This window comes from Ammospiza caudacuta, unplaced genomic scaffold (assembly GCF_027887145.1).
Source record: "Ammospiza caudacuta isolate bAmmCau1 unplaced genomic scaffold, bAmmCau1.pri scaffold_39, whole genome shotgun sequence".
Taxonomy (NCBI): Eukaryota; Metazoa; Chordata; class Aves; order Passeriformes; family Passerellidae; genus Ammospiza; species Ammospiza caudacuta.
The window spans coordinates 1,240,634-1,311,727 of record NW_026683124.1 but is presented as its reverse complement, the minus strand read 5'-3'; the positions used below and the strand labels follow the sequence as shown (position 1 = coordinate 1,311,727).

Genomic DNA, 71,094 nt, shown 5'->3' with positions numbered 1-71,094 from the left:
CGTCTGTGTGATTTCGCTGGTGGCAGAGGAGATGGGAGCTGGCCTGAAACCTCTTCTGATACTCAGGACACTCATAGGGCCTCTCCCCAGTGTGGATGCACTGGTGGCTGATCAGGGTACTGCTCTGCCTGAAGCTCTTCCGACACTCCAAGCACTTGTGGGCCTTCTCCCCATCATGAAGCTGCTCACGGACCACCAGCTTCGAACTCTGGTTGAAGCTCTGTCTACCTTCCTGGCTCAAGGTGGGTCTTTCCTCTTCAGAGCCCCCTGGGCTGGGTTTAGAGCCCCTCCTCCTGTGAGATCTCTGGGGCTTTTCCTCCACACCACATTCCTGGGCTATGGAGCCGCTCAAAACAGCCTCTTTTACGAGGTTCTGCCATGGGGATTTTTCCTCCCTGGTCTCCATGCTCAGCTGCTTTTCTGGAGGAGGAAGGACAAGGAGAGGATGGGATTTGCCTCCGTACCAGAGGGAAGGGGAAGGAGATCCCCCCAGTGCATCCCCGGCTGGATGGCATTGGCAGCAGGGTTGTCCTGCAGCCGGGGGCCATGCTGGTCTGGGGATGGAGCAGGAGAGAGGGGGAAAGGGGCACTGACTTCCTCCTCACCTGCCTGGGTGTCCTGGGGCATCTTCCTCTTCCTTGCAGCTTCCTCTTCCATCAGGTGAAGGTTTGGGAATGGGAAATTTTGTTTTGGGAGGAAAACAAGGGATGAGTACACTAAATTTTGTACTGGTTAGAAGGCAAACCTGGGGAGGGTCTAAACCAGAATTACTGTCTAGTGGGCAAGGTGCTCCTGGTGTTAAAAGCCTCAGAATATATCCAGGTAGAAATGCTTGGATCCTCCCTCTGGGCAGAGCATATCACAATAGGATGATGGAATTTTATCAGTCCTGCAGTGACACTCAATGGCCCATTCACAGAAGATATCTCCCCTGGAGGGCGTTATCAGGGGTGAGTCATGGAAGCAATAAAGAACACTGCCCCACCTGTTTATAGCAGTTGATGAAGATGGGGATTGAAAACATGCATTTGGTTACATCTTACATTGCACCCTGAAACTGTGTGGTAATCCCTGCTTGGGTGGCTGAACACCACCCCCTTTACTCAAACTGGCTCAGGTGTAAAACCCCCACCATGGGAAGGCCACACACACAGGGGAAAATGTCACACTTGTCCCCCTCCAGGTGAGGTCTCTGTCCCAGTCATGCTTTTTCACAGGCTGGGCGACTTTGCCAAATGTTAGAATAATTTTTCTCTTTGTCCCTGTCACCTTTGTGACAGCTACACAGAGCTTCCCCTTCCTTTTCATATGCTGTATTGGGCCTAATTTCCACTTTTCTTTTATCAGAATGTGCCAGCAGCTGAGCTGGAGCTGTGCAGGACCAATGGAATTTGGATTTGCCACAAAATAGCTTCTATTGTCAGTTTATAAAATTTTGGGATTTGTTTGCGTTTTCATCACGTGACTTGTGGGGAAAGCAAATATTCATCGAAGTATTTTATGCAGAGTTAAGTTTGATTTCTGTAAAGTTTATTTTGTCCGGTGCCCAGAGGATGCTCTGTGCCTCTCACCCTGGGGGATGCTTGGGAGGGGCTGGGGAGGGTCCCTTCCCCTGTCACCCCAGGCCATTCCCCAGGGAGTGTCCCTGTCCCTGTCACCCCAGGCCATTCCCCAGGGGGTGTCCCTGTCCCTCTCTCCCCAGGCCATTCCCCTGGGGGTCTCCATCATTCTCACCCCAGGGAATGCCTTGGGGGTCTCCCTCCCTCTCACTCCTGTGCCAGGGGGTGCTCGGGGCAGTCTCTGTCCCTCTCAGCCCAGAGGATGCTCGGGGGTCTCTGTCCCCTCATCCTGAGGGATGCTTGGGGGGTCTCCATCCCTCTGGCCTCAGGCAATGCCTGTGCAGGGCTGGGGACCAGGGGCTCTGTGTCCCTCTCACTGCTGAGGGTGCTCGGGGCTGGGGGGGCTCTCCGACCTTCTCACACCTGGGGAGGCTCGGGGGTCTCTGTCCCTCTCAGCCCTGCTGTGACCCCACCCAAACATCATCGGGGTCAGAGGGACAGAGACACCCCCAAAGCCCCAGAAGGGCTGAACCTGGGATTTGGTTTGGGGCTGAGGATTTAGGAAGGGGCTGCAACTGGGGCTTGGGTTGGAGTTGGAGCTGAGATTTGGATTAGAGCTGGGATTGGGGTTAAGGCTAAAAGTGGGATTGGATTTAAGGCTGGGATTGGGACTGGGTCTGGGGCTAGACAAGTCTGAGACTGGGATGAGATAAAATACAGAACTGTGAGGATGTCTAAATGTGGAATGAGATTGAGACCAGGATCTGGGTCAAGTTTGGGACTGAGCTCACCCAGAGTGAGACAGGGGGGATGTCTCTATGAGATAGTCTTGGGAAAAACCTGGTTTGGGAAAAACAAGGTGTGAATGCCTTCAGTCTGGGATTCCTCTTGCCCAAGTCCATCTCTAGAAGTCACCTGATGTCCCAAAATCAAGAATGAATAAAAAAAGTCTACCAGGAGTGTCCCATGTCCAGTTTCATCCCTCTCAGGTTCTGGTGGTCCCCCATCTCAGGGCTGCTGGGGATCCCCCCTCTCCAGGGTCCTGCTTTTGGATTTTGGGAGTTTTTGGAGTCCCAGGGTCCCCCTCTCCAGCCTCCCCTCAATCCAGCCACTTGGGGTTACCCCTTATTTCCACCACCCTGTCCTGGTTTAGGGCAAATTTGGTTGAAAACCTCCAAAAGGAGTTTCCTCTAGAATGCAGATTCAGCAGCCCAACCCTCGGCCAGTTTGGGAAAATATTTCCTCAGAGACTAGTTAAAAAACCCCTTTATTTAACAGGCAAAGCATTCACCAGCAAAAAAATTGAACAATATTAAGCAATACTACCTCCTGCTACTCCAAAAGAGATGAGAAATTCATAAAGTCTCCTTGGTCTGTAGCTCAGCTCACTCAGCCTCTTATCAGTCTCTTATCAGTCTCTTATCAGTCTGTTATCAGCCCCTTCAGCACTGGAAATGCCACGGCCCAGGCCCGGCCAGGTGGGCCAAAGGTGCATGCTGTTGGTGCTCTCTGGGTGTTCAGTCCAGAGCAGGTTTAAACAGCTCCAAAGAAAAAGAAAACCCACAGTCCAGGGAACTTCTCTGCCTCAGAGACCTAAAAACTAACTAAAAGCAAAGGAGAGCTCTGTCCTGCTGTCTCTCCATCCAGCAGATGGAATGTAGAGGAGTGAGTGCAGTTTCTGAAAACAAACTGCAGCTTCTTCCTCCTCCCGTTCACTCTCAGAACCAGCCTTAAAGGTGCAGAACTCATTTCTGGGCTAAATAGACCGATGGAGTATGAGCATCATGAAGCCACCCCAGGACACGCCCCTGTCAGGGTCAGGGGGTCCTGTCTCCGCCTCATCTCCGGGCTGTCGGGGGTCCCCCAGCTCCAGTATCGCCCTTCTCCCCGCCCCGGGGGTCCCCCGTTCCACAGCCCCGGCTCTCATGGGGATCCCCAGAATCAATGTCCCGCCCCTTCGGTAACGGGCCATCCCTATTTGGAACCCCCAGGACCTTCCCGAGGGGTGATCACAGGTCCTCTGCCCCTGAAAAAGCTCCTCTTAGGGAGCCTGGAGATATCTGGGGCTCAAGAGATCTGCCAGCTCTGAACACTCTCCAAAAAAATCCTCCCAGAGACCCCTGGCCGGAGTTATTTGGAATATTAGCAACTTGGGCTGGGCATCTTATAGGACTTTCAGCAGCCTTGTGTTCCTCACCGCAGTGTGAATGAACCTTGTCAGTCTCTCTGGTAACATTTGCTCCCTTTCCTCCAGTGATTTTAACAAACTGTTCCGGAAGGACAACAAAATATTTACTTTACCCTGGCCACCCACAATGGCCATTTTCCTCATCAGTTCTCCCATGAGTCGCTCAAAGGAAGCTGTGTCCATGTTTCCCAGAGTTCTTTCAGAAAGAACCACAACCTCCTCAGTGGAGGGAACCATGCTGTACTCAAAGGCACTTGGGGTCAAAGAACAGTGCCTGAACTCACTGTGCCAAAATATTGTTGCAATATGGTTAAGAAAACTGGTAGAGAGATGCCTCTGCCCCAATTAAGGTGCTAACGAGACCAAATCCAAAGTAGATTTTATTAAACAGTAAATGTGAGGTAGAGAGAGAGATCGAAAAAAGATAAAAGGGGGGGAGAGAGAGGGAGTGACAGGGACAGAGACCTCCCCTGGAGCAGGGCAAGTGTGACTTTCTCCCCTATGTGTGTGTTGCCATCCCATGGTGGGGGTTTTACACCTGAGCCAGTTTGGGTAAGGGGGGTGGTGTTCACCCCCTGAGCACAGATTACCCCGCTGTTTCAGGGTGCAATGTAAGATGTAACCAAATGCATGTTTTCAATCCCCATCTTCATCAACTGTTATAAAAAGGCAGGGCAGTGTTCTTTATCTCTTCCATGACTCAGCCCTGATAACGCCCTCCAGGGGAGATCTCTTCTGTGAATGGGCCATTGAGTGTCACTGCAGGACTGATAAAATTCCATCATCCCATTGTGGGATGCTCCGCCCAGGGGGAGGAACCAAGCATTCCTACCTGGATATAAGCTGAGGTATGAAAGACCAGGAGCAGCTTGCCTACTGGATTCCCAGAGGACAAGAGCTCCATTACAACCACTGGACCTTCAGAGGAAGACCAGACCCTTCTACAGGATCACTGCTTTGACAGAGCCACGTTCATCACTCCAACAGGATTGCAGCCACCATTTAATGGGACTGCTACCACCACCCTGACCTACAGGGTGTCAGGTTATATCCTGACTCTGTCAGTTTAAGGCAGTGTTTCTGTATCATTGCCTTGGTCCTAATTTTCTCATTAAATTGTAATTCTGACTTAGACTTTCCCTCATGTCTGCTGTCAAACCAGTACAAAACTCAATGTGCTCATCCCTTGTTTTCCTCTCAGAACAAAATTTCCCATTTCCAAACCTTCACCTGATGGAGGAGAAAGCTGCGAGGTAGAGGAAGATGCCCTGGGACACCCAGGCAGGTGAGCAGGAAGACAGTGCCCCTTTCCCCCTCTCTCCTGCTCCAGCTTCCAGCCCAGCACAGCCCCCGGCTGCAGGACAACCCTGGTGCCAATGCCATCCTGCCAGTGATGCACTGGGGGGATCTCCTTCCCCTTCCCTCTGGCACGGAGGCAAATCCCATCCTCTCTTTCTCCTTCCTTCCCCAGATAAGGAGCTGAGGATGGAGACCAGGGAGGAAAAATCTCCACATCAGAACCTTGTGAAAGAGGCCGTTTTGAGCGACTGTAGTGCAGCGGAATCCAACATGGAGGAAATGCCACAGAGATCCCACAGGAGGAGGGGCTCCAAAACCAGCCCAGGATTCTCTGAGGAAGAAAGAACCACCCAGAGCCAGGAAGGTGGACAGAGCTTTAGGCAGAGCTCAGAGATGTTGGTTCATGAGCAGCTTCGTGATGGGGAGAAGCCCCACAACTGCTTGCAGTGTGGGAAGAGCTTCAAACAGAGCAAGCACCTGGTCAGCCACCACATGATCCACACCGGGGAATGGGCCTACGAGTGTGGGGAATGTGGGAAGGGCTTCAGCTACAGATCCACCCTTGTGAACCACCAATGCATCCACACTGGGGAGAGGCCCTATGAGTGTCCCCAGTGTCAGAAGAGGTTTCACACCAGCTCCAGGCTCCTCCAGCACCCACAGATTCACTCGGAGGAAAGGCCCTTCTGCTGTCCTGACTGTGGGAAGGGCTTCAACCACAGCTCCCACCTCATCAGGCACCAGTGCATCCACACAGGGGAGGGGCCCTACCAGTGCGCCACATGTGGGAAGAGGTTTCACATCAGCTCCCATCTCCTCCTGCATGAGCGGATTCACACAGATGAGAGGCCATTTTGCTGTCCCGACTGTGGGAAGGGCTTCAAGCACAACTTCACCCTCATCAGGCAGTGGCACATCCACCATGGGGAGAGGCCCTTCGAGTGTCCCCAGTGTGGGAAGAGCTTCACCCAGAGCTCTCACTTGACAAGACACCAACAGAGCTCCACAGTAAGGGAGGCCCTGCAAATGCCCCAGCTGCAGGAACAGCTTCATGCACTGCTCTATCTTCATTACCCATGGGAGAACCCACATTGACAAGAGCCCTTGTGATCCATTTTCCCTGTGATCCATGCTGGGAAGACACCTGCCCGTCGTCCTGCCCCTGCCCTTGACATGATGTGGGATTGAAGAACATGAGGGTCTGGCCATGGCCCTGTCATTACATTCACTCCAACCTCAGGTTATTGCCAGGGGCAGGAAGGGGACTCTGTATGACTCTTTCCCTGAGGAGAGGAGCGCCCTTTCCAGGCAGGGGGAAATTGTGGCCAGGGAGACCCAGTAAGTTGTGTTTTAGATTTCCCTGTAAACAGTTTTATTTATCCCTTCTCTTATCAATATTGTTTCTGTTCTGTATGTTTCTTATCTCGTTGGTGTTCCCAATAATTTGTTCTTATCCCAGCCCGGGATCGTTGCCTTTAGTGCTTTCCATTGGAGGCAGGAGGGCAGCGCAGTTTTAGCAGGAGCAGGAAATTGGGGAATCCCATTCCTGAACCCCGGCCCGTGGAAACTGAGCATCCCAGCTGGTCCCAGCCCTGGTGGCCATGACAACAGCCTTGGGAGCGGGACCCTGGCTGGGCCTGTGGGAAGCTCTTCCCTCTGGTGCCCAGGGACAGGAGTGGAGGGAACGGCTGCAGCTGAGTCGGGGCAGGCTCAGGTTGGATGTCAGGAAAAGGTTTTTGCCCAGAGGCTGGTGGGGCCCTGCCCAGGCTCCCCAGGGAAGGGTCCCAGCTCCAGGGCTTTCTGAGCTCCAGCAGCGTTTGGACAGCGCTGCCAGGCCCAGGCTGGCATTGTTGGGGTGTCCTGTGCAGGGCCAGCAGTTGGACTGGAGGATCCTGATGGGTCCCTCCCAGCTCAGCCAATTCTGTGGTTCTGGGATCCCATGAGCCTGGGGATGGGGCTGCCAATGGTTGCCATGGCAACGGGCTGTGGCTGCAGGCCTGAGCTGGTGTCCATGGCAACCACCCCTGGCATGGGGTCTCCATGGAGCTGCTGAGGGACTGACTGTAGCAACAGTGGCCTGGTGATAGTTGCCATGGAAACTGACCATAGCAACAGGGGGCCCCTGATGGTTTCCTGCTAAGGATTAGACTTGTCACAGGCTCTCAGAGGGGTTCCATGGGGACTTTCCAAGAGTCTCCAGGCTGTTCCAGAGCTGGAATGTCACAGGCAGAGAGAGGGGCTCCATGGAGACCTCCCAGGGCTTTCTGGGATGGCGAAGAGCCCTGTGGTCAGAGGCAGTCACAGCCATTCCATGGTGACATCCCAGGGGACCTTGGGCTGCAAAGGCACCGATCTGTCACAGGCACTCACAGGGGCTCCACGGTGACATTCCAGGAGTCTCCAGGCTGACAAAGAGCCAGGATGTCCCAGACACTCACAGGGGATCTTGTCATGGGCACAGTGGGGCCTTCAGGCAAAGTTTATTAGAGAAGCTCCTGTTGGGTAACAAGGCACAGAAAGGATCCCCAATAGCCCCCATAGATCCCCAAATGTCACTGTTGAGTCAGAGATGACACAGACTCAGATCTGAAGGCTAAAGGCCAAAAACCACCCGTTTATTCAATCCTCTTATTTTATACCTTGGTTTGCTATAGGTGGACCTCACTGGTCCTTTAATCAACACATTTCACATGATTGGCCAGTTAAGACAACACCCTTCAGTAAACACTTTCATGAAAAGAACCAACTTTTTACAAACATTGTCGGGGCACCAGTTATTGATGTTTATTTTATGTTGAGCCTTTTTGGGGACTCCCTGGATGGGGTAAACCCTCCTGCAGCAATTCTGTGCCAGATAAAAGGAGATGCACAGGACTTTTTTGGTCTTCAGCTTCTTGTTTATTGTCATCTTATCTAAAGTTTTGCATTGTTGTCCACACCAGACTCAGCACACTGGAAAGACACCCCAAAATGGCCCTAAAATGCACGGTTTCAAGGTCTTTTAATGTTGTCTCATTCAATTAACTCTTAAAATGTACATTATTTCTACTTATCTGCCAATAACTCATCCCTTGACTATCCACATAAACTCTGCACTGTGCTTTCCTTGACCAATCACCCTGTGCCACCAACACTGCAGAATATGGAGTAGATGAAAAAGAAGACAGGGACTACACCCCAATTCCTCCATCTTGCTTCCTATCTACAATATACTAAAAATCCCAAAACCTAATTTTCTCACCCAAGTGACATACTACACTACTCTCCATTATCTATTTCACACTTTGGTAAATTCTAATCTATATCAAAGTCTTGGAAGTCCTCTCCATGGAAAAGGTTAAAGACAGTGTTTCTCTGGGGGTCAGGACCCCTCAGAGCAGACAGAGAAATATTCCCTGTGCCCTGAATTGCCACACATTTAACCTAAAATCCTTTAACCCTTAATATGTGAAGTTATCCAAAAATGTTCCAGGTAAGCAGGATTAGAACAGAAGAAATAGAGAACAACTGAAAGACAGCAGATCCATAGAAAGACACACACATAGGCACCAACTGCTGGGATTCCAGGGTTGCTAACAGAGGAACCCCAGGAGAAGGCAGGATCCAGACCATAAGCTGGCCTCGTGCTCTGGCTTTTAACCCCCTGGGCCTTCATGGGTCTGCCCCTGGGGTGGGACTGCCAGTTGTTTGTCCAATCAGAGCCAGGGTAGGCACCAGCTGCTAGTGTGTGATTGATTGACAGATCAGCCAATCAGAGCTCGGTTAACACTGCCCCCTGCCATGTGATTGACAGCTCTGCCAGGCCAGGGCTGGGGGCGGGGCTCTGTTCCCCCACAAACCAAGGCCTGACCCGGCCCTGGCCCCACACGGGCATTCCGAGCATCCCAAGGTGTCTCGGGACATTGATCTCATCCAGCCTCTGACAGTGACCACGGTGACATTACGGAACCTCATGAAACCAAGGGTCCACGGTGATATGGTGGACCTCCATGTACTGAGGAGTCCATTGTGGCTGAGAGGCAAGATGTCTTCACAGACTTTTCAATGGGTGAATGTAGGGAGTTTAGCATCTTTGAAATGGGTCTTAATGTCTCTACTAACTTCAAGAAACATTTTAATTACAGAGGCTGGACAGCTTGGTATAGGAACGTGCTTCTTGTTGACGGAGTGACAAAACTATTCTTTGTTTTCTTAAAAAGGAAAAAAAGCTCAGAAGTTTCTCTCCTCAATTATGTGAAAAGACATTTCATAGGAAGCCTCCTGAAACAGAAAAGGGTCTGCACAAGCCTGAACTTCTGAACTCTGAGTTAAAATCACTGGTTCAAGAGGGGAATATGGGGTAGGGGGTTCAAAAAGTCTGTATCGTCTGAGTACCTCAGCCGATGGGGAAAGGAAGGGGGCAACATGTGGCTAGGAGCTTTGATAAAAGGAGGCTGATCCCTCTTGAAACTTCGAGGAGAAAACTCCATGGGCATGTGCCCTGGTGGATTCTCTCCCTTTATTCTATTAAAGTTGAAGGACTCCTCTGTCTCCTTTATGGACACTGGCTTTTCACAGTGTGATTTTCCATACATGACACCATGGAACATGACAGAACCAGGGAGCCATTGTGACACATCAAGGCCCTGTTGGAACAGAAAAACCATTGCTGACAGTACAGAACTCATGGAACCAAGGGGCCATTGGAACAATGCACATCCAAGGACACCATGGGGACACTATGGAACCTCATGGAATCAGGGAGACCATTGTGACACTCTGGTACCTCACAGAATCAGGGGGACCATTACAAAATTCAGGACCCCTGTGGAACCAAGGGTCAAGGATGAAGCTGTGGGGCCCGTAGAACCAAGGAGTCATTGGGACACAGTGGGGCCGCAGGGAGCCGAGGAGCCATGGTGACATTGCAAGGCCTCAGGGAAGCATGGGGCTATTGTGACACTACAGAAGAAAGGAGAACAATGTGACACTCCAGGGCCTCATGGAACCAAGGAGACCATTGGGACACTGTGGGGCCCTATGCAACCAAGGGCACAGGGAACAGGTGTGTCTGGTTTGGCCTCCCGGGGGCTGCTGGACAGGTCTGGCTGACCTTGGCATGTCAAGGCTGCTTCTCCTCTGCCCCTGAAGCACTGGGACTCTGGGCTTTCCTTCCTATGGGAGAGAATTGTCCTTGCCCTCCAGGAGCTCATGGCCAAAACTGGGATTCCTCTCCCAAATATTCTTATATGCAAAGATTGTTCCCAGATGAAATCTGCCAGGAGAGACAGATCTGGATGCCTTGGCCACCCAGGGGCCACCTCTCATCTGCCTTTGAAACACTGGGATCATGTGCTTTTCTTTCTTATGGGAAAAAAACATCCATCTCGACCAGGTGCCCATGGCCAAAATTGAGAATCTGCCTCCAGAATTCCCAACATCCAAGGATAGCTCCCAGACAAAAGCTGCCAGGACTGATAAGTCTGGCTGGCCTTGGGTTTCTGAGGGCTGGCACTCATCTGCCTCTGAAACACTGGGGCTTTGTGCTTTCCTTCCTAATGAAAAGGACTTGTCTTCCTGTCCAGGCACCCACAGCCAAATATGAGATTGCACATCCAAAATGCCCAATGTCCAAGGATAGCCCCTAAACAAAAGGTGCCAGGACAGACAGGTGTGGCTCTGTTGGCCTAAGGGTGGCCACGTCTCATCTTCTTCAAAAACACTTAGACTTGGCATTTTTGTTTCCTACTGGTAAAAACCATCCATCCTGACCCGGTGCCCATGGCCAAACCTGGAATTCTACCTCCAAAACTCTGTACATCCAAGGATTGCTCCCAAATGAAAGCCAGACAAGTCTAGCTGCCCTTGCTGCTTGGGAGCTGTCCCTCACCTGCCTCAAAACACTGTGCACGATGTTTTCCTTCCTCTGGAAAAGAACTGTCCTTCTTCTCAAGGAGTCCAAGGTCAAAACTGAGATTTCTCCTCTTAAATTCCATATATCCAAGGACTCCTCTATGACAAAAGTTGCCATGACAATCAGGTCTGGCTGGCTTGGGAGCCAGGACAGGAGCCACCTGTCTCCTCTTCTGGCTTTGAAACACTTGGGCTCCGTGCTTTCCTTCCTCTGAAAAAGAACTGTCATTCTTATCTACAAAGAAATGGCCAAAATTGGGATTCCACCTCCCAAATTCCCTATATCCAAGGGTTGCTTTCATACAAACGCAACTAGAACAGAGAGGTCTGGCTGACTTAGGCCTCTGATGGCCACCTTTTGTTTGCCCCTCAAATATCAGTGTTCCCTGCTTTCATTCTTATGTAAAAGAACCGTCTTTCTCCTCCAGGTCTCCATGTCTGAAATTGGAATTCCACCTCCAAAATTCTGTATATCCAAGGGTTGCTCCCAGGTAAATCTGCCAGTACCATCAAGTCTGGCTGGCCTTGCCTCTGGTGGATGCCCCTGCAACACTGGGCCTGGTTTCTTTCCTTCCCATGAAGATCCCTGGGACACTGTGGGGACCTCATGGAACCAAGGGGATCATTGTGGCACCACTGGGGCCCATGGATCCAAGGGGATCATTGTGGCACCACTGGAGCCCATGGAAACAAGGGGCCATGGTGACACAGAGGGGCTTCATGGACCCAGAGACCATTATGACTCTGTGGGGCCTGATGGAACCATGGAGACCATTGTGACCCTTCAGGGCCTCGTGTCACCAAGGGGCATTATGACACCTCAGGTCCTCATGGAAGCAAGGGACCACTGGGACACTGTGGGGCCCCATGGAACCAAGGGAACAGGGAGCAGGTCTAGCTGCAAGCACTGAGCCCGGCCGGGGTCACGGAACCATCTGCAGGCCCCGGGTGAGATATGAACTCTTTCAGTGCTTCCATCCTCCCTCCAGTGAGAGAAAAGGACAAAGTGCAGGCACATAGAGGAGCAACATGAAGACGCCGAGGGCAGAGAAGAGGAAGTTGAGTCCCAGATGGGAGGGATGAGGAGATGTCCTGATCTTGGGGCTGAAATCCTCTTGTAACACTATGGAGAAGGATGTAACTGATACATCAGACTCTCTTTTTCCCCGTATCACATTGAAAAGTACGAGGAAATGACTTGTTCAGCAAAGGCCTCCGTGCTAAAGTAAGCAAACGTTGAAGTAGCTGCGATCCCATGAGAAGTTAGAACACTGAAAAAGTGAAGAGTGATGAGATCCTGTGCTTTCCGAGGGAGAAGAAAAAGATCTCTGTTCTCAGAGATGAAGATGATTTCAGAAATAGATGAGGAGAACCTTTGCTCTTACACAGCTCATCTTTTAACTAATACCCCATAAGTTGACATGGCCCACAAACACAACTGTAAAAGAGCTTTGAACAACTGGGAGGGATGTCAAAATTGCAGATTTTTCTGGGCAGTTGCTATTCATGGAAATTGAGAGCCACAACAGAAGTGTTTCTTCTGGAGAAGTCTCCATAGCATGAAAGAGAGACTCCTCTCCCTAAGTGAACTCAAGAAAGACTATTCTAGTAGGGTTAAACTGACTGAAAATTCTAGGTTTGTCTCTTTATACTGTCAGTAAGAAAGAAAAGGTTGTAGGGAGAGGAGAAGTGTTCTGAAAGTTTTGTTCTTATTACTCTTTCTTTTAGTTGCTATTAATGAACTTTTCCTTATACCCTCTTAAAGTTTTGAGCCTGCTTTGCTGTTCTCCTAATCTTATCACACAGGAGGAAATGAGTAAGTATATTCTAGTGAGTGCACTGGTAATTAGCCCACACTGGACCCACAACAATAAATGCTGCATGCTCCAAGAAATCTCAAATTGGTGAACCAAAACCACTGCAGAAATATTTCTGATTAACTGAATTAGAGCAGAGGTAAATCAAGGCAGAGCCATGGTTTGTCAGGACTTGTTTGGTCCTAATGAGCCCCGTGGTGCATTTGGAACTGAGCCCTGGAATCTTAGGGCCTGAGAGGAGATTGCACAAACCTTTCCAGGAGTCAAACTCAGAAAAAAAACCCAAAGTGTCTCAAATCATTGATGTGTCCAACTGAGGTCCATCTGCTACACAGGCTCCTCATGGACTTCTTGGAGGAGAGATTTGGAGGCCAGGATGGCACAAAAACTTCTCAGAGATACAGTGTGGAAAGAAAAATCCAAATTACTTTAAAAACCTTGAGTATCCTAAAGTATTAATGAGCTCCACTGAGTGTCAGTACAAAGCTCTCCAGGGACTGGTTAAAGCAGATAATTGGGGCCATGATTGCACAAACCTCTCACAGAGTCTCTATCTAAAGGGAAACACAAAGTACCCTAAAATAATTGAAGTACCCTGAAGCATTAATGAGCCCACAAAGTGTAGTTACTGACAAAGCCTCTCCAGGGACTAATTACAGCAGATAATTGGAGGCCATGATTGCACAAGCCTCTCAGAGACTCCAAGGCAAAAACCAAACCCAAAGTCCTTTGAAAAACTCTGTGAGCATTCAGGAGCCCCCAGGGCCATTCCTGAGCAAGGCTCCCCAGGGACTCCTTCCAGCAGATCCTTGAGGCCACTGGGATTTGGGCTGGGGGGGATGCTGAGGGCAGGACAAGGGGCTGACAGTGCCCAGCCTGGCTGAGGCTGTGCCAGGAGGCCCCAGGGCCTCAGGACAAGGTGTCTCCTTACAGCCCTTGGTGGCACAGACCCTGCTGCTGTGCCCCAGGGCACCAAGACTTGGCTTCTCCCCACCTGTCATCACTGCCTCCAGTTCTCTGCTCTGCCTGGGGCCTGGGGACACTTTCTCAGTTGTGTCCCTCTCTGGGACCCATTAAAAGTCCAAGAAAGTTTAGAGCTGGATTCTGACTTGGAGTTCTGGAGAGGTTTCTTAGCTCCCTCTCAGGGACTGATGTTCAGGCCTGAGCACAAAGCCCCAGAGGCTCATTAATGTCCTTGTGCTGTGTCTGTGCTGCTGAACTGGGCTGGGCTCCTGGCACAGAGGCAGCTCCTGGTAACCAAGAAGAGCTTCAAAAGCACATTTCTCTTGATGAGCAGCTCTTCTGCCAGCCCAGCAGGGCTGGGGCACTGCCTGCAGCCACCTGGGCACAGCACAGAGGCACAGAGAGCTTCAATCAGTCAGGGCTGGGAAGGTGCTAAGAAGTGCCTGGGGCACAATCACTGCCAGCCCTTGGCTCAGGAACCTCTGGCTGCAGGACAATGCAGCTGCAGCTCCTGGAGCCATCTCCTAAATTTGGAACATCCCAATGCCTACAGACCCTGTGAGTACATTCTCTGATTGTCTCTTGTGCAGAGCAGCCAGGGGTGCCCAGGGCTGTCCTGCAGAGCAGGGTCCTGCAGCCCAGGGCGCTGTGCTGGGGCAGGGACTCTGCTGCCTGCCAGGGACAGCTCTCAGCCAGCCCTGGCAGCTGCTCCCAGCACTGGGGAACAAGGTCTGGGTGGGAGAAGACAGCTGGTCAGGCTTGGAAGTGTTCTCCTTGTGTGGTGAGGATGCTGCATTTTTCAGGACTGCTTCCAGGATGGCATTTAATGCCAGAACAAATAGATTATATAGGGAGCACAGCAAGGCAGGGGCTGCATGAAAGGGAATTTCCTGCTTTTTGAATATACTGTTCTGGGTTGCCTAGATAGGAAAGTGCACATAGATATTCATCTCTCAGTTCAGGTTGAGAAAAAAACCCCCCAAAAAACCCTAAAATTCTCTCAGATGTTAATAAACCAGGCAGTGACAGAAATCCTTGCAGGGCCCCTTAGAGGCAGCATTAGTGTTGCTTTCCCAGTCTCTTCAGGGTTCCTGTGATGTTGCCATCTGAGCCTGCAGAGCCAGAGCTGCCCCTGGGCAGTGCCTGAACTGGGAGGGGTCTGCAGGGCAGAGCTGAGCCCCCAGAGCTGGGCTGGGCTCTGGCAGCTCTGGCAGGGCCCATCCCTGGGCACAGAGAAGCAGCTGCTGGCAGGGACAGCTCCAGGCAGCAGAGCCCTGGGCAGGCAGTGGGGGAAAAGTGCCCCCAGGCTGTGCTGGGATATTTCAAGTCCTCTCCTAAACCCAACTATTCCATGAATACTTTTCTACAGATCCCCATGCCAAGGCACAGCAAATATCCAACAGCAGCTCCATCAGGCACTTCCTCCTGCTGGCATTGGCAGACACACGGCAGCTGCAGCTCCTTCACTTCTGCCTCTTGCTGGGCATCTCCCTGGCTGCCCTCCTGGGCAACGGCCTCATCATCAGCACTGTAGCCTGCGGCCACCACCTGCACACGCCCATGTTCTTCTTCCTGCTCAACCTGGCCCTCACTGACCTGGGCTCCATCTGCACCACTGTCCCCAAAGCCATGCACAATTCCCTCTGGGACACCAGAACCATCTCCTACTCAGGATGTGCTGTACAGCTGTTTTTCTGTCTCGTCTTCATCTCAGCAGAGCTTTCCCTTCTGACCATCATGTGCTACGACCGCTACGTGTCCATCTGCAAACCCCTGCACTACGTGACCCTCCTGGGCAGCAGAGCTTGTGCCCACATGGCAGCATCTGCCTGGGCCAGTGCCTTTCTCTATTCACTGCTGCACACAGCCAATACATTTTCCCTGCCCCTGTGCCATGGCAATGCCCTGGGCCAGTTCTTCTGTGAAATCCCGCATATCCTCAAGCTCTCCTGCTCCAAATCCTACCTCAGGGAATTTGGTCTTCTTGCTGTTAGCGGTGGTTTGGTGTTTGGCTGTTTTGTGTTCATTGTTTTCTCCTATGTGCAGATCTTCAGGGCTGTGCTGAGGATCCCATCTGAGCAGGGACGGCACAAAGCCTTTTCCACCTGCCTCCCTCACCTGGCCGTGGTCTCCCTGTTCCTCAGCACTGGTACATTAACTTACCTGAAGCCTCTCTCCATCTCCTCCCCATCCCTGGATCTGGCCCTGTCAGTTCTGTACTCAGTGGTGCCTCCAGCCCTGAATCCCCTCATCTACAGCCTGAGGAACTGGGAGCTCAAGGCTGCAGTGTGGAGACTGATGACTGGATGCTTTCAGAAATATTAAACTGCTTGCCAGTTTCTGCCAATCATTTGTAATGAATGTCACCTTTGATACTTTTTGTTTGTTTGGTTGTGAGTTTTTTCTTTTCTTTTACTTTTTTCATATGGTCCACAAGGACATGTTGTTCTTTGTGCCATTTCTCATTTTGTTTCTCTCCACCTTCCATGTGGCCAAAGACTGTGTCAATGAGAGGCTGGTTTCCTTATGGCTTTAAAGGAACTAAAGGATCTCCCAGCCGAGTTTAGTGCAGAGATCCCCTATTGTTGCCTTCTCTGGAGCTGCAGCAGCAATGTCTGTGTGCAGAGCTGGGGGCAGATCAGTGCTGGCACAGCAGCTGTGCCCAGCAGCAGCAGCAGCACTTGGTGTTGCCAGTGCTGCTGCCGTGGCCCTGCCCCGCTGCCCTGGTGGCCCTGGTGTTGCTGCAGCGCCTGAGTGCTCTTGGGGCCGGGCACAGCCCTGGGGGTGGCAGTGCCGGGGCTGCAGCAGGGACAGGCCATGGGCACTGCTGGGGCAGCGCTGACGCCTCAGCCCAGGCCCTGGGGGCTCCAGGCTCCTTGCCCAGGCTCTCTCAAGAACACACCCAGGCCAATGCTCAGCACAGAAAACCCCCGTGAGCAGCCCCAGGCTGGCCGTGGGCAGGCTGGGGGCAAACAGCATGGCTGGGGCTCTGCAAGGGCCCTGGGGCAGACGGGAAGGAGCAGCAGAGCAGGGGCTGATCCATCCCCAGTGTGCTGCACAGCCCAGGGCAGCGTTCCAGAGCATCCTCATGGAGCTGCCAACAACATCCCCCTCTGCAGCCCTGGCCTCTCCCCCAGCTCACACAGGTGCTCCATCCTTGCAGGCACAGACACGGCAGCACTGGCTCAGCAGCCCCTGTTTGCATTGCACACAGCAGGGGCAGCACCCCCACGCTGTTGGTGTGGGGACATGAACCTGAGGGAGCACAAATGCCATCAGCCCCTGGGGCCAGCAAGGCCTGGGGGACACCAGGGAAACCACTCAGCTTTGTCCTGGCCTCTGCAGTCAGCCAGAAAGTTTGTTCCCATCAGCTGGGAGTTTCCTGTCCCACTGCAGACGCTGTTGCTCAGAGCCAGGGATGCCTGGCAGCCACTCCCAAACTGCCCTGAGAATTTCCTTGGCTTCATCTTTGCTTTCTTTACTCTTCGTGCTACAAATTTCTTCCTGTTCCCCACTCCAGTAGGCCCAGAACTGGACGCAGCCCTTGAGGTGCTGCCCAACCAGTGCCCAGCACAGGGGAAGAATCCCTGCCCTGCTCCTGCTGGCCACACCATTCCTGATCCAGGCCAGGAGCCATTGGCCTTCTTGCCCACCTGGGCACTCTGCTGGCTCATGCCCAGCCTACTGTCCATCAGTCCCTGCAGGTCCCTTTCTGCCTGGCTGCTCTCCAGCCACTCTGTCCCCAGCCTGTAGTGCTGCAGGGGTTGTTGTGGCCAAAGTGCAGGACCCAGCACTTGGACTTGTTAAACCTCACCTTGTTGGATCACACATCCTTGTTAAACCACACCTGGATCCAGCCTGTCCAGGGCCCTCTGCACAGCCCTCGTGCCTCCATTCTCCATCAGATCCAAAGTCACACCCACTTTGGTGTCATCTGCAGATTTGCTGATGCTGGACTCAATCCCCTCATCCAGACCATTCCATGCAGGCATTGAAATTCACGCTGGCTGGCTCTGATCCTTCAGCCATCCTGTGGGTGCCCTGTGAGGGCACTCAGGGTGATCTGTTCCATAACCTTGCTGGGCACCCAGGTCAGGCTGACAGGCCTGAAGTTCCCCAGCTCCTCCTTCCAGCCCTTCTTGGGGATGGGCTCACACTGGCACCTCCAGTGCTCTGGGCCCTCAGTGCTGAGACAGCACTGATGGTAAATGATGGAGAGCAGCTTGGGGAGCTCATCCACAGCTCCCTCATCCCCCTGGGATGGATCCCATCTGATCCCACACACCTGTGAGCATCTGAATGGCTCAGCAGGTCACCAACTGCTTCCTCCTGGATTACAGGGGCTGTTCTGGTCCCTGTGCCCATCTACCAGCTCAGCAGAACACTTGTCCTGAGGACAGCCTGCCCTAATATCGAAAATTGAGAGAAACAAGATGTTAAGTAGCTCTGCCTTCTCCTTATCTTTAGTTACTATATTCCCCACTGCATCCAATATAGAGTAGAGGTTCTCCTTATCCCATGTTTTGCTATTAATTTAATTGTGGAAAGATTGTCTATTTTTTTTTCACGGAAGTGGTCAGGTTAAACTCTAATTGAGCTTTCACCTCTTGACTTTTTTTCTGCACAACTTCGCAACATACTTAAGCATTTCCTAAGCTGCTTGACCTTCTGTCCAAAGTTGATGCACCTCTTGTTACCCTTGAGTTCCCACAAAATCTCCACGGCCAGCCAGGCCAGTAATTTTCCGCACTAGCTCATCTTTTGCCACACTGGAACAGGTTGCTCCTTCCCCCTTAAAATTACTTCCTTGAAATGTGTCCATCCTTCCTGGACCCCTTTGTTTTTAAGGGATATTTTCCTTAAAAAAAATCAGTGCCTGATTCAGTACTCCCCAAATCTGCATCCTAAACAGGCCAAAGTCTGCCCTTCCTAATTCCAGTGTAGAAGTTTTGTTGCTGCCCCTCCTTCTTTCCCAGAACATTGAAAACTTGATTATTTCATGTTCACTGTGCCCCAGGCAACCTCTGAGCTCCACATCTGCCACCAGCCCTTCTCTGTTTTTGAACAGCAGCAGACAGAGCTTTCCTTGGCATTGGGAGTGCTACCAAAAATTCGGTGAAACAGAAAACTCCTTAACCCCAATGTAGCATTAAGTAGCAGCATTCTTTATTTGGCCAGATGCACAGGGGAGAGCTCCTCCCAAAGCCCTGCATGCTGACCACAGGAAAGTTTCTGTTTATATTCTGTATTTTGCGCACATATTCATTGATTGTCCTGGACTAAACATACATATGTATATCATTTCCCCAAAATCATTAACACATTTCCTCTCCCCTTTACCCATGCGTCCTTCCAGACCCTGGGGGTCTCTCTGTTGGTCCCTGGTGTTCGTGGACCCCAATGTTCCAGTGGGCTTGGCTGAGCTGGCAGGACACTGAGGCTGCTGAACTTCCAGTTCCCCTTCTCACACAATGGGCATTGTGTGGCTTCCATAGGCCTGGGGTTGTGGAGAACAAGCTCCAGGTGTCAGCTCACCTGGTGGAGGCAATTGATCATCTCATAACATGAGGTCACAGAGTGGGCTATGACATCACAGAGTGGGTTATGTGGGGTCATTGAGAGCTATGACATATTAGACTGCCTCTGTGACATCACAGAGCCAGCTGTAATATCACAGGGCAGATGTCGGAGGTCACACAGCAGACTATGACATCACAGATTTGGGTGTAACATCAGAGACCAGCTGTGTGACATTAGAGACTGGGCTGTGACATCACAGAGCAGGCTGTGACATCCCAGAGGGGCTGTGTGACATCCCAGCAGGGCTGTGTCAGGTCACTGGGTTGGTCACTCTGCCCCAGCTCCCCCTCACAGTTTCTCCCAACAAGTCCAATGCTGTTCATGCCCAGCAGGGTCCCTGTCTCCCGGGATCCCCCCAGCCCACCTGGAGCCACAGCCTCCACCAAAGGATGTTCCACAGGATCCACCCCAGATCCTGACACGGGGACAAGGGGCCAGGGCTATGTGACCACGACATCAAGGATGGGGATTATCCAGGTCACTGTGGCCTAGATTTGGTTCCCCAGGACAGGAAAGATGTCTGGCAGCTGGAGCAGGGTCTGGGAAGGGCCTCCAAGGTGGTACTGGAGCCATTGGGCCGTGAGCAGAGGCTGAAGGAGCTGGGCTTGTCCAGCCCGGAGCAGGGAAGGCTGAGGGGCTCCCCATCCCAGCCTGGCAGTGCCAGCGAGGAGGAGATGGAGAACACAGAGACAGGCTCTTCACTTGGGGGGCTGGTGGGAGACAAAAGCCAATGGGTGGAAGGGGAAAGAGGAGATGTCAGCCAGGGCATGAGGATATGAAATGAGTCAGGCTGCTTTCAGCATTTCCTCAACACCAAGAGCAGCCTGACCTCTCTTCTCCATCCACCACTGACAGCTTGGAAAATCAGGAATTGTTTGAGCTGTTTTGCACCCACTCCAGGATGAGCATCCTGATACACGAACTTAATTGTTCTTTTGTTTGAAATTAATTTTAGTATGGAAATCACCTGTGAATGGTGGACTCATCAGATGCTGCTGGGACGTTGCACATATCTGAGGGAGGATTGTGATTGTTATGAAATGGTGTCCTGTTCAACTGGGGCCTGTTTGCCATGAAGAGAAATTTTCTTTGCCTCTGAGTGACACCAATTCCACACCCCCCAAAAGACACAAACATGGTGAGTTGTGTTTCCCACTCCAGTGGTATCACTTTGACCTCCCTCCATAGCCAGAGCAGAGCTCCCTTATCCCACAAAGTCCCTGGCAATGCAGGTATGAAGAAAACAGGACAGGCTGTGGGGATCAGGGGCAGGGTAGGGCCAGGGATTTGGGGTGGTTGTAAGCCCAGGGTAGGACCTGGCCATTGGCCTTGGTGAACCTCATCCAATTGTCCTGGGCCTATGGCTCCATCCTGTCCAGATCTATCTGCAGAGCTTCCTGCCCTCCAGCACAGCCACAATCCCACCCAGCTTGGGCTCACCTGGGAACTGACTGAGGGTACTCTCGATGGCCTCATCCAGATCAGCAATAAAGACATTTCACTGACCTGGCCCCATTCTGAGCCCTTGGGACACCCCTGGATGTGACTCCATTCCTCAGCTGCTCTGAATGCCATGGGTTGGATGAGGGAAATGGTGGGGAGGAGATAGAGACAAAGTGTGATTGATTGTCAGCCATGAAGGGTCTGGATTTTCATATCTGTTCAGACTGCATGAAGAGGTGCTGGGGGTCAATATCATTGGGACATTGCTGATAGCAATCTATGAACAAAATAAGAAAAGAGGAAAAAACAATTCTCTCTGCATTGTTTTAAATACAGTATATTCACATTAAATAGACTTTTGAAATCTGTCTAATTACCCAAAGAACACTTGAAAACTTAGATTATTCCCAAAGGGTTTTTCTTGTTCAGGTGTGTTTGGAACAAATATTTTTTAACCTTTTACATTGAATTTCTGAACGGAAGACCTCAAGAAAAAAGAGGCCTCTGGAGAAATAAAATTCATCATCAACCTCCAAGTGGCTGAGAATCCATCGCCATCAGAGCAGCAATGAACAGAAATGGGCACAGCTTTTTGGCTGCCCCAGCTTTGGCATGGACCCTGGGCCTGGAGCAGGAGCAGCTCTTGAGGGCCCCAAGGCCACGGCTCTTGTGCTGCCCTGGGCAGATGGGATGGCAGCAGGGGCTGCAGAGCTCTCAGCACCTCAGCCCAAGGGGAGCAGGGCAGCCAGGGAGCCTCCTTTGGCCTTGGCCAAGCACCTTCCCCCATGGCTGGGGCTGAGTCCTGTGGCAGCTGCAGCTGCTGCTGTGCCCTTGCCAGGGGCTGAGGCCGTGGGGCAGTGCCCAGAGCAGCCTGGCCTGAGCAGAGCTGTGGGGTCAGAGCCGGCTGGGCTAGGCTGTGCTGGGGAGAGGCCCTTAGTGCTGCCCAGAGTTCAGGGCAGCTGGCAGAGCTTGCAGGGAGCTGGGCTGGGCTCAGGGAGCCTGGCCCAGAAACCATCAGTGTCCATCTCAGCCTGGCTGAGCGTGCAGGGGCAGGACTCAGGCCAGGCCTTGTGGGGCAGGGCCAGCGCCTGTGCAAGGCATTGCAAACAGGCAAGTGGCCCAGAGAGGAGGCTGCTCTGTGCCCTTGGTGGCATGGACAGAGCAGGGAGGGGGCCCAGGACATTTGTCAATACCAGCCTCTGTGCCCATGCATTGGCAGCCCTGGCTGCTGAGCCCAGCTTTGGCCTAGGCTGAGTTTGGCTGTGGCCCAGCTCCATCCTCCTGCAGGGCTCAGGGCCTGTTCCCAGCCATGGCCGGCCCTGGCTGCCTGTCTGCTGGCCCAGAGGCCGGCAGAGCCCAGGGCAGGGCTGTCTGTGCAGCCCCACAGGTGCCAGGGGCTCTGCAGGAGCTGGCAGAGGCTGCCCAGCAGGGAGGCCATGGGGCACAGAGCCCCAAGGCTGCTGTGGGCACCACGGCACAGGGGCCATTCCAAGCCGCAATGCTCCTGGCCTGGGCTGGGCCTGCACAGGGGCTGGGCCACCATGGCTGGGCCAGCACAGGGCCACAAAGGGGCCATGCAGCCGCTGCCGGGGCTGACAGCAAGGCCAGGCACACACAAGCAATTGCTGAGCATGGCCTGCGCTGGCCAGGCCTGACTGTTCCAAAGGCAGAGCTCAGCTGCCCTTGGGGGCTGCAGGAACAGTCCAGAGCCCAAAGAGCCTCCATGGCTGTGCTGGAGACCAAGGCTGCAGGAGGGAAATGCAGGGCTGCTGCGGGATGGGGAGGGCATTGAATTCCAGCACACACCTCAGCTCTCTGGCAATCCTGGCACCATTCTGGGCCCTCTTTCAGACTGGAGCAGAGCAGATGTTGATGGGACAGGAGCCCTGTGGGGCTGTCAGGGACATGCAGCCTGCAAGGTGCTCTGCTCTCCCTCAGGTGCTCTCAGAGAGATCCAGTTCCAGCTGGGCACCTCAGGGCACAAGTGGCACTGCCTGTTCATGGGCACACAGCTGATGTCTGCCTGGAAAGTGGCACAGGTTTTAATACCTGTTAGTTTCCTAATATACAAATGGATCTTTGCTACCTGGGTCATTTGAGTACTTTTAAGCCATGACAAATTTTTCCCACCAGGAACAGGAACTTCCTGGAAGTGTAATGATGGCAGAAGAACAAGTACTGATCTTCCTGTGGACTTGTGTCACCAATATCCAGTGTATTACTTCCTCTCAATCTTCCTTCATGTGTTTTCAGCTCTCCTGGTTAGATGGCCATGTCTAAGGATGCCCCTTCACTAGAGCAGCTGGATCGATGCCCACCTTGTTTTTTGATTTCCTCCTTCAGATGCTCTCTGGTCTTTCAAGTGCCTGTCATATGACTGGTTTCATGCTTTTAGGTGCAGACAGTTGCCCCATATTTCTGAAGTTCAAATAAATATCATGTTAGTCAACATCTTAATTGTGTTTATATCTATCACTTAATTTTTCCTATGTCTTTGCCTAAAACTGTTATGTACAGAAATCCCTTGGGGATGGGGGACATTTCAGATGCTGCTGGTACATCACAGAGAGCTGAGGAAAGAGCTGTGAGGAATATTAAACTGTTCAAATGTTTGACTGTAGCATTGTGTGTGTTTTATATGGGTTTATTGTAAAGTTGGTTCTTTTTTATAAGTTAATAATTTGATTTGACCCTCGGTTCCCTCCATGTTCTCCCTCCTAATGGTTTGTTTCTCCCACCTGTTGCCTGTCAATCATTGTAACCGTCACCTCTCATGTCGAGAATCTTCTATGTCAATCATCCCTCACCTAGACTATGATTTTTCCCTTCAGCCTTTTCTCTCCCCTGGGCCCTTCCTATTGGTTCAGTTGTGTCCCTCGCTGCTCCCCTGGGTTTTGCTCATTGGCCCCTCATGTCTCTTCTGTTGCCCCCATCCCCTTTTTTAAGTGTCTCCCTAACAGTTTTTACCTGACACCATCACTGGCCCCACCCGGGCTAAAAAGGCGCCTTGGCATCCACACACTTGTCCACTCCTTCATTCCATTACCTCAGTTCTTTGCAGTCCTGCTCTCTCCTGCATCACCACACCGCAGACGGAGTCACTACTCAGGGGTTCTTGCCGAGAACCTGGGAGTGGTGGGATTCATAGTCTCCACCGGTCACTCCAGGAGCGGCTAGCCAGCCGGTCAGCTCCAGTGGCGGTGGAAGTGAGACTGCGTTCAACGTGTGTTTGTTGGCAAGAAACCTTTCTGTGCCTCTGAGTGTCACCAGGCCCTGAGCCCAAAGGACACAAACCTGATGAGTTGTGTTTCCCACTGCAGGGGCTGCACGTGGACCTTGGCTCTGCACAGGAGAGCTCTTCATCCCCTTTCTCTCTTTTCCTCCCTCTGGGCATGGAGGGAGCTCCTGGCTTCAGTGTGTGACTCATGTGTGCAAAGAGCAAATCTGGGCAGAATTGGGGCAGGGAGGGTTTGGGGGGACCTTGGGATCTGTGCTGGGTTCAGAAGGTTTTCCATTGCTCTGAGACTGTCTGCTGTGGAAAGTGGATTCAATATCCCACAGAGTAATGACTTTTGCATTGATGGAGCTGTGCCTTCCCTTGGCTTTGTTGGCTGACAAGAAATGAACATCCGTCTGTGTCTTGGGCAGCTCCTTCTCCAAGGAAAGCAGGTGGGAGCTGGAGCCAAGGAGCTGAAAGCTGCAGGTGCAGCCTGGGCTGGAGGGAGCTCAGATTTGCACAAGGCCACTCTGAGTGCCAGGGCTTGGATGGGGGAAATGGTGGGGTGGGGGTAGGGACAGAGTCTGATTGATTGTCAGCCATGAAGGGTCTTGATTTTCATCTCTATACAAACTGCATGAGGAGGTACTTGGTTTCAATGTCAATTGGAGGTTGCATATATCAATGAATTAACAGGAAAACAAAACTAAATTGGACCTAAAAAATGTTTTCTCACTGTCTTTTTAAATATCATGTATTCACTTTGAATACACTACTGGGATCTACGTAACTACACATTATTTGGAAACTGAAATAAAATTATTTCGCAGAGGCTTGGCTTGTAAGGTGTTGGAGTGTTATTGAGCCCTGGGACACTGAATTCCTGCACTCAAGAGCTGAAGGCTGAACAAGCCTCTGGAGCAGGAAAATTCAGCAGCAGCCTCCAAGGTGCTGAGGATGTCAGCAGCCCCCACTGAGGCCATCCCTGCCCAGAGACTGTGGGGGAATGGGCAGACAAGGAGAGCGTCCCTGGGGCTGGGGCAGCACAACTCAGAGGCAGCAGCGGCTCCAGCTGGGAAATGGAGTGTGGAATGTGGCTGGGAAAGCCCTGCCTGGGCTGTGCCAAGCAGGACACACAAGCCCTGACTCCTATCCAGTAAAAAAGTTTCTCAATGAGAGATTTAAAAGGAATTGCAATTGTTTGTTTCCTCTGAGTTGGACGCAGTGCAGAAATTCTGACAAGAGATCATCAGGAGCTCAAAAGAACAAGACAGCTTTTACTAGTTATATTAGAAAATTATGGAAACTTGGCAAATGGTTTAATATGACATTCAGTGGAAAAAAACACAAACCCACTTATCAAAGCTTTAAATTGGACCATTCACCTTCACAAACTCTAAGCCTGTGCAGTTTTAAGTTACTCAAGATTTGCAAGAGAACAGAAATAGAAGAAATATACACAGAAAGAGAAAAACAAAAAACATATACAGAAGCACCCACCCTGCTACCAAGTCCTGGATTCCAGGAGTGTTTAGATGGAAATTCCAAGAGGATGCAGGGTCAAGATGTGTGCTTGCCTTGTGGTCAGCCTTGAATACCCCTTGGTTTCACTGGGCCCTTCCCCCAGGTGGGACTTGGGCTCATTTGGTCCCTCAGGAGCTGGGCTGGGGCTGCAGAGGTGGCTGTGGAGCATTGCCTGTGCTGTGCCAGGGACTGGCAGCCACTGCTGGGCTGGGATAGAGGCTCTGGGGGGATTGGGGTTCCAGGGCACAGCAGCATTGGAGTTCCAGGGCAGGGGAAGGCTGGACCTGCCCTTCCTCCCCTGTGCAAAAATAGTTTGAGCCAACAGTCTCCTCCAGTCTCTCACAACAGGGAATGTTGGAGGTGAAATCCCAATGCCTGGAGGAGAAGGAAAGTTCTATTCCATAGGAAGGAAAACGCAGGGCTCCAGTGTTTGGAAGGCAGCTGAGAGCCTCACAAGGCCAAGGCCTGGCAGACTTGCCAATAAGGGCAGATTTTGTCTGGGAGCACTCTTTGAATTGAAGAAATTTTGGAGGTGGTAGGCCAGTCTTGGCCATGGGCACCTGGAGAAGCAGGACAGTTCTTTCCACAGGAAGGAAAGCATGGAGCCTTCCCCAGTATTTTGGAGACAGATGGGAAGTGACCCTCATGAAACCACTGGCAGCTAGACTTGTCCTGGCAATATTCCTATTGGAACAATCTCTGGATATAGGGAAATTTGGAGGTGAAATCCCAATTCTGGCCATGGGTGCCTGGCGGAAAAGAACAGTTCTTTTCCATTGGGAAGGAAAGCACGGAGTACCAGTGTTTCAGAAGCAGATGACAAGGGAGTCTTAATGTTCCAAGGTCAGCTGGACCAGTCAGGCGGCCCCTGGGAGGCCAAACCAGCAAGATCTGTTCCATCTTCCCTTGGTTTTGTGGGGCCCCATGGTGTCACAATGGTGCTTTGGATGAGGCCCCACAGTGCCACAATGGTGTTACATGGCTTTGCAAGGGTTCCTCAGGGGTGAAGAGATGGACGAGAATCTTGGCTTCATGATCAGAAGGCTGGATTTATTACTTCATGATATATAATACATCATGACTATACTGAAAGGAATAGAGAGAAAAGTTCAGAAGCTGCTAAACTAAGAAAAGAATAGGAATAGCAATAAACAAGAGAGCTCTCTGTGAACCTGTCCCAGAGAGCTTGGTCCTGATTGGCCCTTAATTGTAAACATGGACCATGGGCCAATCATAGGTGCACCTGCTACATTCCACAGCAGCAGATAACAATTGTTTACATTCTTCTTCTGGGGCCTCAGCTTCCCAGAAGAGGAAAAATGCAAAGAAAGGACTTCTATGAAAAAATATCAGTGACATATTGGTGTCTTGTTTCCATGGGGTCCAGCAGTGTCACAATGTCCCCTCAGCTCCTCAAGGCCCTGAAGTCTCACAATGGTCCCACTGATTCCATGAGGCCTTGCAGTGTCACAGTGCTCTCCATGGTTCCCCAGGCCCCACAATGTTGCGTGACTCCACTGTTCCACGAGGTCTGCAATGTCACAATGGACCTTAGGACCCCAAGGGTTTGCTGTGTCACAATGGTCTCCTTTGGCTCCACAGTGTCACAATGGACCATTGATGACATGAGGGCCTGCAATGTCACACTGGACCTTTGGTTCCAGGCAGCCCTGCAGTGTCACAAAGGCCTCTTGTTTTCACGAGGCCCCACAGTATCACAATGATCCTCTTGGTTCTCTGGTGACCTCCAGGGTCACAATGGCCTCACTGGTTCCATGAGGACTCACAGTGACACAATGCTTTGGTTATTCCATGGGGCCCCAAAGTGTCACAATGGTCTCCATGATTCCATGGTGCCCCTCGGTGCCACAATGGTCTCCTTCATTCCATGAGGCTGTGAAGTGTCCTAATGATCTCTCCACAGTTCCATGAGGCCCTGCAATGTCACAGTTTGGACCCTTGGCTCCATGGAGTCTTGCAGTGTCACAATGGCCCCTTGGTTCCATGACACCTCAAAGTGTCACAATGGTCTCCACAGTTTGAGGACTCCCGGCAGTATCACAATGGACCCTTGGTTTGATGGCGCCTCTCAGTGTCACAATGATCCCTACATTCCATGGACCCACACAGTGTCAGGACAGTCCCCTTGGTTCCATGAGGCCCAGCAATGTCACAGTGGTCTCCATGATTCCTTGATGCCCCACAGTGTCACAATGGTCCCTTGGTCTCACAGGGCCCCACAGTGTCACAATGGTCCCTTGGTCTCACAGGGCCCCGCAGTGTCACCTTGGTCCCTTGGTCTCACAGGGCCCCACAGTGTCACAATGGTCCCTTGGTGTCACAGGGCCCCACAGTGTGACAATGATCCCTTGGTCTCACAGGGCCCCACAGTGTCACAATGCTCCCTTGGTCTCACAGGGCCCCACCATGTCACAATGGTCCCTTGGTTCCATGGGCCCTGTGCTGCTGCATTCCTCCCTCCCCTTCTCAGGCCGCCCTGCCAGCTGAGAAATGCTCCTTGGGGCTCAGCCTTGGCCAACAGCCCCTGGGCTCAGCTCCTCTGCAGCTCATCACAAACACTGTCTGCTCCAGGCACTGCTGCTGCCCAACCAGATCCTGGGTTCTGTAGGAGCAGCCCAGGGAGGTGTTTTTGTTCCCTCTGTGGCACAACATCCCTGTTCTCACCCTGCCAAAGAAAGCTGTTGGTGCCAAGTGCGGCCAGGATGAGCCATTGCTGGGACTGCAGCCCCTCTCTTGGGGCCCTGCAAACAGCACTCCAAAAGGAGCCCTTGGAGCTCTCCTGGGCCAGCGACTCCCTCTGAGTGGGGCCTCTCCCAGCCGGGAACTCTCCCGTTTGCTGCACTCGGGGATCCCGAACAACGACGGAGCCTGGGCCAATCCCCCCACTCCTCCAGGCTCAACCCTTTGCCTGCTGGGGAGATGGCAAAGGATCCACAGTGAGCATTTCCTGTCCTCAGGGGAATTTCTCACAGGTGCCTGGCACTGACTCTTTGTGTCTGTGTGCACACAGGAGTGCCTGTGCTGGGGAAATGAGGCAGAAATGCTGCATTCTGAGGGCTTGGAGTGCCTTGGATAGCTGAGTCAGTCAGATATCCAGATATCAGTAGGTAAGGACAAGTCACAAGGTCTAAACTAAGTTAAATGCTCCTGAGAGTTGTACTGTTTGTAAGTTGTTAAGTTTAAGTTATTAGCTAAGTTAAGGATTGTTAAGTGTGATTCCTCTGTTGAATTTCTAAGTCATAGGTTTTATTTTGGGTTAAATACTGTTAAGTGCTGCTCTTTCGCTAAATTTTGAAGTTGACGGGATCAGGTAAAGTTTAGGAATAAGTTAAGTCCTTTAAAGTTTGGGCTCTGTTAAGCTTTTAGGCCATATTCCTTTTATCCTTGCCCTCATTGTCCTTGTGTCTCACACACACACAGGGACTGTTCTCGGTTCATTTCTGGTTTTATTGCCTGGATTTGGTTTGGTTTTGTTGTTGCTTTGTTGCCTTGGTGTGCCTTAAATGTCCCCTCAGGAGCAGAGTGACTCTTGCCAAGGAACTTTGTGCTGCTTGAAATAAACAGGGCCAGGAGACTTCTTCTCCTTTTAATGCCTTTACTATAAGTGATCAGCTCAGGATTGGGCGGCTCGGCGGGGCTGCAGTCCCCGTCGTCTCTCCCAGGGCGACTCAGATGATGAGGACAACATGCGCAGCTTTGTCCACCCGGGGCAGAGCTGGGGGTCCGCTCCTCGTGGGAGCCTTTAGGGCATCAACACCCTCCGATGTTGGATTGGTCTCAGTCTCACTTCCTCCCAGACCCGGCCCGGGAGCTCTCGAACGCAGGGTGAGGAACAACGAAGGTTTTCAGCATCTCTGCAGGCCCAGCACTCCGCTCCTCTCATCCAGACATCACTCCAATCTCTCAACTCTGAGCTGGCTCGTTGTTTTTGGGGTTTTCTCAGCGCATTCGGAGCAGGGGTCCCACACAGCATGCTGGTCCTTGGAGTATTTTGCACATCCCTCCCCCCCAAAGTCTCTTCTCCTCGCTGTTCGGGAGGTCCCCACCCTTCACTGTCTCAGAGCGGGGCCATTACCTGGCCCCAGCCAGGGCTTACACTGATACAAAAACAACCATTAACAACAGCGACCCGTAACTACCATAACACAGGCAGAACCCCAGCAGCAACAGTGGTAACCTTTTTCTCACAGGAAAAATCAACAGAATTTTTGTTCATAACATACTGGTCCGTACTGGTTTATACTGGTTTATACTGGTCCATATTGATCCATACTGGTCCGTACTGGTCTCTGACCCCTCCCCTCCCCCCCAGGTGCCTCCAGTCCGTTCCAGTACGGTGAGTGACAAACTGGGACAAACTGGGAGGGCCCCAAAATGGCCCCAAATGTCCCCAAAATGTCCCTAAAATGTCCCCAGATGGCCCCAAATTGTCCCCAAAATGGCCCCAAAATGTCCCCAGCAAAGGCAATGAATAAAAATGGATGAAAAAATGGGAGTTTGGTCACTGGGGGAGGGCACACGGGGACAGCGGTGGCACCGGGAGGGGACATCGGGGCCATCATGGCCTTGGGGACATCAGGGCATTGGTGGCCTTGGGGACACTGAGGCGATGGTGGCACCAGAAGAGGACACGAGGGCAGCGGTGACACTGAGGTGACAATGGTGGCCCTGGGGACATCAGGGTGACAGTGGTACCAGAAGGTGACACAAGGCCTTGGGGACATTGAGTGATGGTGGCCTTGGGGACACTGAGGCCATGGTGGCACCAGAAGGGGACACAAAGCCAAGGGTGACATTGGGGTGACAGCGACTGTGGGGACATTGAGATGATGGTGGCCTTGGGGACATCGGGTCAGTGGTGGCCTTGGGGACATCAGGGTGAGGGTGGCTCTGGGGACATTGGGTCATTGGTGGCCTTGGGGACATCGGGTCACCGGTGGCAGTGGGGACAGGGGTTGAGGGTGGCCTTGGGGACATTGGGTCACCGGTGGCAGTGGGGACAGGGGGTGAGGGTGGCCCCAGGTCCGGCTGTGTCCGCTCCCCGATGTCCCCGCGTCCCTCAGGTGACCGAGCCCAGGGGACGTCCCCCGGTCCCTGCAGCTGCACGAGGCCGCAGTGGCGGCAGCAACGTCCCCACGGTGTCCCCAGAATGTCCCTATCTCCACAACAACATGGTGGCCACCACCCCCACGTCCCTCCAGATGCCACCACCACAGGTCCCCTAGGTGCCGATGTCCTCGGTGACGTGGGTGTAGATCTGCGTGGCGCCCCTGAAGCTGGTGGTGGCCACGGAGCCCTCGCAGTGCATCACCTGGGCGTGAGGTGGGACCACGAGATGGTGGTGGGACCATAGGGTGGATGATGGGTCATCGGGTGGAGGTGGCACCATGGGGTCAGCAGTGGGACCATGGGATGGGTGGTGGGATCATGGGGTGGTGGTGGGACCATGGGGTCAGCAGTGGGCCCATGAGATGGGTGGTGGGCCCATGAGATGGGTGGTGGGACCATGGGGTCAGCAGTGGGCCCATGACATGGGTGGTGGGACCATGGGGTGTTTAGGTTGGGTGGGGTTGGAGCCCTCCCAGCACCATCACCTTCCTGCACATGGGGTCAGGGGGTCAGAGGTGGCTCACGTGACCCCAGTTGGCCCCCGTGGCCATGTGGTGACCATCATGACCATGGTGGCCCCGCATGGCCCTGGTGACCCCCCTTGACCACATGATCTTAATGGAACCCCATGACCCCATGACCTTGATGGAGCTCCATAACCACACGGCCTTGATGGAACTCCATAACCCCATGACCCTGATGGAGCTCCATAACCCCATGACCCTGATGGAGCTCCATAACCACATGACCTTGATAGACCTTCATAACCCCATTACTTTGATGGACGTCCATAACCCCATAACCCTGATGGAACCCCATAACCCCATGACCCTGATAGACCTTCATAACCACATGAACTTGATGGAACTCCATGACCCCGTGGCCCTGATGGAACCCCATAACACCATGACCCTGCTTACTCCCATGATCTTGATGGACCCCCATAACCACATGACCCCATAACCCTGATGGACCCCCATAACCACATGTCCCCGTGCGGGATGTCCCTGTGCAGGATGTCCACGTGTGGGATGTCCCAGTGCAGGATGTCCCCGTGCGGGATGTCCCCGTGTGGGATGTCCCTGTGCGGGATGTCCGCGTGCGGGATGTCCGCATGCGGCGCGAAGCCACCGGCGCCCCACAGGAACACCCGGGGCAGCTGGGCTACCACCAGGAGCAGCGCGTCACCCGCCAGGACGGGGTGGCAGGACAGCGGGGACGAGCCTGGGGGAGAGGGGACACGAGTGAGGAGACCTTGGGGACCTTGGGGACATTGGGGGCACTGGGGACATCAGGTGCACTGGGGTGATGGGGCCTTGGGGACATTGGAGAACGTTGGGGACACTGGAGATGTTGGGGTGATGGGACCTTGGGGATACTGAGGACATTGGAGACCCTGGGGACATTGGAGATGTTGGGGTGATGGCACCTTGGGGACATTGGAGATGTTGGGGACCTTGAGGACCTTGGGAGTATGGAGGACACTAGGGACATTGGGATGATGGGGACCTTGGGGACACTGGAGATGTTTGGGACCTTGGAGACCTTGGGGACCTTGCGAATATGGAGGGTGTTGGGGCCGTTGGGGACATTGGGGACCTTGGAGATGTTGGGGTGATGGGACGTTGGGGACATTGGAAACCTTGGGGACCTTGGAGATGTTTGGACATTGGAGATGTTGGGGTGATGGGACATTGGGGACACTGGAGATGTTGGGGACCTTGGAGATGTTGGGGTGATGGGACGTTGGGGACATTGGAGATGTTTGGACATTGGAGATATTGGGGTGATGGGACACTGGGGACATTGGAGATTTTGGGACCTTGGAGATGTTGGGGTGATGGGACGTTGGGGACATTGGAAACCTTGGGGACATTGTAGATGTTTGGACATTGGGGACATTGGGGACACTGGAAATGTTGGGGTGATGGGACACTGGGGACACTGGAGATGTTGGGGTGATGGCACATTGGGGACCTTGGGGACATTGGAGATGTTGGGATGATGGGACCTTGGGGACATCTGAGGACCTTGGGGACCTTGGGGACCTTGGGGACATCTGAGGAGACCTCGGGGCCATCGTTCTCCCCGAGGCCACTTTGGTGTCCCTCAGCCCATCCTGGTGTCCCCAAGGCCATTCCTGGGCTGGCATTGTCACCCTCGGTGTCCCCAAGGCCATTCCTGGGCTGGCATTGTCACCCTCAGTGTCCCCAAGGCCACTCCTGGAGTGGCATTGCCTCCCTCGGTGTCTGCAAGGCCGTTCCTGGGCTGGCATTGTCACCCTCGGTGTCCTCGGGCTCCATCTTGATGTCCCTCACCCATTTTCACAATTTTTAACCCAATTTTCACCATTTTAAACCCATTTTCACCATTTCAAACCCATTTTTCACCATTTTCCCTCAATATTTTCACCACTTTCCACCCAATTTTCCCCATTTTTTCACTATTTTTCCATTTTCACCATTTTTTCCTATTTTTCTCTCTTTTCCCCTCCCTTTTCCCCCTTTTTCCCCTATTTTTTTTCTCATTTCCCCCCCCCGATTTTCCCTGGTTTCCCCCATTTTTCCCTGGTTTCCCCCATTTTCCCCATTTTTCTGCAGTTCTTTTCATTTCATCACCCTTTTTCCAATTTCCTTCCATTTTTCCCAATTTTTCCCCATTTTCCCACATTTTTTCCCACATTTTTTCTGTTTTTTCGTCCTATTTTCCCCCCATTTTTCCTATTTTTTCCCCATTCCCCCCCCCCCCCATTTTCCCCTGGCTTTTTTCCTTTTTTTTTCCTCATTTCCCCCCTATTTTTCCCACTTTTTTTCCTGTTTTTTCCCCATTTTCCCCCATTTTTCCATGTTTTTTTTCTATTTTTTCCCCATTTTTCCCACATTTTTCCACCTATTTTCCCCTGTTTTTTTCCTATTTTTTCCCCATTTTTCCCACATTTTTTCCTCCCATTTCCCCCATTTTTCCCTGTTTTTTTTCCTATTTTTTCCCCATTTTTTCCCAATTTTTCCCTGTTTTTTTCCTATTTTTTCATCCCATTTCCCACCCATTTTCCCCACATTTTTTCCTATTATTCCTCCCATTTTCGCCCCATTTTTCTCTCTTGTCGTGGTTTGACCGGAAATGGGACATCTGGGATATGTTGTTTTTGCTGTGGTCACCAATGGGTGGTTGGATTTTAAGATGAGCACCTGGTTTTACCAGTGGGGTATTGTATCCGCCTCTTGAGACCACAAACCCAAGGAGTTAAAAGCAGGGCTCTTGTCCTTCAGAGCCCTCTTGGGATTTCTGGCGTGAAGGAGTTGGGTCTCCCTCCCCCGGCCCAGTTGCTGGCTGGGCTGGGGGAGGGGAAAGCCACGTGGCCCATCTACGGTAGGCCCGGATTCGGTGGAAGGGTGGGGGAGCATCGAGCGACCTGTTTATTCCCCCCCCCCTTTTGGAGACTGAGAGAATGCAGCCTGTGCTGGAACTGTTATCTTGAAACTTGATATCATGTGCTGGCAGCACGGCTGGGAGGAGAAAGGGGGGGCAGCGAGCAGCCCAGCGGCCTGAGAGAGCCTTTAACCCTTGTGGATAGTGAGAACTTCACGGAACATTACCTTTCCTAGGAAAGGGATAAGGGTGGAAGATGAAGGAAGAAATAGGTCAGTAAGGGGGTCTGGCAAAGAGAAAGAGAGATGTTGAAGGAATGGGGGAAGATGGAGTGGCAACTTTGCTGGACTCTTTTGTTGTAGATCCATGGACTGTCTCCTAGTGATACAGAGGCTGCATTGCAGGGGGAAGCGGAGGCTCGGAGCCAGGAGAGTTCGATGTTGAGACCCCTCGGCCCCAGGGGGTATAGAAGAAATGGGGGGGAGAAAGGTCCCAGAGATGAGAGTGTGCTCTGGAACGAGACGAGGCATCCTTAAAAGGCCCACCCTGAAAGCAGGCCTCTGCCTCATCCCATGCCTGGTGGTGAGAGCACCTTGGCATGGAAAGGAGATGTCACGAGATAGCAGGACTCCGGGCGGTGCTAATTGTGACAAGAAGTCCGTGGTACAAGGAAGGACTCCGTCTACTCTTCATAAGCTGAAGATTTGATTTTCTAAAGGGCGATGCCAGACCGAGTGTGGATAATTTTGGGAGATGAATTGTACTGGGATCTGGAGGAGGAGGGGGAAGTGTTTCTGTGTAGTTTTCATTCTCCTTGTGATTTCTTTTTCTTTTGTGTGTGTGTAGTTTAGTAATTGTGTGTAGTTTAGTAATTGTGTGTAGTTCAGTTAATAAACTTTTCTTTATGTTTAAGTTGGAGCCTGCTTTGCTTATTCCTGCTCACATCTCACAGCAGATATCAGGTAGAGGGTAGACTCATGGGGGCTCTGGCTTTGCCAGGCCCAAACCATAACAGGCTCCCAAGCCACATTCAGGCTCCTTCCATCTTGAGTCTCCAGGGCATGATATTCCAAGACCACGAGGCTGTTGCCATCTTGGACCATTGTGGAAGGTCTGAGAAAGGCATGTTTGAGGGGAGGCTCTGTGTTAGGAGTGACCAACGGATTGAGTTTTTGAGACATTGCTTGCTGGTGAAGGATCTCAAGGATGGTATGGAAGATGGGGAGCATGTGGGCTGCAATGGGCTCCCTTTTGATCGAAAGCTTGAACAGTTTAAGTCCCACTTAGTCCTAAAATTCAGTGGTATGGATTTCATCAGCAGAGGCATCTGGAAAATTTTTAATGATCCACCTCATGATTGATTTTTATTTGTTCTTTGAAAATATTTTGTCACAATCTCTTAGAATTAACTTAAAGCATCCATATATGCTCCTTTCTACTTTGGACATCTGGCTGCCCATTTTTCTCCTTCTCCGCCTTAGGGGCAACAGCCACCAGAGCACACCAAATCATTAATGGGACTTGGGTGCATATTGTAAAAACACAGTGGCAAAATGGGCAATAAATGTCTTGCATTTTCCCAAACCCTCCTGCAATCCTATGTAGGTGAAACCGTTTTTGCCCCTGCCGATCCTGGGCTGAGGTCCCTCGAAGCAACAATGAATCCGCCAGGCCCTCACAATCCAAAATCCTGGGGAGCACTGGCCTATCCATCAGCTAACCCCAGCTGACGTGACTGACACAGGGAGCCCTGAATGTCATGGTCCCTGTTCGGGTGCCAAATGTCACAATGAGGGTGGCTGCGACAAACCTCTCTGAGTCCCTGACTTCAGCAGGGCTAGGGTGGCAAAAATGAAAAGAAGGGGGTTCGATGGAGTTTCCCAAAAAGAACTTTAATTACAGGGTGAAAAATAATAAATATGGAGAAGTCGAGCACGGTACGAGGGGCAGTATCCTAAAACCTGAGACAAAGAGGAAGTCACAACATAGACACTTGGGGCTAGAAAACTAGAACAATAACCATATAGAAGAAACAAGTAACCAATAAACCAATACAGGAGTAGAACTTGGACAACTTAGCATAACAACACTAAAGGCTTATGGGAAAAGTCTCAAGCTCAACCTAAGTAAATCGAATGATTCCTAGAACTTGAAACTCACGCCCAGTTCTTCCAGGGTAAAATCTGTCTTACTCTGAGTTACAGCTGGGCTAACTCCCACACCGCTGCTTTGCACTGGCCCCTTGGGACCATGCAGCCAAACAGAGCCACAGTGCTATCCTTGGTTCCACAAGGCTCTGCAGTGTCACAATGGCCCCTTCATTTCACAAGGCTCTCAAATGTCACATTGGTCTCCATAGGAAGGAAACCACAGAGCCCGAATATTTCAGGAGCTGATGAACGGCAGCCATCAGCAGCCAAGGCAAGCCTGACCTGTCTGTCCTGTCAGGTTTGCTTGGAGCAACCCTTGGATATTTGAAATTACGAATGCGGAGTCCTAATTTAGAACATTTGTGCCTGGAAAAGAGAGATTTTTTTTTTTTCCATACAAAGAAAAGCAGAGAGCCCTTTCCAGTGTTTGGAAAATAGATGAGTGCTGCAACTCATGAGTCAATGACCAGCCAGACTTGTCTGTCCTGGCAACTTTAGTCTGGCAGCAATCCTTGAATACACAGATATTTGGAGGTTGAATCGGAATTTTGGCCATGGATGCCTGGAAAAAATGGACAGTTCTTTTCCATAAAAAGAAAAGCCCAGAGCCCCAATGTTTCAGGGGCAGATGGGAATGGCCTTCAGCATTCCAAGGTCAGGCAGACCTGTCAGGTGACCCCTGGGAAGCCAAGGCAGCCACACCTATTTCATGTTCCCTTGGTTCCACAGTGCCCTGCAGTGTCACAATGGCTCCTGGCTTCCATGAGGCCCTGAGGCCCTCAGGTGTCATAACGGTCACTTGATTACACAAGTCCTTAAGGATCTTAATGGTCTCCATGGTTCCACAAGGCCCCACAGTGCCATAATGGTCTATTGGTTCTGTGAAGTCCCGCTGTGTCCAATGGCCCCTTGGTTCCATTGGGGCCCAGTAGTGCAACAATGATTCCCTTGGTTCCACAACTTCCCATAGTGTCATAAGGGCCCCTTCCTTCCATGAGACCCTGCAGGGTCACAATTGTCTTCCTGATTCCATGGGGCCTTGCAATGCCACAATGCTCTCCATGGATCCACAGTGCCCTGCAGGATCACAATGGGCCTTTGGCTCCACAAGGCCCTGAAATGCAGCAATGGCCTATTGGTTCCACAAAGCCCTGCTGCTTCACACTGGCCCTTTGGGACTGTGAGGCCCAACTGGGCCACATGTTCTTGGTTCGAAGAGAACAGAAAGATGTACTTGGTTCCACGAGGCCCCAGAGTGTCACAGGGGCCCCTGGGATCCATGGTACCCTGTGGGGTCACAATGTTCCTCTTGGTTCCACAAGTCCCTAAGTGTCACCATGGCCCATTGGTTCCACAATGCTCCGCAGTGTCACAATGGTCTCCATAGGAAGGAAAAAAGTGAGCCCCAATGGTGCAGGGGCAGTCACCAGAGAAGCAGTCACCAGAGGTCAAGTTTAGCCCAACTTGTGTCATCCTGGTTTTTTAAGATTTTCTAAGCCTTCTGATGTTGACATTCTTGTAGTGAACTTTCTCACACACTTTCTGTAAATAACTCATTGTTTCGTATTCCTTTTATGGAGGAGGAGAGAGTTGAAGGGCTGGTGGTTTGATCAGTGTCATTAGAGAGGTGGCACTGTCACCCTCCAATCCGCTGTCACTTTTGGAAAACTATAAATGTTGGAGTCAGAATATAAACTTCACATTTTTTCTTCACCTTGAGAACAGTGATGTGTGCTTCTGTTCTTTCCTGTCCTCTAGTGACATCAGGGGAGTGCCAAAGTGTACTGCAGCCTAGCCTGAGACAGAGTCCGGATTGCTGGTGAGGTTTTATTGTCACCCCTCTTTGGTGCTTTGCCTGCTGTTTTTGGGGTAATGGCAACCGCTGTGAGTTTCAAGGAGGATTCCCTCATTTTGGATCTCTGGAGGGGGGGCCCTGCAGTGGAAACAGGTTTCTATTTCCTGGAACGAATTTGAGCGATTGCTTCTGTGGGCGCGAGAGCGAGGGCTCTTTTCGGACTCTGCAAAGCCGTTCTCCAAGGAAGAGTGATCTCTTCTGGGGGTACACCTCATGGAGGCCCTCTTTGATGACTGCACCGTGGACGTGGGATCGCTGCTTGTGCAGTGGAAAAAGTGTGAGGATCTTTGGCGGGGGTCTGGTTCTTGTACCACTCGGAGTTCCCAGTGGACCCCTTCTGTCTCAGACACGGATGAGGGGAAGTTTGAGTTTCTGTGCGATGTGGAGCTCTCTCGCCACCCTGGGACGGTGTGCTGAGGCACGGGTCCAACACGGGGGATGGAAAATGCTCCCCCGGGGTGGATTTGGCTGTGCCAGGCTCCCTTGTGCTGCTCTGCACTGATGCGGCTCCACGGGCTGCACCTCTCTTGGCACCCCTCCCCTCCTCCATGTCAGGGACAGGGGCCCCGCGCCAGTCTCGTCCTGTTGCAGACATCTTTTCATTAAAATCCTTTCATTAGGATTTTTCCTGCTGAAGCTGAGAACTTTCAGCAACAAAGTGTAAACAATGGTTATCTGCTGTTGTGCAATGCAACAGGTGGATCCGTGATTGGTCTCCTGTGGATGTTTGGATTTACTGACCACTCACAGCAGACCTGCTCTTGCTCTCTGACAAGACACAGATCTTTGTTATTCATTCCTTTTGATTCTATTCTTACCTTAGCCTTCTGATAAACCTTTTCCTTTCTATTACTTTTTAGTACAGTTGTAATGTAGTATATATATAATAAAATAATAAATCAAGCCTTCTGATCATGGAGTCAACATTCTTGTCTCTCTCTCATCCTGAAAACTCTTGTGACCACCATCACATTGTCCCAGTCCACACTGGGTTTGCAGGCCGTGCTGGCACCTGTGCCCGCCAAGGCGCCCCCTGCCAGGGCTGTGGCACGACAGGGCACTGAGGTATTTACCTTTAGTGTGAATGCCAACATGGCTGGTGGGAGGCCATTGGTGCCCAGGGATGTGGCACTTCTTCACAGAATTTGTGGACACTTTCCTCGTGCCAAGTGACCGTGAGTCCGAGGAACCCCGAATGTTTCTGGCAAGAAGCCAAAACCAAGTCCGATGAGATGTCTGAGCCTGCCTCCTCACGGCATCTGCAGGGTCATGGAAGGGGCTCCTCTGGCTGCAAGGGGTGCAGGGGCGAGTGGTGTTGACCTGGCTCCCAGTCAATCATCTCCTCTTGTCCCTGTGGGGCTCAGGGAGTGGGACACAGCAGGTGCTGTGGCTTTGTCAGAAGGTCCCCAGGCTTTCCCTATGCTCAGGGGTGTTACTCATAACACCCATGAACCGCTTTTGTATAAGCCGAAGAGGGAAGTCAATGATGCGGTTGCTCAGCATGGTTTGGGGTCTGCTGAGGTTATGCAGACTCTCGGGAGGGTTGTTATGGATGTGCTGACACCTCATGACCTCTGTCGTGTAGCACATTCTCTTTTTGACTTTGTGCAGTTTGATGTTTTTGAGACCAAGTGGGCTCGTTTGGCGGCCCAAGCGGTGGTGCAGAATGCTGCACTGGCGCCACAGGACCCCAGGCGTGTGGATGTCACTGACATGCTGCTGGGCACAGGGCTTTATGAAAATGCTCAGGGGCAGGTTGCCTTCGATCCCCTTGTGCTTGACCAGTGCCACGCATTGGGCTTTGCAGCGATTGTTCAGACCCTGGAAATGGCTGCTCCGAGGCAGCCGTTTGGAACCATTGTCCTGGGGGATGATGAGCCTTTCATGGCATTTGCGGCAAGGCTGACTGCATCTGATTAGGGGTAGGTTCCTGATCCTGTGGCAAAGAGGATTGTGATTGCAAACCATGGTAGGTGTAATTGGAATGATGAGTGCAGGAGGGTCATAGTGGCTCTGCCTGGTTTTCCTACTCTCTCTCAGATGGCAGAGGCCTGTGCGGACATCATCCACTTGGGTCAGAAGTTGGCTGCCGTGGCTGCCGCTGTGCAGCCAGTCTGGGCAGCACCGCAGGGTGGGCGGCCACAGCAGGGGACTGCGCAGGCTGGCAAGAAGCAGGGGAAGAAAGCACAGAAGTTCAGATTTCCCATGTTCTTATGTGGTCGGTGTGGTAGGTCGAATCACATGTCCAATATCTGCAAGGGGACTGTTCATGTTAATGGCCAGGCTTTACCGGGCTCGGGAAATGTGAAGCGGAGCGCGCAGAAAAGACGCACCGAGACGCAAGCTTCTCTCCATACCCAGGAACCGATGGAGGTCTCCTTTGCCGGCTTGCAGCCAGCACCCGCGGATCAGCAGGTGTGGATGTCTGCACCGCAGCAACAGTTGTTTTAGAATCTTGTAAAATATACAAGGTTCCCCTGGATTCCTTTGATCCCTTGGGTGGGGGCATGAGTCCTCTCCTGATGGGGAGATCTAGTGCCACCCTTCAGGGCATCATTGTGCCCCTGAGGCTCATTGATGCAGATTTCACAGGGCAGATTTGTGCCATGGTCTCCACACCCACCCCCTCCCGTCACGATCCCGAAAGGGACACAACTTGCTCAACTTGTTCCTTTTAAGTCCTCTGTTGGCAGGAGAGCTGACTGGTTGCGTGTAGCTGGTGGCTTTGGATCCACTGGGCCGCCTCAAGTTCACTGGACTGCTGTCCTGACCAAGGACCATCCCGAGATGCTGTGTACCCTGTCTGTTCCTGGTGCGACGCCATCGGAAATCCACCTCCGCCGGCTTCTCAACAGCGGTGCTGACGTCATGGTTCTCTCCCTTTCAGCCTGGCCCCCAGAGTGGCCCCTGGATCCGGTGGGGACATCTGTCGCGGGTCTGGGAGGGACGGCGCAATGCTACATGAGCCTGTGGCCCATGCTGGTGGCGAACCCAGAGGGACAGACAGCCTGGGTTAGGCCTCATGTTACTTCAACTCCTCCCAGCCTCTGGGGGAATGATATTCTTCTGTCTGGGGGTGTTGTAGGAAGGGGACCAGGACACCAGGTTGTTCATCACTGGTCCAATTTATTGAAGAAAGCATCAAACACTTATACAGCAAATAATAAGCTTATTAATATTCTGTAAGCCAAGCAATCTATTGGTTAAACTATACCAGGAACTCTTCCTCATTCCTTAGGCGTTACATCTCTCTTTTCTCATGTCTCTTTTACTATTTGTTATCCTACTACAGCTAGGCCCAAGGACACACTATCTCACAGGTGCAGGACTTGGAATTAGTCGCAGCTTTGTAATTTTCCAATCTCTAGCAGCTAAATTCCCAACATCTCATTCCCAACATTTTATTTTTTTAGAAAAGCAAAATTCTATGGGCTAACTGTGTCACACTCTTTGCAACACAAAAATAGGCAATTCTAACAACTAAACAATATTCTCAGCTAGCAAGGTTTCTCCCTTACAAGGGATGTAAGCCAGGGAAACAAACAGAAAAGGCTATCACTATTTATAAGATATGCTATATAACAGATACAAAAAGGATTCTATGTGCTACAAGGCTCAAACCAAACTCAGGTGTGCTAATACAACTTACAAAAATAAGCTAAAGGAGCAACATGTGCACAGGTTTCACCTGCACTGATTGTCTCGCAAGTTTGCTTTCTATTCTCAAACAGCAGATATACTTCAAACAGGAATGGCTCTACTCACAAATGCTTCTGATTGTCCTTTTTTAACTGGAGTTTCTCTGATGTTCACAACAACACTTCGCACACAAGTCATAAAAATAAACGCCTATCATAAAAGGATAAATCTATCTAACATCACTTAAACTTAATAGTACCTAGACTTAAAACAATTAAACTTAAAACATTTAAACTTAATAGAAGTTAACATTACTTAAACTTATCTTTACTTAAACTTAACAGATTTTTAAATCAACAGAACTTACATGTAAAATCACTTAAATCAAACAAAACTTAACAAAACTTAACTGACTTTAAATTCTACATAACTTAAACCTAATATAATTTAAACAGAATCTAGCTCTACTTAAACTTAATAACACTTAAACTTAACAAGGAGATAAACTTAACAAAACTAAACCTTAACAGTATTTAACATTTGATGGCACTTAATAGATAATTTACCTTAAACTACTTAGCAACAGATAATACTTACTATAGAAATAAAATATAGCATTTACTATAACTCACTTACAGGCCTGACTCTAAAATACTAAGCTAAAACAACTTTCTTCATGTGTTTGCTACAGCGTTTTTACACTTGAATGCACTGAAACATAAGGAGTTTTTTCAAGGTATAGCTGTGGAAAAATTCTTTTGAATTCAGTGCTTGCTTTTACATCTACCACATCCGAGCAAATCTCAAAGAATACAAAAAGCACACTCATTACATCTAACTTATCCAATCACTGGCACTGAGAGAAGGCTGAAGAAGCTTGTCAAGAAGTCAGAAGCAAAACTCCAAGTCCCTTGGAGCATCACTGGGCCCCACTGAGGGCAGGGAGTGCCAAAGGCTCCCCAGGGACTGCTGAGAGCAGATCCTTCAGGCCAGGATTGCAGGCAGCCCAAGGCTCTGAGCAGGGAACTGCAATGCTGAGCAAGGCCTGGGCTGGTTGCGGGAAGCAGAAAGGCCAAGCCCTGAGCCCAGCCTGGGACAGCAGGGCCTGTCCTTCACAGGTGGCTCGGGGCTGTTTGTGGGCCAGGGGCATGTGAGGGACAGCAAGGACAAATGGCATCAACCTGTGTGACGCTGCAGATCCTCATGGAACCAAGGGGCCAGTGGGACACTGTGGGGCCTCATGGAAACAAGAGGCCATTGTCAGCCTGCAGGGCTGGAACACCCCAAAACACTGAAATGCTGGGGGCAACCAAAGGTTCCTTGAGTTTGGTGCACAGGAGAAACATCAACCAACTATTGTCAACATGGGCAGATGCAAAGAATATTCTTGGTAGCAAGGGACCCACAAGGACCATCAAGTCCACCTCTTTAGTGAATGGCCCACACAGGGATTGAACCCACAGCCTCGGTGATACCAGCACCATGCAAAAACCAGCTGAGCTAAGATGTCCAAATGACACAAAATTTTACTGGGAAAATATCAACAGTCAAGGAACTTGGGCAAAGGGTTTATTACAACATCCATTTCAACATAAAACTCTTATCAAAGCATTAACTTCATTAACTTAGCCCATTTAACCTAAAGGCCTTCAACCCTTAAGATGTTAAGTTACCCAAAATGTTCCAGGTAAGCAGGATTATAAGGAGAACAAATAGAGAACATCAGAAAGACAGAAGATCCATAGAAAGACACACACATAGGTACCAACTACTCAGATTCCAGCTACACCAACAGAGGAAACCCAGGAGAAACTGGGATGCAGGCCAGGGGCTGGCCTCGTGCTCTGGCTTTTAATCCCCTGGGCCTTCATGGGCCTGCCCCTGCGGTGGGACTGCCAGTTGCTTGTCCAATCAGATTTAGGGTAGCACCGGCTGGTAGTGTGTGATTGATTGACAGCTCAGCCAATCAGAGTGGGGTTGGCACAGCATCTGCCATGTGATTGACAGCTCTGCCAGGTCAGGGCTGTGGGTGGGGTTCTGTCCCACCACAAACCAAGGCCTGACCCGGCCCTGGCCCCACATGGGCATTCCGAGCATCCCAAGGTGTCTCGGGACATCGATCTCATCCAGCCTCTGACAGCGACCACGGTGGCACTACGGAACCTCATGGGTCAGTTGTGACAATGCAGGTCAAAGGACACCATGGTGACACTAGAGAACCTCAAAGAATCAAGGGTACTGTTGTGCAACTCAGGGGGCCCTGTGGGAGGAAGGGTCAATAATGAAATTGTGGGACCAATATATAAAAGGAACCATTGTGACACAGCGGGGCTACATGGAGACAATGGACCCTTGTGACTCTGTTGGGGCTCATGAAACAAAGAAGCCATTGTGACATTGCGAAACCTCATGGAATAATGAGACCATTGTGACAGTATGGGGCTCCATGAAATCAAAGGAACATGGAACAAGTCTGCCTGGTTTGGCCTCCTGGAGGCTGTCTGACAGGTCCCACTGAATTTGACGTGTCAAGGGCCACTTCCCATCTGACTGCGAAGCACTGGGGCTCTGTGCTTTCCTTCCTGTGGGAAAGAACTGCCTTTCTTGTCTAGGCGCCTTCACCAAAATTGGGATTCCATGTCTAAAATTCTCTATATCCAAGGGTTACTCCCAGACAAAATCTGCCCATACAGTCAAACCTGGCTAGACTTGGCCTCTGGTGACTGCCTCTCATCTGCCCCTGCACCACTGGGACTCACTTGTTTCCTTCCTATGGAGATTGTTGATTTTTCTGACACTGTGGAGGATTGTGGAACCAATGGGCCATGGTGACACTGCAGGCCCTTGTGGACCCTGTTCCACTGTAGGAACTTGTGGAACCAAGGGGAACATTTTGATCCTGCAGGGTACCATGGATCCAGGGGGCCATGGTGACACTGTGGGGCCTTGTGGAAACAAGGGCATAATTTTGGCTCTGTTGAGCTGCATGGTCCCAAGGGGCCAGTGTGAAGCCGTGAGGCTTTGTGGAACCAAAAGACAATTGTAGCATTTTAGGGCCTCATGGAGTCAAAGGGCCATTGTGATCCTGCAGGGCACCATGGATCCATGGAGACCATTGTGGCATTGCAAGGCCCCATGGAATCATGAAGACCATTGTGACCTTGCAGGGCCTCATGGAAGGAAGGGGCCATTGTGACACCTTGGGAACTCGTGGAACCAAGGGAATCATTGTTGCACTACTGGGCCCCAATGGAACCAAGGGGCCATTGGACACAGCGAGCCTTCATGGAACCAATAGACCATTAAGATACTGGTCAATATATTGGTGCTTCGCCTTTATCTCAGGTCTTTGAATCCCAACCCTTGTACTGTGCTCGACTTCTCCATGTTAATTGTTTTTCACCCTGTTACTAAAGTTCTTTTTGGGTAACTCCATTGATCCTGCTTGTAGGATCATTGGGGGCTAGGACAGTTGGGACGGACAGAGACAAGAGATATCTGAAGCCAGGTCTTGGAACTTGTGGTTTATTGCAAAGGGTGTGGGTGCAGGGGCCTTGTTTGAAGCTGCCAGCCACAGCTCGGAGCAGGCCCGAAAGAGGAGCTCGAAAGAGACACCCAAAATGGATGCCCAAAAGAGGAGGGGACTTCCCATTACTATACAATAAATCTTCTTCTGTGCTGTATATTCTAATTTTCACTAACCAATCTGGTACAAGATACAAATCTTATAGCATTTATATACAGCCTATAAGAATGATTACATTACCATACTGTGCTACATTTTAAACCCTAAAACTAGTCTTTGGACTCCTTCTGCCAAGCTAGTAGGGTCTGCTCTGAGCCTTGGACCTCTCTGCAAGCAGAGGGTATTGTTTCATCAAAGGAAGATTACTTTCAGCTGGCCATACCATTCTTTTCCAGTTGTTCAGTAACTAAGGCTTGGTGTCTCAAAGTTTGATTTCATTTTAATCTCACTTATAGTTTCCATATTCTCAAAATCTTTTGCCAGGCAATCATATTTATAAGGCTTTCCTGTTTCATCTTACCCAGCATCTGCTTCTTTTCATTTTCACCACCTTTGCCCTGAAGCTGGGGAACAAGAAAGGTTTGTCACAGCCACCCTCATTGCGACCTTTGCCGCCCAAACAGAGACCCTGACATTCAGTCTCGTCAGAGTGGTTGGCTGATGGATAGACCAGTGCTTCCCAGGATTTTGGATTGCGTCAGGCTGGAAGATTCATCATTGTTTTAGGGATCTCGGCAAGGATCCCCAGGGAGAACGACAGTTTCACCTGTGTAGGATTGCAGGTGGGTTTAGGGAAATGCAGGACAATTATTGCCCATTTTGCCACTGTGTTTTTACAATATGCACCCACATCCCATTATTGATTTGGGGTGTTCCAGTGGCTGTTCCACCTAAGGCGGAGAAAGAGAAAAATGGGCAGCCGAATCTCCAAAGTAGAAAGGTGCATATATGGATGCTCTAAGTTAATTCTCACTGATCATGACCAAATATCTTCAAAGAACAAATTAAAATCAATCGTGAGGTGGATCATGAAAAATTTTCCAGATGCCCCTGAGCCTGACTGTCCTCCCTCCATCTTGGCTCCTCCACTTCCTGCTACCACAACCTTCTCTTCCACCCTGAATGAACCTCCAGACTCCACTCCCAGAACTGCAGGTCACGCCCCCACTTTCAATCATTCCACATTCAGCCTGGGCCATGCCTCCAGAATGCCAGCCCAGGGGTATCCCATCCTAAATCAAGACCCTTTCTCCCCAACACCTGACAAAATGGCAGTGCCCTTTGCCTCACCCTCCGGCAACAATATAACCCCATGATCACAGATACTAAGCCCAAATGTCACACTATTTCTAATCCAAATGATTCTCCTCCAAGTTATTCTTCCTCCTTAAAAAACAGTTTGGATTCCCCAGAGCCACCTTGCCCCTCAACCCAGAAGATCACCAGGAAAGGATCCAGAAAAAAGCAGTAAAGGAAGGAGACTGGCAAATGGTCTCGAAACTACTTGTTGCCCCCGTATGTTATGAAAGAAGGGGGCAGAATCCCAGGTATCAGCCATTGGTTTACAGGGAAGTCAAGGTTCTGTGTAGGGCAGCTAAAGACCATAGGAAGGACTTACCTTGTTTTAATGGACTAATGAGGGCCATGTTTACAGCACGTCTCAACCTCATATGATTTAAAATATATTATGACCACGTTGTTGTCACCTACAGAATACACCCTTTGGGGAGGGGGATGGAAGTGTTTACTAAATCAATTAATAGCAGACTATGCTAATAATGAGGCAAGGGTGGAATTGACAAACAATCATCCAGCTGGAGAAGGACAACACAGGCTACCAGATGATCAAGCAGCAGGTGTCCTGAGAGAAGTATTGGATGATATCAAACAGATGGCTTTGCAAGCTTTAATCCAGGTATCGGATGATAGCACCCCCAATGTGGACTGCCTTGGGTGGCCGCAGCTAAAGCTTTAGGACAATCAGACCATCTTGGGTGCCTGTTAACTAAGCAAACCAATGCTACCTCCCTCACATTGAGTGGCCTGCTTTCAGACATAGAGACCATCAGACATGCCACCTTGCAGAACAGCAATAGAGTTTTTACTCTGCGCACATGAGCATGGCTGTGTAGACTCTGAGGGCATGTGTTGCATGAACCTCTCCATCCACAGCGAGTCAATCCACAAGAGCATTCATGTACTGAATGAAGAGTTCAAGAAGCTTCAAGGGGAAAAGAAAGATTGGTTCAATAAACTCTTCCAATCCTGAGGGCTAAAGGGTTGGATGATGTCTACCTAAAACAGCACTATTCATTCTCTTAGTGGTTGTTGTTGTGTTGTTAATTGTCCCATGTTTGTTTGGATGCTTTTAGCAAGTCTTACAAAATTCTTTCAGTTCCATCTTTGTTGTACAAGAGAAAAGGGGGAAGATGTCCAACACAGGATCCTCGTGGACTCCTTGGACGAGAGAACTGGAGGCCAGGATGGCACAAAAACCTCTCAGAGACTCAGTGTCGGAAGAAAAATCCATAAAAGTACCTAAAAGTATCCTTAAATCCATAATGTACATTAAAAACCTTGCGTATCTCAAAGTGCTAATGAGCCCCACTGAGTGTCAGTGCAAAGCTCTCAAGGGACTCGTTAAACCAGAGAATTGGGGCCATGATTGCATAAACCTCTCACAGAGTCTGTATCAAAAGGGAAATACCAAGTACTTTAAAATAACTGAAGTACCTTGAAGTATTAATGCGTCCCACTGAGTGTTGTTACTGACAAAGCCTCTCCAGGGACTAAGTACAGCAGATAATTGGAGACCAGGATGGCAGAGACATCTCAGAGACTCAAGGCAAAAGCCAAACCCAAAGACCTTTCAAAAACCTGCAGTCCCTGGGAGCATTCAGGAGCCCCCAGGGCCATTGCTGACCAAGGCTCCTCAGGGACTCCTTCCAGCAGATCCTTGAGGCCACTGGGATGTGGGCTAGGGGGGGATGCTGAGGGCAGGACAAGGGGCTGCCAGTGCCCAGCCTGGCTGGGGCTGTGCCCGGAGGCCCCAGGGCCTCAGGACAAGGTGTGTCTTCCCAGGCCTTGGTGGCACAGACCCTGCTGTGCCCCAGGGCACCAAGACTTGGCTTTTCTTTGTTCCCACCTGTCATCACTGCCTGCAGTTCTCTGCTCTGCCAAGGCCTGAGGACGCTTTCTCAGACATGTCGCTCAGTGGGACCCATTAAAAGTCCAAGAAATTTTGGAGTTGGATTCTGCCTTGGAGTTCTGGAGAGGTTTGTTCAGCTCCCTCTCAGGGACTGATGTTCAGGGCCTGAGCACAAAGCCCCAGAGGCTCATTAAAGTCCTGGTGCTGTGTCTGTGCTGCTGAGCTGGGCTGGGCTCCTGGCACAGAGGCAGCTCCTGGTAACCAAGAGGAGCTTCAAAAGCACATTTCTCTTGATGAGCAGCTCTTCTGCCAGCCCAGCAGGGCTGGGGCACTGTCTGCTGCCATCCTGGGCACAGCACAGAGGCACAGAGAGCTTCAATCAGTCTGGGCTCGGAAGGAGCTGAGAAGTGCCTGGGGAACAATGACTGCCAGCCGTTGGCACAGGAACCTCTGGCTGCAGGAAAATGCAGCTGCAGCACCTGCAGTGAACTCCTAAACCTGAAACATCCCAATGCCTACAGACTCTGTGAGTGCAAATCTGGGTATTTCTGATGCAGGGGAGGTGAAATGCTCGTGAAGGTCTAAAATGCTGAGGGGTTCTGATCAGTCATACAATATTTCCAAGATAAAGATTTTGGCAAAAAAAAGGACATTTCCTTATACTTTGTACTCAGTTTCCTACTAGTGGAGAATGGGAGGGAGGAGAGATAAATATTAAAGTTTGATTATGAATTTTGACAAATTCCTGAGACATCTGAACTGTTACTTTTAGTGATCAATAAGTTCACAGAGATTTGGGGTCTGTGAGTGCTGGCAAGGAGTGATCAGGCACAGGGAAACACCTGCAGGAGGGAAATCTCCAGGAAGCAGAGGGAAGATCAGGCAAGGAGAGAAAACAAAACCCAGGAATGCTGTGGCAGGGAGAGTTTAGAGATGTGCACAGGTTCCCCTCCAGTGCAGCCCCTCCCTCTGAACAAGCCCCCTCCCTCCTGTGCCCCCAGCCAAGCCTGTGCCCTCAGGGCTGGGGCTTCAAGGCGTGCAGCTCCTCCTGTGCAGGCAGAGCTGCAGCAGAGCTGTGGGGAAGCTCTGCAGCCCTGGGCCCAGTTCCCTCTGCAGAGCACAGGGCTGGGAGCAGCTGCCCAGCACTGGGGGCTCTGGCAGGGGGCACAGCTGGCTCAGGGTGACGCTGTCCCCAGTGCCCGGCTCTGGGCAATGCTGTCAGTCCAGCCAGGGAAGGACCTGCATCTCCCTTCATCCAATGCCATCATAAGAACACTTGGAAGTGTCCCTGAGATTTCAGTCCAAGCTGGGAGCTTCAATCCAGGGTGCAAACCTGTCCTAGAGCATCTCTGAGTTATGAGATTGATGGGGAAAGGCAGAGGTGTTGTGACACAGAAAATGCTGCTGGGTTGGTGAAATGAGCAAAGTGAGTCCTTGGCTACAAATGTGGAGCTGGGCTGTGGTGGATGCATCTGCTCCCAGCAGTAGGTGGTGGCATTTTAATGGAAGCATAAGAAGGTGGTCACCTTCCACCTGAGAAAGTTTAAAGCCCAAAGAAACTCTGAACAGGTCAGAATGACAGACCATCTCTCCTCAGTCTGCATTCATCACCTTGACCCAGGGAACTCACTCTGTTCTCCCTGAGGGCCTCAGACATGCTTATGTTTTTATATCCAAAACAACCAGCAGAGACATGGGGGGAGCTTATAAAGAAAACTTCAGAACTCTTAAACATTAAGGACCATGTCTGTGTGTTACCGAGGAGGATGTATGGGAAATGGCCTTGATTTTGTTTACAGGTACCTCCCCTAAGTCTTTACTGTCTTTCTCCATGAACAGGTCCCCATGTGCAGCCCCAGCAAATGTCCAACAGCAGCTCCATCAGGCACTTCCTCCTGCTGGCATTGGCAGACACGCGGCAGCTGCAGCTCCTGCACTTCTGCCTCTTGCTGGGCATCTCCCTGGCTGCCCTCCTGGGCAACGGCCTCATCATGAGCACCGTAGCCTGCGGCCACCACCTGCACACACCCATGTTCTTCTTCCTGCTCAACCTGGCCCTCACTGACCTGGGCTCCATCTGCACCACTGTCCCCAAAGCCATGCACAATTCCCTCTGGGACACCAGGGACATCTCCTACACTGGATGTGCTGCTCAGCTCTTTTTCTTTATGTTCTTCATTGGAGCAGAGTATTTCCTCCTGACCATCATGTGCTATGACCGCTACGTGTCCATCTGCAAACCCCTGCACTACGGGACCCTCCTGGGCAGCAGAGCTTGTGCCCACATGGCAGCAGCTGCCTGGGCCAGTGCCTTTCTCAATGCTCTGCTGCACACAGCCAATACATTTGCTCTGCCCTTGTGCCATGGCAATGCCCTGGGCCAGTTCTTCTGTGAAATCCCACAGATCCTCAAGCTCTCCTGCTCCAAATCCTACCAGAGGGAAGTTGGACTCATTGCAGTTAGTGTCTGTTTGCTATTTGGTTGTTTTATGTTCATTGTTTTTTCCTATGTGCAGATCTTCAGGGCTGTGCTGAGGATCCCCTCTGAGCAGGGACGGCACAAAGCCTTTTCCACCTGCCTCCCTCACCTGGCAGTGGTCTGTCTATTTGTCACCATCAGCTCACTTTACCACCTGAAGCCCCCCTCTATGTCCTCCCCATCCCTGGATCTGGCCCTGTCAGTTCTGTGCTCGGTGGTGCCTCCAGTGCTGAATCCCTTCATCTACAGCCTGAGGAACCAGAAGCTCAAGGCTTCTGTGAGGAAACTGATGACTGCATGCTTTCAGAAACATTAAACTGCTGGGTAATTTCTGCAAATCACTTGTAATAAAAGTAATCTTCGATACTTCTTGATGGTTTCATTTGGAGGGTTGATTTTTGTTGTTTTATATTTTTCATATTGTCCACAAATAAATGTCAATGTTTGTGCCATTTCTCATTTTGATCCTCTCCACCTTCTTTATGGACACCGACTGTGTCAATGAGGGGCGGCGCTCTCAGTGGCTTTAAAGGAACTAAAGGATCTCCCAGCAGAGTTTTCTGCAGAGATGCCCTTTTGTTGCCTTCTCTGCAGCTGCAGCAGCAATGTCTGTGTGCAGAGCTGGGGGCAGATCAGTGCTGGCACAGCAGCTCTGCCCAGTAGCAGCAGCACTTGGTGTTGCCAGTGCTGCTGCCGTGGCCCTGCCCCGCTGCCCTGGTGGCCCTGGTGTTGCTGTAGGGCCTGAGTGCTCTCGGGGCTGGGCACAGCCCTGGGGGTGGCAGTGCCGGGGCTGCAGCAGGGACAGGCCATGGGCACTGCTGGGGCAGCGCTGACGCCTCAGCCCAGGGCCTGGGGGCTCCAGGCTCCTTGCCCAGGCACTCTCAAGAACACACCCAGGCCAATGCTCAGCACAGAAAACCCCCATGAGCAGCCCCCGGCTGGCCGTGGGCAGGCTGGGGGCAAACAGCATTGCTGGGGCTCTGCAAGGGCCCTGGGGGAGATGGGAAGGAGCAGCAGAGCAGGGGCTGATCCATCCCCAGTGCGCTGCTCAGCCCAGGGCAGCGTCCCAGAGCGTCCTGATGGAGCTGCCAACAACATCCCCCCCTCTGCAGCCCTGGCCTCTCCCCAGCTCACACAGGTGCCCCATCCTTGCAGGCACACACACGGCAGCACTGGCTCACCAGCCCCTGTTTGCATTGCACAGAGCAGGGGGAGCACCCCCATGCTGTTGGTGTGGGGACATGAACCTGAGGGAGCACAAATGCCATCAGCCCCTGGGGCCAGCAAGTGCTGGGGGAACACCAGGGAAACCACTCAGCTTTGTCGTGGCCTCTGCAGTCAGCCAGATGATATTTTCCCATCAGCTGGGAGTTTCCTGTCCCACTGCAGATGCTTTTGCTCAGAGCCAGAGCCACCCCTAAACTGCCCTCAGCCTTTCCTTTGCTTCATCTTTGGTTTCTCTACTCTTCCTGATTCAAATTTCTTCCTATTGCCCATCCCTGTTCCCTGCCCTGCAAACAGCCCTTCCCTGTTTGCCCTTTCCTCTCTGGCCCCACTCCCCATTGCAGTTCCTGACTTGGCACCATGGGAACGTCCCTTGGGCAGCAGGATCATCCTACAAGTGCTGCAGGAATTGTCTGCAGGCTCCTGCAGTGCCTGGTGCTGCTCCCTTGCCAGAGGCACCCCAGGCCAGGTGGGCACATCCGGGCTGCTGTGTCTGGCTCTGGGGCTCCCTGTTCTGGGCAGTGAGGAGGAGCTGCAGAGGCTCTGGAGGACTGACAGGATGGGCTTTGGTGCTGGCAGGAGAAGCTGAGGGACCTGGGCTGCTGGAGCTCCTGAACAGGAGGCCCAGGGCTCCTCCTGCAACTGCTCCAAGGGTGGTTTCAGAGAATCCCAGAGTCAGCAAGGTGGGAAAAGACCTTGGAGGTCATCGAGTCCCACCTGTGCCTTGACACTGCCTTGTCTCCCCTGAGCCTTCTCTTCTCCAGGATAAACAACCCCACATCCCTAAGCCACTCCTCAAAGCTCTTGTGTTCCAAACCCCTCCACAACCTTGTTGCCCTTCTCTGGAAATGCTCCAGCCCCTCCATGTCCTTCTTAAATTGGAGAGCCCAGAACTGGATGCAGCATTTAAGGGGCTGCCCAAGCAGTGCTGAGCACAAGGGAAGAATCCCTGCCCTGCTCCTTCTGGCCACACCATTCCTGATCCAAGCCAGGAGCCATTGGCCTCCTTGCCCACCTGGGCACACTGCTGGCTCATGTCCAGCCTGCTGTCCATCAGTCCCTGCAGGTCCCTTTCTGCCTGGCTGCTCTCCAGCCACTCTGTCCCCAGCCTGTAGTGCTGCAGGGGTTGTTGTGGCCCAAGTGCAGGACCCAGCATTTGGACTTCTTAAACCTCACGTTGTTTGATTGGGGCCCTGGATCCAGCCTGTCCAGTGCCCTGTGCAGAGCCCTCCTACCCTCCAGCACACCAACACTCCCAGACATCTTGGTGTCACCACGGTTCCACAAGGCCCCAGAGTGTCCCAGTGGTCTCCATGATTCCATGAGGCCTCCCAGTGGCACAATGTTCCTTTTGGTTCCCTGGCATCCCTTGATGTCACAATCTCACCATGTCCCCCAAGGCCCTGTAGTGTCACAATGGATCCTTGGTTCCACGAGGTCTGGCAGTGCAGCAATGCTCTCCTTGGTTCCATAGTGTCACAATGGCCTCTTGGTCCCAAGCGCCACCATGGTGTCAAACATGTTTCTTTCATTCCAGGAGTCCCTGAGGAGCAGCACTGACCCTTTGGTCCCATGGGGCCCTGCAGTGTCACAATGGCCCCATCATGACACCATGTCCTGCTCTGTCACAAAGCTCTGCATGGTTCCACAAGGCCCTGCAGGGTCACAGTGGCCTCTTGGTTCCATGAGGCCTCAGATTGCCACAACGAATTCCTTGGTGCTGCAGTGTCGCAATGGAGCCCTGGTGACAGAAGATACTGCCGTGTCACCAGGGACCCTTTGGTTCCATGGGCCATCACAGAGTCACAATTGTTCCCTCAGTTCCCAGAGTCCCTGCAATGGTGCAATGGCACAATGGCCCCTCGATTCCATTGTTTCCAGGCTCTCCCAAGGATCTCCTTGGTTCCTCAGTGTCACAATGCCCCTTAGGTTCTACAAGGCCCCGAAGGGTCACAGTGGCCTCTGTGGTTCCAGCAGGACCCAGACTGTCACCATGGACTCCTTGCTTCCATTCTGCCCCATAGTGTCACAGTGGCCCCTTGGCTCTGTGCTGCCATGTCACACACAGTGTCACCATGGTCGTCTTAGTGCCACCAGGCCCCGCAATGTCACAATGGCCCCTTGCTTCCTCAGGGCCCTGCAGTGCCACAATCATCAGAGAATCAACCAGGCTGCAAAAGGCCTTGGAGAGCTTCAAGTCCAACCTGGGACCCAACACCACCTTGTCACCCAGGCCATGGCACTGAATTCCACAACCAGTCTTTCCTTATACACTTCTAGGGACACTGACTCACTCACCTCCCTGGGCAGCCCATTCCAATGCCGAATCACCCTTTGTGTGAAGAATATTTACTAAGGTCCAGTCTAAACGTCCCCTGGGGCAGCTGAAGGCTGTGTCCTCTCTTCTTGTCGCTGTTCTCTGGGAAAAAAGCCCAACCCTGACCTGACTGCACCCTCCTGTCAGGGAGTTGTAGAGAGTGATGAGGTCTCCCCTGAGCCTCCTCTTCTCCAGGATAAACAACCCCAGCTCCCTCAGCCGCTCCTCACTGGACTTGTGCTCCAGACCCCTCACCAGCCTTGTTGCCCTTCTCTGGACACACTCCACCCCTCCATGTCTTTCCTTAACTTGGAGACCCAGAACTGGACACAGCACTCAAGGTGCTACCAAACCAGCACTGAGGACAGGGGATGAATCACTGCCCTGGTCCTGCTGGCCACACCATTCCTGATCCATAGGAGTGCCAGGTGTATGATGAGGGAAATGGTGGGGAGGGGGTGAAGGCAAAGTGTTCCTAATTGTCAGCCATGAAGGGTCTTGATTTTCGTATCTATGCAGACTGCATTAGAAGGTGCTGGAGGACATTGCTGATATGGACATTGCTGATACCAAAGTATAAACAAGAAATGAAAACTTAACAGGAGAGACCAATTCTATCTGCATTGTTTTCAATATAGGATATTCACTTTGAATACACTTCTGAAATTGAATTAATCACAGAAGGATTGAGAATCTAAATGTTCCCAGAAGCTTTTTTTGTTCGGGTGTTTTGAACAAATGTTTATGAGCTTTTCTCACTGAATTCCTGAACTGAAGAGTCCAAGAAAGATGAGGCTGCTGGAGGAATAAAATCCATGAGCAACCTCCAAGTGGCTGAGGATCCATCCCCATCAGAGCAGCAATGAACAGAAATGGGCACAGCTTTGTGGCTGCCCCAGCTCTGGGATGGGCCCTGGGCCTGGAGCAGGAGCAGCTCTTGAGGGCCCCAAGGCCGGGGCTCTTGTGCTGCCCTGGGCAGATGGGATGGCAGCAGGGGCTGCAGAGCTCTCAGCACCTCAGGCAAAGGGGAGCAGGGCAGCCAGGGAGCCTCCTTTGGCCTTGGCCAAGCACCTTCCCCCATGGCTGGGGCTGAGTCCTGTGGCAGCTGCAGCTGCTGCTGTGCCCTTGCCAGGGGCTGAGGCCGTGGGGCAGTGCCCAGAGCAGCCTGGCCTGAGCAGAGCTGTGGGGCCAGAGCCGGCTGGGCTGGGCTGGAGAGAGGCCCTTGGTGCTGCCCAGAGCTCAGGGCAGCTGGCAGAGCTTGCAGGGAGCTGGGCTGGGCTCAGGGAGCCTGGCCCAGAAACCATCAGTGTCCATCTCAGCCTGGCTGAGCGTGCAGGGGCAGGACTCAGGCCAGGCCTTGTGGGGCAGGGCCAGCGCCTGTGCAAGGCATTGAAAACAGGCAAGTGGCCCAGAGAGGAGGCTGCTCTGTGCCCTTGGTGGCATGGACAGAGCAGGGAAGGGCCCCAGGACATTTGTCACTGCCAGCCTCTGTGCCCAGCCCTTGGCAGCGCTGGCTTCTGAGCCCAGCTTTGGCCTGGGCTGAGTTTGGCTGTGGCCCAGCTCCATCCTTCTGCGGGGCTCAGGGCCTGTTCCCAGCCATGGCCAGCCCTGGCCAGTCTCTCTTCTGGCCCAGAGGGTGGCAGAGCCTGGAGCAGGGCTGTCTGTGCAGCCCCACAGGTGCCCCGGGCTCTGCAGGAGCTGGCAGAGGCTGCCCAGCAGGGAGGCCATGGGGCACAGAGCCCCAAGGCTGCTGTGGGCACCACGGCACAGGGGCCGTTCCCAGCCGCAATGCTCCTGGCCTGCGCTGGGCCTGCACAGGGGCTGGGCCACCATGGCTGGGCCAGCACAGGGCCACAAAGGGGCCACACAGCCGCTGCCGGGGCTGACAGCAAGGCCAGGCACACACAAGCAATTGCTGAGCATGGCCTGTGCTGGCCAGGCCTGACTGTGCCAAACGCAGAGCTCAGCTGCCCTTGGGGGCTGCAGCAACAGTCCAGAGACCAAAGAGCCTCCATGGCTGTGCTGGAGACCAAGGCTGCAGGAGGGAAATGCAGGGCTGCTGCGGGATGGGGAGGGCATTGAATTCCAGCACATACCTCAGCTCTCTGAAGATCCCGGCACCATGCTGGGCCCTGTTTCAGACTGGAGCAGAGCAGATGTTGATGGGACAGGAGCCCTGCGGGGCTGTCAGGGACCCGCAGCTCTCAAGGTGCTCTGCTCTCCCTCAGGTGCTCTCAGAGAGATCCAATCCCAGCTGGGCACCTCAGGGCACAAGTGGCACTGCCTGTTCATGGGCACACAGCTGATGTCTGCCTGGAAAGGGGCACAGGTGTTAATACCTGTTAGTTTCATAATATACAAGCAAATCTTTATTTTCTGGGTCTTTAGAGAACTTTTGCGAAATGTAAACGTTTTCTGTCCTGGAACAGGAATTTCCTGGATGTGCTGGATTCTTCTTCTGATGGCAGAGAAGAAATACTCATCTTCCCCTCTGCCTTTGCCACAAACATTCACTCTAATATTTAATCAGCCCTTCCCTTCAGGTATTTTCAGCTGTCCTGTTGAAATGGCCCTGTCTAAGAACATCTCTTCATTTAGAGCAGCTGCATCTATGTCCTTTCCATTGCTCCCAGATTTTCTCATCCAGATGCTCTCTGGTCATTCAAGTACCTCTCAACCGACTCGTTTCATGCATTGAACATCAGGTAGTTGTCAAATCTTTCTGAAGTTTAAATAAATATCACATTAGACAGCATCCTAATTGTGTTTTTATCTATCATAGAATTACCATTTCTTATGTCTTTGTCCAAAACTCTTGCTATACGACAATTCATGGGGAATGGTGGACATGTCAGATGGTGCTGGGACATCCCATTGATCCAAGGGAAGAGCTGTGATGGTTATTAAACTGTTCAAATGTTCAACTTCTGTTTTTTGGCAAGAAACCTTTCTGTGTCTCTGAGTATCACCAGACCCTGAGCCCAAAGGACACAAACCTGATGAGTTGTGGCTCCCACTGCAGGGGCACTTGGACCTTGGCTCTGTGCAGGAGAGCTCTTCATCTCCTTTCTCTCTTTTCCTGCCTCTGGGTATGGAGGGAGCTCCTGACTTCAGTGTGTGACTCGTGTGTGCAAAGAGCAAATCTGGGCAGAATTGGGGCAGGGAGGGTTTGCACGGGAGGATCTGTTGGGATCTGTGCTGGGCACAGAAGGTGTTTTCCATTGCTCTGAGATGTCTGCTGTGCAAAGTGGATTTAATACCTTGCAGAGGAATGATTTTGGCATATGATGAAGCTGTGCCTTCCCTTGGCTTTGTTGGCTGACAAGAAATGAACATCCCTCTGTGTCTCAGGCAACTCCTTCTCCAAGGAAAGCAGGTGGGAGTTGGAGCCAAGGAGCTGAAAGCTGCAGGTGCAGCCTGGGCTGGAGGGAGCTCAGATTTGCACAAGGCTGCTCTGAGTGCCAGGCCTTGGATGGGGGAAATGGTGGGGTGGGGGTAGGGACAGAGTCTGATTGATTGTCAGCCATGAAGGGTCTTATGTCGCAGAGAACTTTTATGAAAAATCCTTTCTTTAAGATTTTTCCTCCTGAGAAGCTGAGAGACCTCAGGAACCAAATGTAAACAATGATCATCTGCTGCTGTGGAAGGCAACATGTAGATCTCTGATTAGTCTCATGTAGTTGTTTGTAAATAATGGCCAATCACAGCACTGCTGGCTTTGACACGGAGCTCGAGCCACAAACCTTTGTTATAATTTCTTTCTTTTCTCTTCTTTCCTAAGCCTTCTGATGAAACATTTTCTGCTATTCTTTTAGTATAGTTTTAATGAATTATATATCATAATATAATAAATCAAGCCTTCTGAAACGCGGAGTCAGATCCTCATCTCTTCCCTCATCCAAGAACCCCTGTGAAAAACGTCACAGTCTTGATTTTCATATCTGTTCCATCTACATGAGGAGGTACTTGGATTCAAAGTCAATTGGAGATTGTTATTAACAGGGGAAAAAAAAAACTAAATAGGACCTAAAAAATGTTTTCTCACTGTCTTTTTAAATAGAACATATTCAGTTGAATGCACTTCTGAAATCTCTCTTTGTTAACCACACAAGATTTGGAAACTGAAATAAAATTATCCCCAGAGGCTTGGCTTGTTCAGGTGCTCTGAATGTTAATGAGCCCTGGGACACTGAATTCCTGCACTGAAGAGCTGAAGGCTGAACAAGCCTCTGGAGCAGTACTTGGAGTCAGTGTCAATTGGAGATTGCACATTTTAATGAATTAACAGGAAAAAATATTACAAGACCTAAAACATATGTTTTGTCACTCATTTTAAAATATATTGCATTCAGTTTGGATATACTACTGATATCTGTTGAATTAACCACAAATTATTTGAAAATTGAAATCAGATTATCCCCAGAGGCTTGGCTTGTTCAGCTGTTCTGAATGTTAATGAGCCCTGGGACACTGAATTCCTGCACTCAAGAGCTGAAGGATGAACAAGCCTCTGGAGCAGGAAAATTCAGCAGCAGCCTCCAAGGTGCTGAGGATGTCAGCAGCCCCCACTGAGGCCATCCCTGCCCAGAGACCGTGGGGGAATGGGCAGACAAGGAGAGCGTCCCTGGGGCTGGGGCAGCACAACTCAGAGGCAGCAGCGACTCCAGCTGGGAAGTGGAGTGTGGAATGTGGCTGGGAAAGCCCTGCCTGGGCTGGGCCAAGCAGGACACACAAGCCCTGACTCCCATCCCCCAAAAAAAACTCTTTTAAGGAGACATTCTAAAGGAATTACAGTTATGTGCTCTGAGTTGAACTCACTGGAGAAGTACCATCAAGAGATTCTTAGGAGCTCAAAACTATAAAACAGCCTTTACTGGGAACTTGACAAAATCAGAGAAACTTTGGCAAAACGTTTATTATGACATTGTTGTTGGTTTGTTTATTCAAGATTTTTCTAATATTGAGATTTCTTAATTAGCGTATTGATGAGTGTGTTGGGTTTTATCGTCAAATAATTATTTATGTTTTTTTTGTTGTTGTTGTGAGATAGGATTGCGAGAAAGGTAAAGTAGGCTTAAGATTTTTAAATGGTAGAAAGAACATGTTATTAAAAGTAATTAAAAGAAAAAATATAGTAATAATTAAAATAAGCTCTTAAGAACACTTTTTTTTACAACTTTATTTTTACTGACAATGTAAAGAAACTAAACTTAAAATTTCTAGTTATTTACTATTTCTAGAATAGTCTTTTTTCTAGTTTACTTTGGGAGAGAAGTTTTTCTTGTTAAAGTTATGGAGATTCTTTTGCAAGAGGAAAAAAATAGCTTTTTTTCTGGTTCTTAATTTTGTCATGGATAACAGTGGTCTGGGGGACTTTGTTATTGTGAAGTTATTTTTATTGCCAGAAGGTTTTTTACATGTTGATGGGCCATGTTGACTTATGGGGTATTGTTTTAAAAATAGTTCTTTAAAGGTAAAAGTGTTCATAATTTATTTTAAAATTATTTTTATCTCTTGGAATACAGATCTTCTCTTGGGAATACTGGATTACTTTTTTATCCCCTGTTTAAACTTTTTATGTTATTACAGTTATTTTAACAATTCTTTTATTTTAGTATGGAGGTTTTTCTTTGATATTAATTTGAATTTCTTTTATTAGTTTTATGTATTTTAATGAAAAATAGGTTTTTTGGGATTTAATTTCTTCTTTACTGACTTTGATGGTTTTATGTTTGTTTTTTATATGGTTGTATTTTGTTTTTCTTTTACTCGAGGGAGGACTGAAGTATTGAAAGGATTAACACCTGACCTGCCAGTAGCTTGTGGTTGAAGTTGTGGTTGGGTTAGGATCGGGTTTATGGTTCATTTTTGTGGGTTTTTTTGTTTAACTTTAGTTCTAGGGTTGAATTTGTGTGCGTTGTAGGTTGTAGGAGTTTTTTGTTTTAATTGTCTTGGGGAGAGGGGACTTGATGGTAAGATTTTAATAGCTGTGGCTGGCTTTGTTCTGGTTAGGGGTTTGTAGCCTCTCTTGTTTTCCTGTTTGGTAGTTGTTGACGTTTGGTTTGGTTAGAATGGGGCCGATGGGGGGGGCAGGGGGCAGCCTGGGGAGGTGGGAAGGGGCTCAGCCCATGGCAGAGTTGCTTGATTTGGTTTGGTTTGGTTTGGTTTGGTTTGGTTTGGTTTGGTTTGGTTTGGTTTGGTTTCGTTTGGTTTGGTTTCGTTTCGTTTCGTTTCGTTTCGTTTGGTTGGTTTGGGTTGGGTTGGGTTGGTTTGGGTTGGTTTGGTTGAGATGGGGGCTGGGGCCAGGGCCTGCTGCTTCTTTGTTGACTGGGAACAAAAGAGGAGGTTCCTGGGTTTTTTTGTCTTTAACATTTGTCTTTCACAGAGGCGTGTTCAGTATCTTAGTGGTTTAACAGATTTTCAGTTACACAAAAATTTTGTATTACTTTTTAAAATTCTTCTCATGTCAAACTACAACAGACATTCAACCAACAAAAAACTCTTCTCAAATCATTGACTTGGCCCATTCAACTTCACAAACTCTATGCCTGTTCAATTTAATGTTAATCAAAATTTGCAAGAGAAACAGAAGAAGAAGACACAGAAAGACAGAAAGACAAAAAAAATACAGAGAGGCACACACAGAGCTACCAACTCCTGGATTCCAGTGGTGTTCAGATGGAAATTCCAAGAAGAGGTAGGGTCAAGATGTGCGCTTGCCTTGTGGTCAGCCACCAATACCCCTTGGTCTTCCTGGGCCCTTCCCCCTGGTGGGACTTGCGCTCATTTGGTCGCTCAGGAGCTGGGCTGGGGGCTGCAGAGGTGGCCGTGGAGCATTGCCTGTGCTATGCCAGGGACTGGCAGCCACTGCTGGGCTGGGATAGAGGCTCTGGGGGGATTGGGGTTCCAGGGCAGGGCAGTGCTGGGGTCACAGGGCAGGGCAAGGCTGGACCTACCCCTTCTTCCTCCCCCACACATGAAATATTTCCAGCCAACAATCTCCTCCAGTCTGTCACAACAGGCAGTGTTGGAGGTGAAATCCCAATTCTGGGCATGGGTACCTGGCCAAGAATACAGTTCTTTTCCATAGGAAGGAAAGCACAGAGCCCCAGTGGTTGGAAAGCAGGTGAGAGCCTCAGTAGGCCAAGGCCATCCAGACTTTTCAGAAATGACATATTTTGTCTGGGAACTCTCTTTGGATGTAGGGAATTTTGGAGGTGGAAGTCCAATCTCAGCCATGGGCACCTGGAGAAGCAGAACAATTCTTTCCCATAGGAAGGAAAGTGCAGAGCCTTCCCCGATGTTTTGGAGACAGATGGGAGGTGACCCTTGTAAAACCAATGCAAGATAGACTTGTCCTGGCAATATTCCTATGGGAACAATCCCTAGATATAAGGAAATTTGGAGGTGAAATCCCAATTCTGGCCATGGGTGCCTGGAGGAGAAGGAGAGTTCTTTTCCATTGAGAAGGAAAGCATGGAGCCCCAGTGTTTCATTAGCAGATGAGAAGCAACCCTCAACATGCCAAGGTCAGTTGGACCAGTCAGGCAGTCCATGGGAGGCCTAACCAGTCAGACATGCTCTGTGTCTCCTTGGTTTTAAGAGGCCCCATAATGTCACAATGGTGCCTTCAATCCATGGGGTCCAGCAGTGTCATAATGCACCCTTAGTTCAGTGGAGTCGCACAATGTCAAAGTGGCCCCCAGGTTCCAGAGGGCCCCAAGTGTCAGAATGGTCCAAATGATTCCATGAGGCCTCGCAGTGTCACAATGGTCTCTGTGGTTCCCCAGGCCCCACAATAACATGTGAGTCTTCTGTTCCATGAGCCCTGAATGTCACAAAGGACCTTTGGACCTTGGGGGTTTGCGGAGTCACAATGGTCTCCTTTGACTCAAGAGTGTCACAATGGACGATTGATGACAGGAGGCCCCTCTGTGTCACCCTGGAGCTTTGGTTCCATGCAGCCCTGTAGCATCACAATGAGCCCTAGTTTCAATGGGGTTCAACAATGTCACCATGGCCCCAAGGTTCCATGCATCCCTGCAGTGTCACAATGGTCTCCTTTGGTTGTACAGTGTCACAATGGAGCACTGATGACCGAGGCCCTGCAGTGTCACAATGGACCTTTGGTTCCATGCAGCCCTGCAGTGTCACAAAGGCCTCTTGGTTTCATGAGGCCCCACAGTATCATAATGGTGCTCTTGGTTCTGTGGGGACCCGCGGGGTCACAATGGTCTCACTGGTTCCATGAGGGCTCACAGTGTCACAATGCTTTTCTTATTCCATGAGGCCTCATAGTGTCCCAATGGTCTTCATGCTTCCATGAGTACCCTCAGTGTCACAATGGCCCTTGGTTCCATGAGGCCTTGCAATGTCACAATGGACCTTTAGATCCATGGGGTCTCACAGTGTCACAATGGCCTCTTGGTTCCATGACACGCCAAAGTGTCACAATGGTCTCCACAGTTGCATGAGGCCCCACGGTGTCACAATGGACCCTTGGTTTGATGGGGCCTCTCAGTGTCACAATGGTCACTACATTCCATGGACCCACAGTGTCAGTACAGCCCTCTTGGTTCCATGAGGCCCAGCAATGTCACAGTGCTCTCCATGATTCCATGAGGCCCCACAATGTCACAATGGTCTCTTGGTCTCACAGGGCCCCACAGTGTCACAGTCGTCCCTTGGTCTCACAAGGCCCCAGTGTCACACTGGTCCCTTGCTGTCACAGGGCCCCACAGTGTCACAATGTTCCCTTGGTCTCACAGGGCCCCACAGTGTCACAATGGTCCCTTGGTTCCATGGGCCCTGTGCTGCTGCATTCCTCCCTCCCCTTCTCAGGCCGCCCTGCCAGCTCAGAAATGCTCCTTGGGGCTCAGCCTTGGCCAACAGCCCCTGGGCTCAGCTCCTCTGCAGCTCATCACAAACACTGTCTGCTCCAGGCACTGCTGCTGCCCAACCAGATCCTGGGTTCTGTAGGAGCAGCCCAGGGAGGTGTTTTTGTTCCCTCTGTGGCACAACATCCCTGTTCTCACCCTGCCAAAGAAAGCTGTTGGTGCCAAGTGCGGCCAGGATGAACCATCGCTGGGACTGCAGCCCCTCTCTTGGGGCCCTGCACTCAGCACTCCAAAAGGAGCCCTTGGTGCTCTCCTGGGCCAGCGACTCCCTCTGAGTGGGGCCTCTCCCAGCCGGGAACTCTCCCGTTTGCTGCACTCGGGGATCCTGAACACTGACGGAGCCTGGGCCGATCCCCCCACTCCTCCAGGCTCAACCCTTTGCCCGCTGGGCAGATACCAAAGATCCACAGTGAGCATTCCCTTCCCTTAGGGGAATTTCTCACAGGTGCCTTGCACTGACTCTTGGTGTCTGTGTGTACACAGGAGTGCCTGTGCTGGGGAAATGTGGCAGAAATGCTACTCTCTGAGGGATTGAGTGCCTTGGATAGCTGAGTCAGTCAGGCCTGTAGGGAAGGTTAAATCACAAGGCCTAAATGAAGTTAAATGCTGCTGAGAAGTTTGCTTTTACTAAGCGGTTACCTTTAGTATAAGTTATATGTTAAGTTCAATATTGTTAAGTGTTATTCCTCTGTTAAATTGCAAAGTCATAGGTTTAAGTTAGGTTACATACTGTTATACTCTGCTCTTTTACTAAACTGTGAGGTTGAAAGTATCAGTTAAGGTTAATGTATTAGTAAAGTCCTGTTAAGTTTGAGGTCTGTTAAGCTTTCAGGCCGTGTTCCTTTTATCCTTGCCCTTGCTGTCCTTGTGTCACAGGGACACTTCTAGGTTAATTTCTGGTTTGATTGCCTGGATTCTGTTTGGTTTTGTTTTTGCTTTGTTTCCTTGGTGTGCCTGAAGTGCCCAGTCAGGAGCAGAGTGACTCTTGCCAAGGAACTTTGTGCTGCTGTTGGTTAATATTAAATCTGGTTTTTGCTGCTCCCTTGCTGGGGATTTTTTCAGCGCTCTCAAGGCCTCATTGGTACCAGGGTGAAGGAGCCCTGGCCCAGGCTCTGGCCCTGGGGGACACGGGGACGCTGCCGGGGGGTCCCTGTCCCCCTGTGCCACCCCCAGGGCCCGGCCCCCCGGCCTCGATTCAGGCTCTGGGGTCGATCTCGTGGAACATCCTCTGGGGGAGGCTGCGGGGCCGGGGGCAGGGGGACCCGGGGGGACAGGGGACCCCGCTGTGCACAAGCATGGTTGGACTGCTCTGGGGGAGCTGTGAGGGGGGCCACGGCACAGTGACCTCCCCAGGGACCTCACACAGCCCCTGTGATGTCATACAACCCCTGTGATGTCACACTGCCCCCATGATGTCACACAGCCCCTGTGATATCACACTGACCCTGTGACGTCACAGAGCCAACTCTATGTCACCCTGTGATTTCATACAGCAGTGCTGTGACATCGCAGAAGACTGATGTCACAAAGTCACTCTGTGATGTCACAATCTGTTCTGTGATGTCACAGCCTGCTCTATGATGTTACACAACCACCAGGTGATGTCACAACCCATTCTCTGATGCCTCAGAGCCACCCTCTATGATGGCAGACACTGCTCTGTGGCCTCCCAGCCAGCTCTGTGATGTCACAGCCAGCTCTGTGATGTCACAGAACCCTTAAGAACCCTCAAGAACTCAATTCTATTGAAACACTGAAGTTTCTTGTACTGTCATGTACAGGGACACGACAGAGAAAGTGTCCCCAGGCCCCAGGCAGAGCAGAGATCTGCAGGCAGTGCTGACAGGTGGGGACAAAGAGAAGGCAGTTCTTGGTGCCCTGGAGCACAGCAGCAGGGTCTGTGCCACCAAGGGCTGTGAGGAGACACCTTGTCCTGAGGCACTGAGGCCTCCTGGCACAGCCCCAGCCAGGCTGGGCACTGAGAGCCCCTTGTCCTGCACTCAGCATCCCCCCCCCAGCCCACATCCCAGTGGCCTCAAGGATCTGCTGGAAGGAGTCCCTGGGGAGCCTTGCTCAGGAATGGCCCTGGGGGCTCCTTAATGCTCCCTGCAGGGCCTGCCGGTTTTTGAAAGGGCTTTGGGTTTTGCTTTTGCCTTGGAAACTCTGACAGCTTTGTGCAGCCATGGCCTCCAATTATGTGTTGTAATTAGTCCCTGCAGAGGCTTTCTCAGTAACACCACTCAGTGGGGCTCATTAATGCTTCAAGTTACTTCAGTTCTTTTAAGGTACTTGGTGTTTCCCTTTGGATACATACTCTGGGAGAGGTTTGTGCAATCATGGCCCCAAATATCTGCGTTAATTAGTCCCTGGAGAGCTTTGTACTGACACTCAGTGGGGCTCATTAATGCTTTGAGACTCAACGTGTTGAAGGTGCTTTGGATTTTCCTTTCCACACTGTCTGAGAGGTTTTTGTGCCATCCTGGCCACCAATTCTCTCCTCCAAGGAGTCCATGGGGAGCCTGTGGGAGGAACCTGAGTGGGAGCCATGAATGCCTGGAGACACTTTGGGTGTTTCCTCTGCCTTTGACTCCTGGCAAGGTTTGTGCAATCTCCTCCCAGGCCCTGAGGTTCAAGGGCTCACTCCAAATGCACAGTGAGGCTCATGAGGATCAAGCATGTCCTGACAAACCCTGGCTCTGCCTTGATTTCCCTCTGCTCCAGTGTAGTTCATTAGGAGGTTTTCCTTTGACAGTTATGGACTAATAGTTCAAAGAGCTTCCAGGAAATATGTAGTCCTATTTTAAAGGGTGTCTTTTATTGCTGTTCCTATTACACAAGAGGTGATTGCAGCATTCAGTGACTGTTATTGATGCAGGGACTCTCCTAAGGAGGTCTGGCCTGCTCAGAGAAGCTGTGCCTTGAGCTCTGAGCCAGTGTGGACAACCTTGCTCCACTTTTCCCACGCCCATTGTGTCTCTCCTCACTCACCTGGAACCTGCTTTGCTTGGAGAAGAGGCTGCACACAGCCAAAGAGGGATTTTCCTTCTTTGATTTTTGAAGCAATCTAAAACTCCTGAGTTTCCCCATTGCAAACAGACATCCTCCTCAAGTGTGTGCCAAGCCCAAGCTGCCACCAGGAGCACTCCAGACCTGCCCTGGGCCAGCTCTGAGGGTGGATCATCATCCCAACATGCAGTGGTGCCATTGCAAGGGACTGTTGCCATGGACACTGCAATGACCCCACTGCTGGGTTTGGGTGCCATGGCAACCCCCATCAGTTCAGGTTTCCTTGGAAACCAGCCCAAGGAGCCATTTCTGAAGCCAGGTTCCATGGCCACTTGCCTGCAGAGCTGTTACTGTCCTTGGCTGCCATGGCAACCCTGGGACAAAGCGGTGCCAGGGCTGTTCCAGGTACAATTCCAGTGACAATTGTACCTGGAATTGGTGCCACCAGGTGCCATGGCAACAGCCACGGGGACCCGGTCCTTGGTTTGGTGCCATGGCAACCAATGCCCAGCCCCATTGTGATGGTTGATGGCCATGGAAAGCTGCCCTGGGCCCTTGCTCAGGGCTGGTGTCAGTGCCCAGAGCCAGAGGGGATCCCTTGCTGGGGGCTGTGCCATGGCCACCTGCCCTGTGCCGCGCTGGCCGCTCTGGCACCAGGAACCAGCAGCCATCAGCACTGCCAGGGCCAAAGGCCAGGTCAGCCAGACAGAAAGGGGCAGGGCTGGGCACTGTTTCCATGGCAACCGGCACTGGGGGGACACCTGGGTCACCTGGCCTGGCAGTTGCCATGGAAACCCCTGGCAGGGACTGAGGGCACAGCCCCTGGCACTGAGACACTGCTGGGCCGGGTGCTGGGCACAGGGCTGAGCACGCAGAGATGGTTTTGTTCTTGCTGAGCTGCAGCACAGCCAAGGCCTGTCCTGCCCCTCGTCCAGCCACGCTGGGGAGGGGCTGGGGCTGCGGGGGAGCTGGGCAGGGGACACAGCCAGGACAGGGGACCCCAACTGACCCTGGGCATAGCCCAGACCAGAGCACATCATGCTCAGGGTGTGAAGGGGGGAACAGGGAGGAAGGGGGGAATTTTGGAGGGAGGGCTTTTGCCTTCCCAGGGAACACTTAGGCAAGAGGGGGCCCTGTTTCACCAGTGGGCAGGGTCACTACCAAAGACACAGACACCAACTGAAGGAATTGTGTCATTTATATCATGCACAGCTGCAGAGATTTACAAAAGGATAAGCTCAGCAAAGCTCATCATCATTAGCAAAGAATTACAAAAGAAGCTCAGCAATACATCATAACCCATCATTACGTTTTGATGACCAATTCCTTGGTGAAACACTAGAGGTGTTTGTGGCAGACAAAGATTCTGGCTGACTATCAAGGTACACCTTACAGACATCAGTAGTACTTTAGTGACACTGTTCTTCATTCTTTTTTTTCAATCTCATTCGAGTTAGGAACAAGAATTCTGTTGTCCATGGAGCTGGCACCTTTTTAATTCCAGAATAATGCCCCCAGACCCTTTGCTGTTCAGCTTTACCACGCTGTCTGTGGCTAACAAGGCCTGGGGGGCCCTTTCCCCTCTGGCTGGAAAGGGCCGGGTCCCAGTCCCTGAGGGGCACCCAGGCTCCTGGATGGAATTCCTGTGCAAGTCCCTCAGTGTCACAGCAGCCTTCACATGGAGCCCCGTGGATCAGAGCATGTTCCAAAGGGGCCCTTGGGGTAAACAGGGAGATCTGGTCTGGCAGGATGTGTAAAACAATATCCTGGCAGATCTACTTGTTCTCACACAGAATCCTTGGCTGCAGGGACACATTCCCATAGTTCCTGCCCAGGGTTCAGGACTCAGAGTTGTCTTTCCTAGGAGCTGCTCCTTCAGCTGCCTCGGGAGGGCCATTTGGCCTCCAGACCCACACTCTGGCTCCATTATTAGGACTGCTGCATCCAAACCCTTTATCTCCACAAACAGTGGTGACTGGAGGTGGATCTCCTGTTTTCACAATCGTTCTTAAAATTGCAAAATCAATAATTGTGCTACCCTGTCATGGGGTTGAATAATCCAATCTTGTTTGTTATTGTTTACAGAATTACTGTAATTTCTCCTTGATATTCTGCATCATTTCCTCCTGCCATGACAGGAACACTTTGCAAGGCCAAGCTCCAAGGGAGCAGTTACCAAATCAAAGTGTCCTGAAGGAATCTGAATTCCTGTTTCAGGATTGATAGCTCTCATTTGCTTTGAATTTTTCCTAATGAATTCCAATGCATGAAGGCCCAGCCCTGCAGCCTCTGGGCTGGCCCTGCCAGGGGCCATCACAGCCAGAACAATTTCCCAGGCAGCCCAAGTCTCACTGCCCATGGTTGGATTTGCAAACTGGGGGCAGCTGTGCACAGCCAGGGGGGTCCATTTCCCCAGTGGGCCATTGTGAAGGGCATGGAGCACATCTGGGAGATGGGTTCTCCATGGGCAAAGGTTCCCATCTCCTCATTTTTCCAACTGCTCTTTTAACAACCCCTTCACCCGTGCAACCAATCCTGCAGCTTGTGCATAATCTGGTACATGAAAAACCCTGCAGGCAAAATCACTGTATTTTTCACAGGAACAGACAAAGCACTCTGCATCACAGTATCAGCAAACCCTGCAAAAATAGCCAATTTCCTCCCTTTCTCCCTTTTTCATTGTATACAATCTCAAAAAGTTGACCACTGACATGAGGGTCCTGGCGAATCCTGTTCTGTAGAGTATTTAGTGTTACATCCCTGAGCAGCCAAAGCTACCAAATTAGTATTGTCAGCACTATTTCACATTATTATATAATTTTATACATAGATAGTGATATAGAAATATAGATAGATACAGACATAAATAAATATATATATAAATAGATATATTTATATTTATATTGAAGTCTTATTATACTATAAATACATATATAATTATTATGTATATAGATATTTCACTTGCACAAATGCATCTGAGCTCAAGATTAAAACCTTCTTCTCTTGCTCCATGTGGGAGCATTCCAACCATAATTGTTTCTTCTGATGGTGCTGTTTCCTATGTACTCTTTCCTTTTCCATTTGCAATTATTGGATGCATTTGAAGCCATCCAGGGGTGCAGCTTCTTTTACCCGACTGCCCCACTACTCCCACAGGGCTCCAACCTCAGCCCACTCCAGAGCCAGGGAACTCCAGGGAAGGGCTTCCCAGCTGGGAATTTCTGATGGGACTGATTCCTCACATTGACACTGAACAAGTGACATTTTATTGGGATCTGGCCAGACTGAGCCAATTTTGTTTTACCAGTGGGCAGGGTCAGCACCAAAGACACAGACTCCAACTGAAGGAATCAGTGTCATTTCCTGCAGCTCAGAGCAGCAAAGAATCACAAAAGGAGCAGCTCAGCAATGCACCCAACCATCCCCACCAAAGATTGCCTGCAGTGATTAACAAAGATCCAGCAGCATTTACCCTCAGCCTTTACCATCCCCGAGACCCACACAGCAGCTGGGGAAGCTGTCACAGCCAAGGGCTGCAGAGCCACTCCTGGGCACTGGGAATTCCTGCAGGTGCCTCCAGCCCCAGGTGAGGCTCCAACCCCTCTGGGAGAGGGCCCAGCTCTGACAGTGCTGAATGAACAAACTGACAGCACTGCTAGTGTGGCAACATCTGCTTTCATCCTCCTCTTGGGTCCCTCCCAAAGCCTGGCCAGGGCTCAAGGAGGAACCAAGGGAGGTGACTTTGACCATACAGCCCCAAACAAGGCCAGATGTCAGATTTCATGGCCTTGTCTGGCTTCTAAATACACAAAGGTCAATACATGTTTCACTAATGAGTGGCTACATCTATCTCAGTGCTAAAAACCATGCACATTTCATTAGGGAGCAGATACAAAGATAACCTTTGCTTGGAAGGTTCATCCAGAGGCCACCTTTGGCTCAGGGCCTGCTGTCCAGGCCTCACTCAGGGCTGGTGTCCAGGCCTTGGCACTTCAGGGACATGGTTTAGTGCTGGGCTTGGCACTGCTGGGTGAGCGGCTGCACTGGGTGAGCTCAGAGGGCTTTTCCAACAGAAAGGATTCTGTGATTCCATGATTATATCCACTGCATTCAGCTGGGGCTATTTTAGCAGCATTCCTTTGCTCCAAAATTTCCCTTTTGCCCAGCTCCTGTGGCCTGAGGCTTCAGCTCCTGGTGCTGACCTGCTCATGCTGAAAGAGACGACTCGGAGAGAAGAACACAGTCCATGCAATTCCTTCTGGGACACGGAGAGGGGAGGCTGTGCAAACAGGAGCTTGTTTGCTGTGGCCTCCTCTCTGCCCTTCACGCCTTTCACTGCTTTGAACCAGCCAAGAGCTTTCTCCAAGAGTGCAACGGAGCAGCTGTTCCTGCTCCCAGGCCTGGCTCTCTCCAGTCTCTGCCCTTGCCTGGTTCTGTCCCTCTTGCTGTGCCCTCTGTTCCCCCAGGGCTCGCTGGCTGCTGCCCAGGACTGTGGCACTGGCACAGATCCAGTGCTCCAGAGCCTCCTTTCTGTGCCCTTGCAGCTGCCTGGGCACAGCAGCCTTTTCCATCTGGAAGCTCCCATGGACAGGGAGTGCCCAGCTCTGTTCTTTGCACAGCCTCCAGGAGCCCAGGGCTGCCATCTCCAGTCCCTGCTGGCACTGGGGGCTCCCAGGTGCCTCAGGCTGCTGTGACACCGCTGCACACGGGAGGGAAGAGGGGCAGGGGCTGTGCTCAAAGTCAGCTCCATGTGCTGCTGCTGCTGCTGCTGCTGCTGTGGGGTCATTTGTGCAGCCCTGTCTGCCCAGAGTCAGGGATCAGATCCTGCCAGTCTCTTCCAGCCCTGGCTGCTCAGAGTTTGGGCCTTGGAGC

At 51.2% G+C, this 71,094-nt stretch overlaps 2 protein-coding genes across 2 annotated transcripts; both read left to right on the top strand.

Annotated features, from left to right (window-relative positions):
* Positions 1-15,491: 15,491 nt before the first annotated feature.
* On the top strand, positions 15,492-30,728 carry LOC131571816 (olfactory receptor 14J1-like; the record flags this gene model as incomplete). The annotated part of the gene is made up of 3 exons (XM_058824585.1): positions 15,492-15,953; positions 29,816-29,839; positions 30,567-30,728. Coding segments are annotated over 3 exons (648 nt in total), but the record flags the coding sequence as incomplete, so codon positions are not given.
* Positions 30,729-50,161: 19,433 nt separating this feature from the next.
* On the top strand, positions 50,162-51,094 carry LOC131571815 (olfactory receptor 14C36-like). Its single transcript, XM_058824584.1, has one exon. The coding sequence runs from the start codon at positions 50,162-50,164 to the stop codon at positions 51,092-51,094; it is 933 nt and encodes a 310-aa protein (XP_058680567.1).
* The last annotated feature ends 20,000 nt before the right edge of the window (positions 51,095-71,094 follow it).

Excerpts from the sequence above, each read along its gene's own strand:
- LOC131571815 (XM_058824584.1), top strand. The coding sequence starts at position 50,162 with ATGTCCAACAGCAGCTCCATCAGGCACTTCCTCCTGCTGGCATTGGCA.